Below are 70,827 nucleotides of genomic sequence, written 5' to 3'. Positions count from 1 at the left end.
TCAACAACCATTAGAAAAAGAAGTCCGAGAGAAACAAAGGCAAAAATCAACTATAGATATTTGTGAAGTATGGTAGAGCTCAACAAAACAAAGGAAAAAAATAAAATGAGAGAAATATTGATGTTAGAATGAAGATGATTACAACGAGTGTATGGTCACTTTATAAAGTGATCGTAAATTAAAAAATATAATCAAGAATCAACCGATCAAAATAACTTGTAACTACCATAAAAAATATTCCGCTACATCTCTTGTTCAAAAAAAATATTCCGCTACATCTAACAAATCTCAAACTATCTTCAACAATCTGATAACAAAATTTCTCGAGTTGAAAGGTGGGGAAAAATTCAGCTCAACTTATTTTTTGAAAAAAATAATATGTCGGTGTCGTGCACCACCACATGTCGGACTCCAGACTCGCCTTCAATGCAAAATGTCGGTACTGTATTTTTTTAGCCCGACTGAAGGGGGGAAAATAATCAAAAAATAAATGGAAAAAATGATGTGGGCTAGTTACTCTACTGAGGAGTTGGGATTGTTGATTTTAGGGCTTCCAATGGTATTGTTACTTGATGTAACATTGCCATTAGTGTTGTTAGCTATTGTACTGTTACCATTATTGCTAGTACCGTTATTATTGTTTGGCTGTGCAGCCCCAATAATTGAAGTAATAGCAGCTGCTAAAGCTGCAGTGAAGTTAGGATCAGCTGCAATAGCATTAACTGTGTCAGCAAGGTTCTGTGGTGTCTGCTGAGAACTGTTTGCTGCATCTTGAGACATTTGAAGTCCTGAAAATTTTGATTGGTTCAACAATGTCTGACCAAATACCTGAGGCAGAAAATTTTGAGGGAAGGGAAATTGGAACTGGTTAGGGGGGTTATTAGGGAACTGGTTTTGGTTTGGTGACTGAGTTAGGTCCAATGTAACAGTTGGAAATGGAGCTGATGCTGAGATAGTTGCTATGCTTGAAGAATAAGGAAGGATTGCTCTTGTGAGGTAATTTGGGTTCATTAGTCCATCAGCACTTGTCATTGGTCCTGACAGTAACATTCTTGCAGCTGATGATGTTGTTTGTACCATTTCCATGGCTGCTGGAGGCAAAGCATGAATGTGGTGTCCTTCATATGTTGTGATAAGTATTGTTTTGTCTTCAGCACACCTTTGTACCTGTGCAAATTATGTTACATGTCTTAGATTGATCTCTAGTTAGACATAAACAGCTTGATAACTTTAATTCGGGTTTTATAAAAATGGTTCACGACGGTGACCTAGGATGCGAGGGTGACATCATGGTTTTTTATGTCTCTATGCTAAGGTCGCATCAGCTACATTTGAGTGTGATTTTGCGTAGTATCAAGAATTGTGACCCGACTTTGGTCGTTACTTCAGTTTAAGTTTTTGACTTCAACCTACCTCATTAGGGGTCTGTTTTAGTTTGACTTATTTAAACTTATCTACTAGTATAAGCACTATTGAGACTATTTGGGAGAGCTTATGACATGCCATAAGCTCATTTCAGGTAATTTCAGTAAACTTTTTTAGGATAGCTAATGAAAACAACTTATAACGTATATGAAAACACTTTGACCAACCAAATCATTGGACTCAAATGGTTAATGAGATCCACCAAAATGTTTACAAAAAAAAGTTGAAATTCGCTTATTATGGGGATTACTACAATTGTATTTTGGTAAGTCTTACAAGCTCACAATTATAAACACGTTTAAAAAAGGTAGAAAAGGAAAAGAATCACATAATATGTATTTTTAAAATAGCTGAATAATGCTATGTATTTTTGTGCCCAAATAATGAGTATAAACCTAAGCTCTAAATAAAAAGTTAAATCTTTCAAAAAAAAAATGAAATTGGATCCCATCTTAAAAATAAAAATGACGGCAAACTGAAGATGTTCAATTTTGAATGTAAACATCTTCATCTAGACATCTCAAATAATGAGAGTTTTCAAACATATTTATACACCAAACAATCAAAAAAATTGAGCAATGTGGGACATAAAGACCTATCCGCTACAAGCACCCCCTAATGTCCAAATTATCTTTTGTCTTTATTTTATTTTGAAGAAACCGTTAAACAAGCATCGATATAATCAAACTCTTAAGGTGCTTTCGGAATTTGAATTTTAAAATGCAGAGAATATATGATACCTTAAAACTCCAACCTCCAGTTTAATGACAATATAAACATGCTTTTAGGCACAAAAACTTATCTTATATCTTCCATTTTATTCTGGTTTGAGTGTGATTCTGCTTAGTATCAAGAAGTACGACCCAACTTTGGTTGTTACTGTAGTTTAATATTTTGGCTTCAACCTACCTCATTAGGGGTCTGTTTTATATTGACTTATTTGGACTTATCTACTAGTACAAAGACTTATGAGACTATTTGGGATAGCTTATGACCCACCCATAAGCTCTTTTCAGGTAATTTCTATAAACTTTTTCAGGATAGCTAATGAAAACAACTTATAATTTATATGAACACAGTTTGACTTTATTTTATCTTCTGTTATAGAAATAGTCTATACATAAGCACTTGTATGATAAGTGCTCAATAAAACTGTTTATCCAAACATGGCCTAGCATCGAAATGTTGAAGACTGAAACATGTGCCATGATTGATTGGATATTATTGTATACTTATATATCCTAGCTAAATCAATCTCAAGCTCATCACATTTTTTAGTAGAAGTACATGAGCTATGGAACATAATTTGAAACTAATTTAATTGAGCATGCATATAAGATCAATTGGTAGAATAAAACTTGACAGAGTTGAGAACTCAAAACAGGAAATTATGTTTGTGAATGACCATGACATATTATAACAGTGCCTGTGTCACCAACTATTATAGCTAACATTTATATCGAATAACATACCTGTTTTCTCACAGGACAACCTAAGGCCATGGTGCATCGATAATAAGCTCGAGGACACGGGTTTCCTTTCGCCATCTTCTGTCCATACTTTCTCCATTGACATCCATCATTGATCTGATACAAAAGAATAAAAACTTTAGCATCATATAAAAGCCAAAACAAACATTTCATTCTTCTAACTAAAATGTGAAATTGAAGTGTACCATGTTAGCCTCGGATCGAGCTCTAACTGAAACCCTTGCTTTCCTCATAGTGGCCTCAGCTTGTTCAACATTTGTTTGAGGACTAAAGTTTGCAACATTATTATTAGTATTATTAGCAGCTAAAACTCGATCTGCAGGACTGCTGCTTCTTTCTTTTCCCCGATCGGATTCCTTCTTTTCATGATCAGACACAAGTTCTTCAACCTTGGAATCTTCCTCATTGTTATTTGCAAGTAATTTTGACTGATCTTGACTTCTTGGTTCATCAATAGCATCAGAATTATTTGCAGCCAATCCAAGCTCCATAAATTGTCTTGGAACCAAAACTCCACCATTCCCATTTTGTTTCTCCTCATCAAGTTTTCCACCAATCACTTGCTTTTGCTCTTCATTACAATCCTCTACCTTCTTGTCTTGCACCATACTCATCCAATGCATCTGCAATGTGTTGTACTTCCTATTACCCTCATCAAGCATGTTCCTCAGTTGATGATTCTCCACCTTCATTCTCTCAAGCTCGGCTTGAAGAACAACGAGCTGAAAAATAATTTAATTATAGAAACCACTCGATGATTATTCATTTAACTACAACTTCATCAAATTATTGAATTTGTTGTTACATATAATAAATTTTCTCTACCTCAAGCTTAGCTCTTTTGTCTTCTGAATTACTTGCTATGTCTTCCTCCATCATGGATTGATCATTGCTTGTGTTGGTCGTAAGAAGATTCAAACTAGTCTATATTGAAACATCACATATTCATAAGCATATCACCAATGTCATATATAATATGTGCACAAACATCACTATAAGAAGAAAAAAAAATTAAATAGCTACCAAAATTTATAAAGTAAAAATATATGGAATCTGTCCATTCACCAAACAAATTAAATAGCAACCAAAATTTAGTAATGAGAAAATTAGTGACAAATTTTATTTTTTTACTTCCCTTTTTTATGGGAAAATTTGTTTTTCTTCTTCTCCAATTTAATGTTTTCTAATAGTGATATTATATATATGGAATACCAAAGGGTGATTAACTCATTTGAATAGTCTATATGCAAATTCTAAATTGTGATCTGCAAATATTTTAATTAGAAGTCTAAGTATTGCAATATCAATAACATATGGCCACAATATCAAGGTCCACATGGTTTATACAATAGTGACATAATATATAATAATATATTATAATATTATAAAGAGTGAGTACTCACGTTTACTTTGAATTCCAAGAGAGAAGGATCGGTGTAATGATCATGTATATGATGATGATGATGAAGATTTAGTGAGGGAGGTGTAGAGGTAGAGGCAGATGCAAGGTTGTGATGGTTGTTGTTTTGAGAGAAAAAGTCTAGTTCATTGATGATAGGTCTCATTTCATGATCAAAGGGTTGATGAGATATTTCATGGTTGACTTGAAATGGAGATTTGTTTTTGTTGTTTGTGGTATCCATTTTGTGACTATATAAGTTTCCACTTGAAGTTTTTGAGGTTGTTGTGTTGAGGAAAAGAGTTGAGAATTCTATTTGCTTATGGTATAAGAAGCTTGAATTTGGATCTGAATCAATGGAGAGTCCAAGCCCTCCACTGGCCATAAATTTCAATGAAATGGAAGAGAGACAAAGGGATATAGACTAGAGAAAGAGAGAGGGAGAGAGAGAAGAGAGAGAGAGAAATATAGTCAATGATTCAATTGGACTCGGCTATCAAATAGGAGAAGTGGCGAACCGAGTCTTCAAAATAATACCATATGTTTTACATTGAATATTGTAACATTATATTTGTTTTATTTGATATATAAATTATGATAAAAAGTTTAAGCAAATTGGGTCTCGTTCAATGGTACTAAGGTAAACCTAGAGCTTTGATCAAGGATAAGGGAAAACTTAAAACTCTGGATGTATATATGTTATTCATCCAAAAGTCCTCCTACGATAAACTTGAATTCTTTACGAAGACTTCGTCTCGTAAAAGGTAACAAAATTTTATAAGTTAGTTGATAACAATAGATGAATTTATAGTAGATAACATATAAACTAGTAGATTGAATATGTGGAGTTTGATAAAATTAGTTGTTACTAACCAATAAATATGAAGTGACATAAAATAAATATTTTTAATTAATATTGACTTTTTAAAGGGTGAATTTGAAAGACAAAATAACAAGATATCAACTCAAACCCACTTAAAGTAGTTTGTCAAAAAAATGCTATAAAATGTATTACTTCATATAGTAGTCTTATGATGACTTTTATATTTCTTTAGTATAAATAAATCTAATCAATTAATTTTTGAAGTCGTCATAAGTTTGAAAATGAGAATGGTATTAATGACGGGATGTTTTGCTTGCTGTAACTAGCTAGGACTTAGGACTAATGCTTGGATCAGTTTGCACGTCTTAATTAAATTATTGTATATTTTTAAATAAAATCAACATATTGAGATGTAACGAAATCCCTTAAAATAATACAAATTCTTAGTCAACAGCTTCTTTGAAACTACCTACGAATGAGATGCCGTGATATATGAAAAATTATTATTTTTTGTTATAGTCTTGTTTTTTTATTTTATTTTTGACCAGTGCTATAATTTTGTTAGAAAAATACAAATTAGCAACATGATTCGATAAGGTTGGTAGATAACCTTATTCCTTAACACGTAATTAACACGTGGTTAATAATTCGATTATTTTCTTGAAGCGTTAGATCCTACTATCTTGGATGCACACGAAAAGAAAAAGTAACTGCACACGTAAATTTTTTATTGACTAATTTGTTAAAAGAAATGTTACCAGAATATAGCATAAGACAGTTCACACAGTGTAATATGACTGGAAGATAATCTAATAGTTTCTTTAAATATGTAGTTTGAGTCTGAGGTAGGGTGTTCGCGGTGCGGTTTGGTTCGCTTTTGAGTATAAAAGTCATTCAAACCGCGAGATAATAAAACATGCGGTTTGGTTTGGTTCGGTTGATTTTTAAAAATTCAACCAAACCAAACCAAACCAATGCGGTTTGGATTGGTTCAGTTTGTGCGGTTTATCGCGAGAAAAAAAATTACATTAACTCTAATATTGCCAACTTGTTACAAAGTAAACATAGGACATTTTATTTTGTTGTTTGTATGATAAAATATTAGGTAAAACTTTTATCAAAATAGGTAAAATTAAGAATAAACATAAGCATGAAACAAATTATTGGGAAGAAAGAGGAACAAATTCATCACCGGAAATGAATTGAAAGAGATGAAAAAGAATTAGAATCGAACCTCATGGTGCAACAATGGAAAAATCGAATCAAAAGAGATTATTCTTGGGCTATGTAATTGGGGCTAGTACATGTTTAAGTAATATTCATTATTCTTGCGGTTTGGTTTGGTTTGGTTCGGTTCCTAAGATGCAAACCGCAAACCGAACCGAACCGCGCGGTTCAATACAAAAGTCATCCGAATTCATCCGAATCAAATGCGGTTTTGGTTTGAATTGGTTTGGTTTGCGGTTTTTCTATTGGGTTGGTTCGGTTTTGAACACCCCTAGTCCGAGGTCTAGTATAAATACTTGACATATTTGTACCCAAAAAAAATAAAATAATATCTTGACACATATAATATATTGAAACTTGAAAGAGAGTAGAAATGTTAGTCTCTCTATATAGCTACCTGTGTATAGCAAGAGGTACTATATGTTTAATTATATATAAAAAAATTAATTTATGTTTTTTATTTTATAAATATAAATTTAGTTTATACGTGGAGTCACACTCCCATACAAAGTTAGGAGAATGTCTAACTATTTGTTCCTTCAAAAAAAAAAACTATTTGTGTCATATTGCGGTAAAATAACTCCTTTTACTTAAAAGTGTTTAGGTGAGTTCGATTTTAGTGACTTGCTAGAGCTATGGCAAACATTAAGATTTGAAGAGTGCTCGTAGAAATACTTGCAAATCGTCCTTCAACGATATCTCAACGCTCACTACGTTGATGATACATATGAAAAAATAATACATGAATCTTTCTAAATATTCCATTATTATGCAGCCAAATTTGTGATTTTTTAACCTTTCATTATTTTTGGCTTAAATATCTCTTCACTTATTTGAAAAATTGCTCATTCCCACCCCAAAATTCCACAATTAACCCCAGTGTAAATTAATTTCTGCTTGCTACCAACGACAGGTAACTCATGTTGGGTACCACCAGGAGTTAAAATGCGCCGAACCCCCAACGACAGTTAACTTGATATGGTTTCAGATCTGTTAATGGAACAGTAATTCTGTGAAGAATTGTTGTGCTTTTAGCCACCTAAACTTGCAATTCTTTCATTTCCAATCATTGACTATCACCACATTCATTCACCACATTCATTAATTCAATCAATCAATCATTCACTTGTAATAGGAAAATCAATTCCTTCATTCAATCATTTTCAAAATCAATTCTAACTAAAATCAATTCAATTTCAAAATACGCAAAACCAAAAATCAATTCCAAAATCATTCAAATGTCATAGAAAAATAAGCAAATACGCAAATATCATTATTTTACATCAATATCCAAAATGTAACATTCTGCGATAGGAGGGATGTGGTTCACCATCACGCAACGCCTCCTCCGTAATGCTTTAGATGTTCCACATAACCTAGAGTGTGTCGGGACGCTCTCTCGCATACTCCTCCTCAATAATGACCTCCTGATTAGGAGGCCTAGGAGGCGGCTCTTCAAAAACATCCGCCATATGGGTCATCACAAGATGAACGACACAGTAGAACCAATAAATGTACCTCATTCTCGTGTGACACGGATCTGTTGCCACCAGACCCCAATCAGCCAACAATATGACATGAATCATAAAATCCCAGAAGTCCTGGGCTATCTGGGGTGGGTCAGGAGGCTCCACTGACGTAGGAGGCCTTAGAATGTTCTGGACATGCTCGTACTGCCTCTTTGCCCACTTCGGCAAGTGACAACACCTCGTCCCAATGCTGCACATGATCCAATCGGAGTACCAAAATATCTCCGCAAAAGGCACAATGTCCCTGTGATTACTGTACGGGCTGAATATGACATTCTCCACCGCCAGCCGATTTAGGCAGCCTCGATATTAACTCAGTGCAATATGGCCTTTATCGAAAGAAAGTGGTTGGCATGTCGGTAATGTCGTTCATAAGTCGGATTAGGGTTCCAATGATATAATTTGGTGAAGTGATCCAGAACCATGCCTATAAATGCAAACAAACAAATATTTCATCATCACATCTATATATAGACATGATCATATCACCACATTTATAAAATGTTATACATCAGACTAAATTACTACCTCAAGTAGAGACATATATCCGACAATGGAGCCCTTTGTAGGGTTCGTAGCCTCAGAAAGCTGGGTCTAGTAATTAGCCAATGTCATCCCACCCCAAGACCACTCGTGCACCCTGCTCAAATTCCTCATCCCTTTCAGCCATATCAACTTGATGTGTTTGTTGCTCTTGTTAGCGAGAATGGCTCTACCATGTCTCAATACTCTCGTGTCCCAACACTGTTCTTTTTTTTTTAAACATATTCATTACTTTTAGAGCAAAAGTATTTCATAGAGATGTATATGTTGAATGGCAATTGTACAAATGATTGAGAATCTAGGTAGCCAACTTGCTTGATAATTCAGAATAATTGTCCAATCTCATAAACACCACTAATTGAGCAGATGCAACTTCATATTAGTCACGGTCTTTGGATGCAACTTGTGTGTGGAAAAAAATCACCACTTCATGTGAGACAACATGTCATCTTATCTTATTGTGGACGTTTGGAACATTATCCTATAGAGATACAAATCGAAAAATGAAAACCATGGTTGGTCCAATAAAGATTCAAATAATGATGGGTGATCACTCATGTATACATTTTGAGAGAGAGAAAGATATAGGAGACACTTATCATAGATGTGAAATGTTAATGATGTGGTAAACAAAAAAAAATATCGATAAAATAAAGTGTTGGATAAGTGTTTAAAAATTTGGTGTATCTAAATATTGTTATTGTAAAGGTGCTGTCGACTTAAAATTTTGTTTGAAAAATATTGCAAAGGGTAATAAATGTGTTTAAAGACTCTACTTTTTTTTTTTGAGAGGTAGAGACTCTACTTTTCATGATAAATTATATTTACTAAATGGAGAATAAATATTTAGAAATTTTAAACAATTCATTAACACACTGATTAGCAAATAGTACGGTAAAAACCCAAGATCGTTTAGATGAGATGGAACGGGTCTTTTCTAGTTTAACCAAGGTCTTGGGTTCGAATCCAGCCTTGGATATGCAGAAACGTTAAAACTCTTAGGGAGAGTTTACCGCCCATTTGGGTCCCACAATGCTCGAGGGATTAATCTCCGCAGTTGCACGTGGAGGATACCCGGTTTACATCCAAAAATAGTACGGTAAAAGATAAATGCTAAGATATGCTTTTGAAAAGAAAAAAAATCTTTACAAAATGTGCTTTTGAAAAATTTGCTACTAAACTAAATAGTGTATTGAAAATTGTATATTTAATTTCTTGAAATGTTTAAATCATTTTTTAAAAAAAATCTATTTTTTATTTTCAGACAAATGTTTAAGTGCACATGATTGATATTGTGTAAGTACAACTCAAATTTTAGTTACTAGAATGTTGACATGTAGAGGACGAAGGGAGATTCAAAATTCCCCATATTTCCTACTTAGGGTTTGTTTGATTTGTAAAATGTAAGTATTGGACATAACAACACAACACATGACAAACTTTGAAGGTATTAAACAACTTTTTGTTTTGTACGATGTTTTGAGGATAAAAGATTATTTTGATATTTTAGACATCTTGTAATTGAGATAAAAAGTTGGGTTGTAGTTTAGCGATGGACAAAAAACCTAGTTTTTGTTCAATCTCCTCCCCACCAATTTGTCCGGTTCCAAAAACAATTTTCAAATCAAATACAACATAATTGAAGTTGTCATATGTTCAATCATTTATTTTTTAACAAGTCCAACGAACCCTCTGAGTATCCACATTGGAGACATCTATTTTTCAGTACTTAAATAGATCTCACATGTACACGTCGCTCATTTATGATTTTTAATAGTAGTGACTAATAGACATTCAATCCTCTTATTCAGCACCTCACACAAATTTCTTAAACATTTATAAATAATTTTATATGACTATATTTCAATATTCCAATATTAAAAAAAACACGGGTACCACTTAAGATTAAGATGCTTTATTGAGACTTTTATCTCATTAGATACTCAAAATAACATTTCTCGAGTGATGATACCTCATAAGCATCAAGTTTTAAATGAAGAGATCCTTTGTTGGGATGGTCTTAAGATGTGTTAGTTTATTTGGTAAAGAAAAATGTGTTAGTTTATTTGACAAAAAAGGACAAATAATTGATGGTTAAAATATTATATTTTCCTAGGAACTTTAATAGTACATATCCCTTAGGAGTAGCACATTCTCTTGGAACAATCATATGCAGAATGGCCAACCAAGAAATTCTCCCTCTGTATGAAAATTTCAAATATAGTAAACGTGGAAAATGCTCTTATTCTGAAGAATTTCCATCATATGCAGAATGGCCAACCAAGAAAATCTCCCTCTGTATGAAAAAATATGGATCAAACGAACATATCAAAGAGCAATAGATATCTTGATCTTACTCCTCCTATTCTCTCTTCTTTGTTACCGTATCAACAACACCTTCACAATTCCATGGTTTCTTGCTTTCTCATGTGAATCTTGGTTCACATACACTTGGATTATTCTTCTCAATACCAAATGGAGTCCTGCTGTTAACAAAACATATCCAAACCGTCTCCTTCAACGGTATGTAATATAAACTGTCGCGTCGCAATATTTGTTATTATTATAAATTGCTAACAAATGTATGTAATTGATTGATGTGACTCAATCAATAGTTATGGCGACATCAAGATTGATATCAAGAATCTTGATGTCTCAGTTTATATGTCGCAGTTTAAGCATTTTTTTTTTATTGCATTGACATCGATTTTGTATTGCAATTCTATTATGATATTTAAACAATTAAATCTAGACAATTTTCTTGACAACGTTTTAATAAAGTTCCGTAGATGATAATAGATATACCATGATCACGATCGAAGCGTATTTATCACCAAAGTGACTTCGTCGATCATTGATGTGGATGTGATTAACTACGTACATTTAGTTGAAAACTTGAAAATTATGGTTAACCATGTCCAAATTGGTGGTTAATGAGTTTTATATCCTTATCTTTAATCTGCATTAACCCCTTAAAAAGTTGTCTAAATTTGGTTGTAAAAACCATTTATCTTGCTAATTAGTTTCTCAAGTCTTGTGCTAATTTTTTGTTATTTTTTATCCTCATAGAGTACAGGAGCTTCCATGTGTGGATTTGTTTGTGACAACAGCAGATCCTGTTCTAGAACCACCAATCATCACATTGAACACTGTTTTGTCTCTGTTGGCTCTTGATTATCCAGCTAATAAGCTAGCTTGTTATGTTTCTGATGATGGCTGTTCTGTTTTTACCTTTTATGGTCTTTTGGAAGCTTCCAAATTTGCTAAGTTTTGGGTTCCTTTCTGTAAGAAGTATAATATACAAGTTAGAGCACCTTTTAGATATTTCTCTCAAGTTACCAATAGTGATGATTCACCAGAATTCAAACAAGAATGGTTACAAATGAAGGTAAGTAAAATAATATTACGCTTCAACTATTGATACATGTTATGAGATAAGTATCTAAATCTATGGTGGCATTTAGCATGCACAAGTAACAAATTTGTAGGATGGTACGTGAACCATTGATGATTCGTCTTTGTGTTTCTTTGCAGGATATGTATGACAATCTTAGCCAAAAAATGGAAGATGTGACCCGAAATTCAGCTTCATTCCAATTTGAGGGAGAATTTGCAGTATTCTCAAATACAGAAAAAAGGAATCATCCAAGTATAATTAAGGTAATAAATATTGCAGTAAAAATATCAAATGCATCTATAGAGTACATGTTTTCCTTGTTCTATAATTGAACAAATTTTAGCAGGTAGAATTTAATTTAATATATACACACATCCTAAATTCTTCCAAGTATTTCTGGTTCTTGCATTCTAAAATGTTTTGAGTGTTTGTGTCACCTCAATTAGTTCATTCCTAGTCGATATGAACCTAATTGACTCACACATGAGTTCTAACAAAACAAAAAACACTTACATTATGCGTTGACAGGTTATATTGGATGGTCATTCTGATGGATTGCCTCACTTAATCTACATATCCAGAGAGAAGAGACCAAATTATGAACACAATTACAAAGCCGGAGCTATGAATGTGTTGGTAATTTCGCTGACCAATATTATTTAGCTCTGCGAAATACTAATTCTTATGTTTCCGAGACTCATTCTTATCTTTCTTAACGGGAATTTGCAGACAAGAGTCTCTGGATTGATGACCAATGCTCCTTTTATGTTGAACGTAGACTGTGACATGGTTGTGAACAATCCCAAGATTATGCAACATGCTATTTGCATATTGATGGATTCTAAGAACGGAAAAGATGTTGCTTTTGTTCAATGTTTCCAAAAATTTTACGATGGAATAAAAGACGACCCTTTTGGAAATCAATGGGTGGCTGCATTTGAGGTTTTATCTCAACTTCAAATGCATTTCTTACTTCACTACGTACCACTTATAAATTTGTGTTTGTAAACAAATTTTGTTTTGTTTTTTGCAGTACATGATAGGGGGTATGGCAGGACTTCAAGGACCATACTATGGAGGATCAAACACCTTCCACAGAAGATATGCTATTTACGGTTTTTATCCTAATCAAATACAATATGGAAATAAAGGTCTTGCTCTCTCATAAGAAATTCACTTATTCATTATATATCTTTATTTTATCAGAATGTGATATGGACACGATTGATAAAAATGTGGTGCGTAATCTGTGTAAGTTGTGAAAGATGAAAAATTAAGTGACAGATAGAGATAGAGCGGTGTCACATATGGTGTCAAACTCGTGTTCTTTCGAATGATTTGTCCTTAACTAGAACCAGTTAACAACTTAAGCTCAATCACTTGCTTAAATTACAATATGCTTGAGTAATTATATGAGGATAGTATTAGTATTAGTATTAGTATTAATAGTTGATTCCTGTATGATACTAAAAAACTCGCTATTTTGTATCTTTACTAGGAAAATTAGCCGAGAATGTACTAATACAACAATTTGGAAGTTCAAAGGAGTTTATCAAATCAGCAACACAAGTTATAGAAGGGAGTGATTATTCTACTAATGGTATTAGTCCTTCCAATTTTATAGAGGAAGCAATCCAAGTATCTGATTGTGAATATGAATATAGCACTTGTTGGGGTAAACAGGTATATTTTTCAGTACTTGCAAAATATAAATTTTGTGAATAAGCCTTAGACTATAAAATTACACAAATTTTTAAAAAATGCATATGAAACTTGATTATCTTTTGAAACTTCAGATGGGCTGGTTATATGGATCAATATCAGAAGATGTACCAACTGGATTGAATATGCAAAGGAAAGGTTGGAGATCAGAATGTTGTACACCCGAGCCAACCGCGTTTACAGGCTGTGCTCCCGGAGGATTACTTACTACAATGATCCAACAAAAGAGATGGTCTTCAGGCCTTACAGTTGTCTTCTTTAGCAAGCATTCTCCTGTTATGGGTACCCTCTTTGGTAAAATCCAATTTAGGGCTGGCTTGTCTTATTGTTGGCTTACCAATTGGGGTCTGCGTTCGGTCTTTGAAGTTTCTTATGCAGCCCTAGTTGCATATTGCATAATCACTAACACCAGTATTTTTCCTGAGGTTAGATATTGACATTCAATTTCTAGTGCCAAGGTTAAATTAAACATTGAGCATAACAGCTGTATGCATCGACAGTATAAAAAAATTACACTCGCATTTAATCATAAAATCAGTTGGAGTTTGTTAAATGTACCTAGTTAATTGCAAGCTGGTTACAGTGAATGTAGAATACAATTTTATTTAGTGATCCTAACTAAGCTTAACCAACTTGCAAGTTGCAACTAATTATAACCAATCTCCGACTAATTTTAACAGTTTTTGGAAATAATATAACAACGGTTAGGTTCGTATTGTGATATATAATTAAACGCACGTGTAAAACTTATTTGTCGTGCATAGTCGTTAAAATCTTACTAAAGATCTCACTAATTATGAGCTTGATATACTACTTTTTTCTCCTTTTCACACTGTCTTATTCCAGGGAGCTGGGCTATGGATTACTTTGACTCTTTTTGTGATCTATACTATGCATACTCTACAAGAGTATAAAGTAAAAGGGTTTTCATTAAGATATTGGTGGAACAATCAGAGAATGGTTACAATAAGATCAACAAGTGTATGGTTTATAGGATTTTTGAGTGCCATGCTTAAGCTCTTAGGGATATCTGATACAGTCTTTGAAGTAACACAAAAGGAAAGTCCAACTTCTGGTGTTATTGGAGATGATGCAAATGCTGGTAGGTTCACATTTGATGAGTCCCCAGCTTTTGTGGTTGGCACAACCATTTTGCTTGTGCAGTTGACAGCACTTGTTATTAAGATTTTGGGGGTGCAATTAGAAGCTCATAGTGGAAATGAGTGTGGAATAGGTGAATTGATGTGTAGTGTATATCTAGTAGTTTGTTACTGGCCATTTCTGAAAGGGTTGTTTGCTAGGGGTGAGTATGGGATTCCCTTATCTACCATTTTCAAGTCAGCACTTTTTGCTTTAATTTTTGTGCACTTTTGTAGAATTACTCCTATAAGTTGATATTACTCCTGAGATTTAATGGATTTCTATGTACAAAATGGGTAACACCTTAGGTAACTATAGAATTAAATTTGTAACACCTTAGTATTTCATCGCTAATCTATGCATATTAGAAGTGTTTGACAATATGTAATAGGCATTTGGCTTGTTTGCAATGACTAGTGATGAAGATGATTCTCTACAACCTTTAATGTCTAATTGAATTGACAAAATTATTCTTATTAGAGCTATGTAATTGAAAGGAAAAAAAAGATGTACAGCAGATAGAAAGGATGGGAAACATGAAAAGGGTTTCTGAACATGGGATATGCTAATAATTTGAAGATTCTTGTTTCTTAGTCTCCTATTAATATATATAGCTAAAGATTTAGTTTTATTAATTTTAGCTATTAATTTTAAGATCAGTGTATATAGTTAACGTTGGGGTGTACCATATAAATTGTCTATTTTATTTTTTTTGAAAGAATAGAAATTGTCTATTTATAGAGACAAACAACTTTTTTTTTTAAATTTAAAATAAAATATATGCTAAACAAGTTTTCACGTTTTCAAAATAATTTTTTTTCACTACCAAAAAAAAAATCGAAAAAAAATATACCAAACAATTTTTTTCATTTTCTCTTCTGAAAAACAGTTTTAAAACATGAGAACACCAAATAATTTTATTTTTTGTTTTCTTTTTTAAAACGGTTTTTGAAAATTGATTTCGAAAATAGAATTTAAAACTAAAAATCAAAACTCATTCAATCGGGCCCTTGATTTTTTTTATTAATCTATTCTTTTTGTTTTTTTAGGGGAGGGAATTTTTAACGTGTTATTAAATTTCCTTCAAAAATCCTCCTGAGCTTAGCTCAGTTGCTATGGACAATGTATAATATATACAAGGTTCGGGGTTCAAACCCCAGCTACCACAAAAAAAAATTCCTTCAAATTTTTTTTTTCCTAAAATGTTCCTTCCGGTATTAAGAAAGTGGATTGACTACACTTAAGTCATGATAAAATATTATACCTTTCCAATTTTGCCCTTGTCTTAGAATTATAGTACATTTAAGTCATGAATGTGACTTTTGAACTCAACATGGGAATGATAAAATTGGAATGGTCGCATTTAATAGGATGATTTAATTATACTCTTGCTTACATTTGAGACCACCAATTTTTTTATTTTGTTTCTTACATTCAAGACCGGAGGGAGGTCATTGTTTTAATTTGTTTTTAAGAAAAAAATGTGATGGTCCAGTCACACACAAAATTAATGTTTCTATTTCCAACTCAAATGAAGGTGTCTAACTTAACAATATCAACATTGTCCGTTGAGTTAGACTTTAAAAAACAATTTTTTTTTTCCATGTTGATTGTCGTTAGAACAAAGATGTTTTGAAGAGTATATGATGATTGATTGAGAACCAGCATAAGCCAACTTGCTTGACACCATTAATAATAAGGGAAATGTTAAAGAGTGTCCTTAAGACATTGGTTAAGAAGATACAAATAGAAATATATTGCATTGAAAAATGGTGAAAAGATATGAATTTGAATTTTTAATAATTAAAATATTGTTAAATATATGCAAATATACTACTTTTAGTTTCATTAACCAGGGTCGTTCCTACAAAAATGGAGGCTCGGCTCTCAAATAAAAATAGGCCCCTAGTCAAAATAAAAATACAATTTTTTTAAAAGAGCAAAAAAAAAATTATAATGTTTTTTATTTTATTTTTTGAGAGAATAATTATAATGTTTGTTTTTTTTTCAGAAATAATTATAATGTTTGTTGTTAGAGCTTATTGGAAGAAGAGGAGATAGTATTTAGGATATACTAGAACTTTTACCCGTACTACCGCCCGGGTCATAGAAAATGGAGAAGCTAATATATTGTGATATGATCCATTACATAGATAATAAAAGAATTAAGAACATACAATGGTTGTTCACACATTTTGAAAAATCTCCTTATACACTACATTTGAAGTGGTGTTAATACAGTCTTCATTGTCATCTGTTAATAATATTTTTAGGACATTATAAATGTAGTAGACAAAAGCAAAATTTTATAGTACAATCCCAACTTATAATTTTAATGTCATAATTTTAAATAGAACTATAAAAGCAGATTGTGCAATTGATTCAAAATATTTTTAGCGACATTGAGCAGCAATCCATAATTTTTTAACGAAAGAGATTTTGGCAAAAACACCACACAAATTATAAATTACTGAAACAAAGCAAATGTATTTTGATTCCTATCAGTTCTGTATGTAAGTTTAAAATATCTGTCATGATTCTATATTTATGTCATTTATATTGTGCACTTAGTTTTAATGATAATTTTCCTTGTAAATTATCATACGTCAACTATCCTACTGTAAATCATCCTACCACTGCTTGTTATAGTAATATGTTTAACTCCCAAAACAACTAACATAATTATGGCCGAATAAATTAGATTGATGGTAAGTTGAATAACTTATACATAAACTATATAAGAATAGAAGAACGAAAAAATCCAAAACAATTATATATGACAGAAACAAATTTGCATAAATTGTAAATCCCTTCCTACTAGTAAAATTTGTTGCTTGTTAAAATATTTGAGGGATGTAACAAAACGTAAAAATAACAAAACCTAAAAAAATTAGGGTTAGTAGTAGGAGGGAAAATATTAGGTTTAGTTGCTACAGACTTAACAAAATTAATAAATCCTTATTTATTAATTTTGTTAAGTCTGCAACAACTTAACCTAATTTTTCCCTCCACTAATCTCTTATTAGGTTTGCAACAACTCTATCCTAAAATTTTGGCTCTAAATTTGCATCATATATGTTTTTCATTTCTCTCTCTAATAACCGTGAATTTTTTCAAAGCAAAAATTTAATAGATATCTTAATCCTTATTATTTATTAATTTTATTAGGTCTGCAACAACTTAACCTATTATTTCTGTAGATTTTTTTTTGACAAGTTGTTGTACACTTATTTAATACGTTTACAAACAGAATACCCTAATTTCCATGCAAACTCGGCTACCCTAAATAATTTGTTAGGAACCATGAACTGCATTAATTTTTTATGTTTAACTATAAAAGTAATAAATAATTTTTTTTTTTTGATTAATAAAAGTAATAAATAAAATTGATCCGTGCAACAATATAATTTTGTATTCTTTTTATCTTTTTTCCTTTATAATTTTTTTTATTATCATTTGATTCTAACATTGTATCTCTAATAATCTAATTTACGTTTATTGATCGACCCATGATCTTACGGGTTAAAGATTATTTATTGGTCTCTATTATAGTCGAGAAGACCCGTGCGTCGCACGGGTCAAAAGTCTAGTAAGGATATAAGGATATATTCGAGGGATGTAACAAAACGTAAAAATAACAAAACTTGAAAAAATTAGGGTTAGTATTAGGAGGGAAATATTAGGTTTAGTTGTTGCAGACTTAACAAAATTAATAAATAAGGATAAGAATATATTTGAGGGATGTAAAAAAACGTAACAATAACAAAACCTAAAAAAATTAGGGTTAGTAGTAGGAGGGAAAATATTAGGTTTAATTGCTGCAGACTTAACAAAATTAATAAATAAGGATATAAGGATATATTTGAGGGATGTAACAAAACGTAAAAATAACAAAACCTAAAAAAATTAGGGTTAGTATTAGGAGGGAAAATATTAGGTTTAGTTACTGCAGACTTAACAAAATTAATAAATAAGGATGTAACAAAACGTAAAAATAACAAAACCTATAAAAAAAAATTAGGGTTAGTATTATGAGGGAAAATATTAGGTTTAGTTGCTGCAGACTTAACAAAATTAATAAATAAGGATAAACCTAAAGTCCATAAAAATTAGGCAAAAAAGATGCCCTACTATGCTGGAAAAAAAAATTAAATGATAAAAAAACAAAAATCAGCTCTCACGGGAGTTGAACAAAAAAATTAAATGATGAAAAAACAAAAATCAGCTCTCACAAGAGTTGAACGAGACCAGAGTACACAAGTTCAACATCTCCACATTTTACCACTAGGACCATGACTTCCAAGATGTAAACTTTTCAATGCTATTGGTATATATTAAAATCTTTAGTGCATTATATATGTTAAAAAATATTTTGGGCCTCAAAATTGGAGAGGCCCAGCTCAATAGAACTGTTTGCACCTCCCCATGAACGGCCCTATCATTAACGAGTGTCCTTAAGATACTTGTTCGCGTAACCCTCAGAATAATTGTCTAAACTCTTTAATAAAGAGTCTTTATCACCACTAATTGAATAACATATACAACCGCATACTAGTCAAAGTCTTGAGATAGGATGTTGAAAAGGAAGTGTTCTAGCACTTCTCTTTAGTGATTTAGACACTTTATTTCAACATACTCACACATTTGAGAAAAGATAAAGAGAAAAAATAAATTAATAAGTTTTTAAAATAATCAAAAAAAATTATTTATACGTTCAAATCGTGTGTCAAATACTTGTGATTATTTGAGTTCCACATAATTCGAAGGATTAATATTTGCAGTTGCGTGCGGTGGATACTAGTTTACACATAAAATACTTATGTAGTACTCTCTCACATGTCATCTCAATGGGACATTGGTCATTTGAAAATTTATTTTCTGAGGCCTATATAGTTCAAAACAAGAGACAAAAATTTAAGTCGGTACGGTGGATAAAGATTCAATTAATATGGTATGAGCATGATATTTGCTATAAAAAAAAAAGTATACAATACTCTACCCGAAAACTAAAATATACAATAAAGAGAACAACTGAATAATGGATAAAAATATACTGTTTGAGTGCTAAGGTTATCTCTAGATAACTTTTATTTCCATTTTTTTTAAATGTTATTTTTAATACCAACTAAGGAATGATTGATAGATTAAAATATGGGTCCAAGATAATTTACAAATTTAATGTATGAAAAAATGATTTTTTAAGTTTCAATGTGTTAAATAAACAAATTCTAAGATAAAAAAATTTCCTTGGACTTCTTAAAAAGTATCTTAAGGGCACTTACTAAGGAAATAATTTACAAATTTAATGTATGAAAAGTTGATTTTTTAAGTTCGTGTTGAATACATAAATCCTAAGATAATTTTTTTTGTCTTGACTTCTTAAAAAGTACTCACTCCGTCCCGTAATAAATTATCCATTTGAAAATGTGTAATTTTGACCTATCTTACTTTTGTCATATTTTTCTACTAATATACAAAGATAAATAATATCATATAAGATGTCGTTAGATTTGTCTCGATGAGTATTTTCAAAATATCTAATTTTCATAATTTTTTCTAATATATTATTCAAGATATTTAAGCTCAAAATTATGCATTGACATACGTAATAAGGTCAACTGTGTCAAGTATTATGGGACGGAGGAGGTATCTTAAGGGCACTTATTAAGGAAATAATTTACAAATTTAATATATGAAAAATTGTTTTTTTAAAGTTCCAATGTGTTGAATACACAAATCCCAAGATAAAATTTATTCTTTGAATCTGTTTCATAATGAATGTCATTTTAGTCAAGAAAATTTGTTTCAAAATGAATGTCACCTTACATTTTGAATACAACTTTAATTTTTTTCTTCCAACTTTACCCTCATTAAAATACTCCAACTTTTCTCTCTCACAATTTCCAATACAACTTTAATTTTGTTTTTTCTTATAAAGTAAGGGTAGTTTAGTAAGAGTGTTATGTCTAATTATTACTTTTTAATCAGTGTATCAAAACCTTAAACGACACTCATTTTGAAATGGATGGAGTATCTCAAGGGCACTTACTAAGGAAATTATTTACAAATTTAATGTATGAAAAGTTGTTTTTTTTAAGTTCTAATGTGTTGAATACACAAATCCCAAGATAAAATTTATTTTGTGGTCTTCTTAAAAAGTATCTTAAAGGCACTTAATAAGGAAATAATCTACAAATTTAATGTATTTTAAGTTCCAATGTGTTGAATACACAAATCTCAAAATAAAATTTCTTTTCTGAACTTCTTAAAAAGTATCTTAAGGGCACTCTAAGGAAATAATTTACAAATTTGTTGTATGAAAAATTGATTTTTTTTAAGTTCCAATATGTTGAATACACAAATTCCAAGATTGTTACAAAAAAAAAATACACAAATTCCAAGTTAAAATTTCTTCTTTTTTTTAAGTTCCAATGTGTTGAAAAGTTGAATTTTTAATTTCCACTGTATTTAAGAAGGCGCTCGTCATTTGCCTTTCATGCAAAACATCAAGTGTCACTTGCATGCACCACAACATGTGTTATTTATACACTACACCATGTGTGCATCATGCACCTTTACTACTTGTCATCACATGCAACCTTCCATTTTGTCAAATGTATCTTGGTCATGTGCCAATGGCTGGACCCCACAATTTGACCATTAATATCTTTAATTATAAGTAAAAAATTATAAAAATTTAATATTTTGAAAATATTTGTTGAGATAAATCAAACAACATCTTACAAGTTAATATTTGTATTTATATATTAGTTAAAGGGAAATGTTAACTTGTGCCCTCAAGGCACAAGTTAATGATTCAAATATAGAAAAAACTTATTGGAATGTGTGCATTGCATTTAATATTTAACTTTTTAATCATTTAAAAGCACAAAATTTTATAGGAAGTTTCTTCTTTTAGGTTTCTTAATATGTGCCCTAAGGGCACAAGTTAACACTGCCCTTAGTTAAAATGTATGGTCAAAGTAAGTCATGTCAATAATGCACATTGCAAAAATGCAAGATGTATTTTGAACGTTAGTATTTCCCCTTTAGAATATTATCTTCTATGATAGTAGCATATATAGCAGTAGCACACTCTCCAAAGAATCTCAAATATAATAATCTTGCTCTTATTCTACTTTGCTTTCTATCATCTGCAGAATGGTCAACCAAGAAAATCTTCCTCTCTATGAAAAAATTTGGATTAAACGCACACTTCAAAGAGCAATAGACCTCTTGATTTTAATCCTTTTATTTTCTCTTCTTTGTTACCGTATTTTCTTCTCCATCAGCAACAAAACCTTCACACTGCCATGGTTTCTTGCTTTCTCATGTGAATCTTGGTTCACTTATACTTGGATTGTGGTTCTCAACACCAAATGGAGTCCTGCTGTTACCAAAACATATCCAAACCGTCTTCTTCAACGGTATGTAATATAAACTGTCACGTCGCAATATTTGATATTCTTGGAAGTTACTGTCTTTACTCTGTGTATGTAATTGATGCAACTCAATCAAGAGTTGCAGCGACATCAAGATCGATATCAAAATTAATCTTGATGTTGCAGTTTATGCTGCAGTGGCGGTTAACAACATTTCCATGAAGTCTTGCACTGATTTCGTTACAACATGATAAGTGTTCAGTTCAAGTATGTAGTTAAGATGCTTAATGGATATATGAGGTGTCAAAATTGATTAACCACTAAATAACACTTGAAAATAATGGTTACCACTTTCGAGTTCGTAGTTAATGAAATTATCTTGAAGATGCTTAATGATTTTTGTCATCTGATATATCCATTAACTAACTATTGAATGTAATTACCTACTTATTTTAACTTATTCAAACTATACCAACCACTTAAAAAGTTTTCGCAAACTATTTCTCTTGCTAATTAGTCTCTCAAGGTTTGTGCTTATTTTTTTATTTTTTTTCCTACTAGAGTACCTGAGAATGAGCTTCCGCGTGTGGATTTGTTTGTGACAACAGCAGATCCTGTACTTGAACCACCAATCATCACATTGAACACTGTTTTGTCTCTATTGGCTCTTGATTATCCAGCTAATAAGCTAGCTTGTTATGTTTCTGATGATGGCTGTTCTGTTTTTACTTTCTATGGTCTTTTGGAAGCTTCCAAATTTGCTAAGTTTTGGGTACCTTTCTGTAAGAAGTATAATATACAAGTTAGAGCACCTTTTAGATATTTTTCTGAAGTTACCAATAGTGAAGATTCACCAGAATTTAAACAAGAATGGTTAAAAATGAAGGTAAGTAAAATAATATTACCCTGCAATGATTGATATACATGTTATGAGTTATGACATAAGAAGTATAATGGTTTGTCTTTTGTGTTTGTTGCAGGATATGTATGACAATCTTAGCCACAAAATTGAAGATGTGACGCTAAATTCAACTTCATTCCAATTTGAGGGAGAATATGCGGTGTTCTTAAATACAGAAAAAAGAAATCATCCAAGTATAGTTAAGGTACTAACTAATATAGTAAAAAATATTCATGCATCTATATACTACATGTAATCCTTGTTTTTCGGGGAGGTTGACTGTCGTGACCGACAAGAGAGACCAGGACACCGCAGTTTCACCAAAATTTCTAGACATATCTAAGTTCGTTCATTCCTAGTCGATGTAGGACCAAGTACTCATGCTTGAATTCGAACAAACCTAAAAGACTAACATTACACGTTGGCAGGTTATATTGGAGAACAATGATGGTCTTTCTGATGGATTGCCTCACTTAGTCTACATATCTAGAGAGAAGAGACCAAAGTATGAACACAATTACAAAGCAGGAGCTATGAATGTGTTGGTAATTTTTCTGACTAATATCTAGCATTGCGAAATTCTAATTTTATTTTTGTGGGATCCATGCTTATCTTTCTCAATTGAAATTCGTAGACAAGAGTCTCAGGATTGATGACCAATGCGCCTTTTATGTTGAACGTAGACTGTGACATGGTTGTGAACAATGCCAAGATTATTCAACATGCTATGTGCATTTTGATGGATTCTAAAAATGGAAAAGATGTTGCATTTGTTCAATGTTTTCAACAATTTTATGATGGAATTAAAGATGACCCTTTTGGAAATCAATGGGTGGCTTCGTTTGAGGTTTCTTCACATCTTCAAATGCATCTCTCACTTTACCTCTTACAATTTAGTGTTTATAAATGTTTTATGTTTTGTTTTGCTTTATGCAGTACATAATAAAGGGCATGGGAGGACTTCAAGGACCTTTCTATGGAGGAACAAACACCTTCCATAGAAGAAATGCTATATATGGTCTTTATCCTGATGAAATTCAATATGGAAGAAAAGGTCACTTATTCATTCCATATCTTAGTCAGTTACTATTAATAGTTGATTCCTATATGATACTAAAAAAACTCACTATTTTGTATCTTTATTAGGAAAAATAACAGAAAAGATATTAATACAGCAATTTGGAAGCTCAAGAGAGTTTGTCAAATCAGTAACACATGCTTTTGAAGGGAGTGATAATTCAATTGATGGTATCAGTCCTTCCATTCTTCTTGATAAAGCAATCCAAGTATCTGATTGTGGATATGAATATGGCACTTGTTGGGGTAAACAGGTAAGTTACATAAACAAATTTATTTTTCACACAAACTATTTGCAAAATTTATTTTTTGTTAATGAGAACAGGAGACATGCATTGTCAATGTAAACTATTTGTACGCTGACGTCCAATGAGTCCAATGAGAATCAAACATTTTGCAGTTAATTTTAAATTGAAGTCATAGAGTTGGCTTGTGTTGTCATATCATGAACTCCCGTTAAATGTCGGTGTAAAACTATTTTATATTGTCGATGCATCTCCATTAAACTTTGTTAATTAACTTTGAGGATTTTGGAAACTTCAGATGGGCTGGTTATATGGATCAATATCAGAGGATGTACCAACTGAATTGAACATGCAAAGAAAAGGTTGGAGATCAGAATGTTGTACACCGGAGCCAACCGCCTTCATGGGCTGCGCTCCCGGAGGATTACTTACTACAATGATCCAACAAAAGAGATGGTCTTCAGGCCTCACAGTTGTCTTCTTTAGCAAGCATTCTCCTGTTATGGGTACCCTCTTTGGTAAAATCCAATTTAGGGCTGGCTTGTCTTATTGTTGGCTTACCAATTGGGGTCTGCGTTCGGTCTTTGAAGTTTCTTATGCAGCCCTAGTTGCATATTGCATAATCACCAACACCAGTATCTTTCCTAAGGTTAGATTTTCGCATTAAATTTCTAGTAGCAAGTTGAATTAAATATTGAGGGTTTTTTGCATTAGTCTATTGGAGCCTATCTACTAGCATACGTACTTGTGAGACTATTTGTCAGATATAATTGGACGCACGTGTAAAACTTTGTGTTGTACAATCGTTAATTTTGTTCACCTTTCGCTGTCTTATTCCAGGGACTTGGGCTATGGATTCCTTTAACTCTTTTTGTGATCTATACTATACATACACTACAAGAATATCTATCAAAAGGATTATCATTAAGATTTTGGTGGAACAATCAGAGAATGATTACAATAAGATCAACAAGTGTATGGTTTATTGGATTTTTGAGTGGCATGATTAAGCTCTTAGGGATATCTGATACAATCTTTGAAGTAACACAAAAGGAAAGTCCAACTTCTGGTGCTGCTGAAGATGATGCAAATGCTGGTAGGTTCACATTTGATGAGTCCCCAGCTTTTGTGGTTGGCACAACCATTTTGCTTGTGCAATTTACAGCACTTGTTGTTAAGATTTTGGGGGTGCAATTAGCAGCTCATAGTGGGAATGGATGTGAACTAGGTGAGTTAATGTGTAGTGTGTATCTAGTAGTATGTTATTGGCCATTTTTGAAAGGGTTGTTTGCTAGGGGAAAATATGGGATTCCTTTATCTACCATTTTCAAGTCAGCACTTCTTACATTTATTTTTGTGCACTTCAGTAGAATTTCTGTTGTAAGTTGATAGTAGTATTAGTCTTGAGATTAATGGATTTCTGTGTACAGTTTGTTCAAATTTTTCTCAGAACCTTATGTACTTTTTATTTACTATTACTCCATTGGTCTTAAAATAAGTGTATCATTTAAACAAAGAAAAAACCTCTCAAAGAAAGTTTCTATATCTTAACAATGTTTTTCCTTGACTTATTAGCTATATTTTATATCCTACTTATGTATTTCGTTCATATCTTAAGTAGTAAGTACACAACCTAATTGGACTGAACTACTTGACACAATGTGTAACACCTTACCTAACTATAGAAACTTACATAAACCATTTAAAATTTAAATACTTTACAAGTTTATATATTTGTTCTTAAACACTTACATACCCCTCTTGGAGATGAATGAAAAGAGTATTAGGTGAAACCTCTCATGGGCATAGGCGGGTCACGGTCCACCCAAACCCTAAAAAAATTATTTTTACTAGGTATGTATACACATATTATAGAATGAAGTTGAATATTATATATTACTAGTCCATTGACCCGTGCGGGTAATCGAATCAATCAATATCATGAAGTTTATATAATATACCACACATTTATTTATACATTAAGTTTATATAATATACCTTATCATCAACCAATATCATGTTCATGAAGATGATACCGTCTGGATTTTCCTTATCACGGATCAGCCATATATGGGCCACACGTACAATCAACTTCAAATCCTTCTTTCCACCTGTCACAGCTGAAATGGGGGTGAAATGTTTGCCATCTTAGCAAGTGCAAGAAATAGTTATATTTGCTTAAAGAACTGAATAGTTGTATTCTCACAAATAAGTGGTATTTAAATAGGTAATTGGCAAGTTGAATTTGAAAGTTTTAAATGTGAATTACCATAGTCTTCTATTGGTAATAATTACTATTCATTGCAGCCATAAAAGCAATTACTGCATATTGCTTTGTAGTACTTTGAGCCCTTAAAAAACAAACAACAATAATGAGCAATAGTAATTGATTAGCATAATGCTTGCACAATGCTTGATAATGCCTTTTGACCCGTAATGCATAATTACTATTCATTATATACCGATTTCAATTTGGTTTATTAATTTAACATCTATTCATGACCTGAAATAACGATTAACAATAATGAGCAATAAGTTTCTTTTATTCACAATGAACTATCATTAATCAATTTCATAAATATATGAAATTTGACTTTGTTACATGGAGGACAGTCAAATTAAATTTCTAATTCGATTTTTGCGATAACTACGTCATAATTGCTTTAAATAGGTAGTAATTGGTAGAGCAATTAGTGCATACTGCATAAAAGCAATTAAAAGCAATTCCTATACGAAAATATGCACCTAAAACGGTTCTGCAATCAAGTCTTATACGAAAAGCAATTAAAAGTAATTAGTTATAGCAATTAAAAGCAATTCCTATACGAAAAACAATAAAAGCAATTAGTGCATACTACATAAAAGCAATTAACCTTGATATGTATTAATTTTTTTAAATAAGTACGTGATAATCTTTCTTTTCCTCTTCATGAAATGAAACGTCATTAAGTTCTATAAATATCATTACTTTTTTCTTTTATTCGATTAGCACTACTAACCTTTTCCATTTCGTATGAGCAATAAGTTTCTTTTATTCACAATGATGTTAACGATTAGCAATAATGAGCAATAAGTTTCTATTATTCACAATCAAATATCATTAATTAATCAATTTCATAAATTTTTGAAATTAATTTGAATTGTTACATGGATGACAGTCAAATTAGTAATTCGATTTCTGTAATAACTACGTGCTAATCTCTCTTTCACTCTTCCTGAAATGTCATTAAGTTCCATAAATATCATTACTGTTTACTTTTATTCGATTAGCAATACTAACCTCTTTTATTTCGTATGAGCAATAAGTTTTTTTAAGTCACAATGATGTTAACGATTAGCAATAATGAGCAATAAGTTTCTTTTATTCACAATGAAACATCATTAATCAATTTCATAAATATTTGAAATTTGACCTGTTACATGTATGACAGTCAAATTTAAATACGATTAGCAATAGCATAAATACCATAAATCCAGAAGTGACATCAAAATCAGTTAAATACTTCTCCCACCAAAATCAGAGACAAATGTTTTTGGCAACATAAGTGCACCCTGGAAAACATATACATCCGAAATTTGTAAGCGACAAAAATGATCAAATGAACTTTTAATTTGAATTGTTTACATTTATAAAAACACAGTATTAGTAGTCTTGCACTCACATCTGTTACATGGAACTCAAGTCGAAGAGTTCTATATTGAACTCGCAATCTGTTAACAAACTTGTCCAAATCCGTTATAGGATTTGGATCTAATGGAGCTGAAAAAGATCAAAGATTCAAAGAAATTAGTGCAAGCTGAAAAATATAAATGAACAACACATAAGAGATCAAGAAAGAAGATGAAACATTATACCCTTTAAGCAGTGCACTGCTAAGAGAGTTAATGCATCACTTTCCATTGTTAAGTCTAAACTGTTTTGATGTAAAAATGATGGTAGGAGTGGATAATTGGTATGCAATCGTTAATGTTGAAAGTTCTCAAGTTAACATGAGAAGAGGATATGGTTTAAAAGTTTGTAGGGGGTTGTTAATCGAATTGGCATTAACTACGTTTTCAATTGCCATTAAAAGTGTGTTATTCGTTTTCAATTGCATTAAAAGTGTGTTATTCGTTTTCAATTAGCATTAACTAAGTTATATGAGAGAAAATGAGGAGTTTGAGAATATAGATTGAATCAACGGGTGAGATTAGATTAGCATGTTTAAGAGGGAAAAATACTAGGGATTAGGGCAAATTAGGGCAACATGTTTGCTAACCAAGTCTAACTTTTATAATAAAGGATATGTTACCTTTACAAATGAAGATTGTATAGTGTGTGTCCTAACGGTTAATTTGAAAGATGTCATGTCCCGTGTCCCAAATTTGAATCTTGCATAGCACTGTTTTTAATTTCTAATGCATTTAAAAAAATTATTCAATAAAATCATCCAGGGAGTCAAACCAACGCAAACCGAGATTCACAAAGATTTCCTAGCCGCCAAAGCAAAAGGTGGAATTTAGTATGGAAAAGTGGAGTTTTTTCCCACCATGGGAAAGTTGATTATGTCCATTAGATTAAATGAGGAACATATTTTTATCTTACTCTCTCAACGAAAATATATATGATTGGCAATTGAATTTTTATCTTACTCTCTCAACGAAAATATATATGATTGGCAATCACTAATTTTATCTTCCAAAATTAGTGATTGGCAATTGAATGTTTAATATATATGATCATTAAAATACTATAAGCAACAGGCTATGCCCTCTTTTTTGTACAAAAAAAAATTATAAGCAATACTACATCGTTGGGAGAGTTGATAACACAATTCTTAAGGAGGAAAATTCGAGTTCGATTTCGGTAGTTGCTCGGATCAGAAGGCATAAGTAAAAAAAAATTGAATGTTATATTGTGGACTAAAGGATTAATTCCATTAAAAACCTAACATGAAATACCTTAGACCCCTACTAATGGTTCAAGATCCTAATGAAAGTGCGGTTAACAAAAATATCACTTAAAATGAGTGATCCTAATTAAAGTCGGGTTAACAAAAATATCATAAACTAAAGTAGTGTTCGACTGTCTTTTCTTCTTTGACTCAACTCCCATGCAAGTTGGGATTTCTATTTGTGGATGTTCTACGAAATTTTCCACTAAAGAATCTTTGAAGGATATACATAGTACTCCTATATATACAACAAACAATTGCACCATAATGTCAATAACGTCATTTGTCACACATATTAATGGACCTAATTAATTAGATATGGTCCAGGGTGAGAGCAGCATTTACTCAATTGTCACCTCAATTATATTACCAAAGGCCAAAACATGCACGTTTGCTTTTGGCGGAAGCATGCACATTAATTACGTCAGATTAGTTTTGTACGGATGTGCTAGTGTAGTCAGTAGTGTCGTGATGAACTAATGTTGAAACTCACATGATCTTCAACCATAAAAAGTTTTAGTTATCCTTAAAAAAAAAAAAAAATTAGTTATGTTAGTGCAAGCTTGTTTCAAAATTATGCATAAAATGAAATAGTCATTAGCTTTTAAATAAAATTATTCATAATGGCTTTGTTTTCAAACGTTGAGTACTTAAAAGATCTTTCTTTTTTTCGAAATGAAAGAAAAAAAACTAAAAGCCTCTAGGAATGCTACAACTCTAAGATAAGCTAAAAGAGAAACAAGTTTTTACCTAACATGCAAGAGTAAAATAATCTTGCATCATGCATAAGTGTTCTTTTTACTATTTAATCGATAAGTCACATCATATTTTATTTAACCTAATGGCGGTATCCAATAGTAAAAACTAACTTGTACATGTTACAAGACTTATCGCATCTGTGCATCATAGAATTGGCCTACAAACAACACTACGAGCACACAAAAAAAAAACCTAAACTCAGAGGGAATATGAAGGTCAAAATTACCTTTGATAAGACCAAACATTACACATGGATGATGAACTCTACACTCATTCGAGATGATATAACTGCAGTCAAAGAATCAGATTCAATGAAAATTGATGTATACACATGTGGTTTGGCTGAGAAACACGAGTAAAAGACGAAAATACCCCTCGGTAGTTAACTACCGAGGAAAATTAAAACCGGCTGCAGTTAACTCCCGAGGAAAACCTCGGCAGTTAATTGCCGAAGCGTGCTGAACATAGGCAGAAACAGAAACATCAGTTTTCCAGTTTCTAAATTCCTCAAAAAATATCAAACTTCTCTCAAATTCGTCCAATTTCCATTTTCACGATTTGCAAGCAATCATCTCCACATTATCACAAGTAAGTAGCATTAATCAATGTAATCTTAATGTTAGTTTGTTTAGGTTAAGTTTTTTTAAAAAAATTGAGTAGTTTGCATGTGGTTAGGGTTGATGTATGAATTGAAATTTTGATGATTGCATGTAGTTTATAATTGAATGTAGTTGTTGTGAATGTTGTTTGAATGAGTTTTAAGTACAATGTGGTTTTAAATGGTGTCAAATGAACACAATTTGAATATGTTTGAAACTTTGCACACAAAGTGTTTGACAAAATGCCCAAATGAGAATTGTATTGATTTTTTAGTTAGTTTATGTACTTAGAGATAAATGTAGTTGATGGAAATGATGTTTAGATTATGTTTAAGTTGAATGCGGTTTTGAATGGTATTTATTATATGTTATGAATATTGTTTAGAATGTGATGTGAATGGTGTTTACATTTTATGGTAATTTTCTTTGTTCAATGATGTTTATTTGTTAAAATTTTGTGTAGATATGTCTAATCAAGGGCCACCGATTGATTCATCTAAGATGATTGGTGGTAGGCGTGCGATGACTCAAAGTCACCGGAAGGAGAGGCAAAGCGGGCACAACCCAAAGAGGGGAAGAGGTCAGAGGGGGGATGGTTCAGGGACTTCTCAGGCTTCTGAGGCTACTCAGGCTACACAGCCTGAAGATTCGCAAGTGGTTGACCCGACCCAGGAGGTGGAGTACCTGAATTATTAGGATCAGGTACACCACGATGTGACTGATGGTGGGTATGACCAGGATCATATACCAGATGATGATGACATTGCAGCAACGGCTGCCCCAACAGTGTTACCTTTGGAGCCCCCCTTTCCTGGAGGACCGGAAAATATATCTCTGCTGCACTCTTATGCCAAGCATGTGGCATTGCCGCTTTGGTATAATTCAGATAACGTAAGTTTTATTTTTAATTATCTTAAATTATCATATGCAACACAAATTAATGTTTTAATTTTTTTATGTGTTTTTGTTTAATTCTTTTCTTTATGTTTAATTATTTTCTTTATATTTTTTTTTTTATTTCAACTTTTATTCTTTTCTTTATGATTAATTTAAAATATGTGCGGCAAATTAAATTTGTGATTTTTATTTTTGCATTTGTTAAGTTTTATTTTGTTTAGTTAAATGTTTACATTGTTTAAACTATGTTTATTTTTCTATTATTTCAGGTTCGTAAGGCGCGTGTTGTAAAACCGATTAATCATGGGGCTAAGATTTTGAGTCTCGGACGTCCAAACGACAATCAGAGATGGTTTTGGGATCCGCTTAGGGAGAGCGGGTTGCATGATTTGGTTTACATGGGCTACGCCATTGTGCCTCATGCTTTGCGAGAGGGGTTGACGTATCGGTCATTGCTTGATCGTATTCAGTTTGATGACGTTACCTGGATGTCGTACGAAGAGCACATGGAGATCTAGGCATTTAAGGAGGTTTTCTGGTATTCAGGCTGGATTATGTGCGGTGTTCGTAGGGTGTATTGTCACTTGCCCGAGAGGGTTTTGAGGCAGTACGGATACGTCCAAAGCGTCCCTAGACATCCGACGGATGTTGTAGAGCTGCCACCGCCTCAGATTGTGAAGGCATTTGTTGACTTCCGCACTCAAACGCTTAAGGAGCCTGATTGGGGTGAGCCGACAGGAGAGCAGACATGGCGTATGAGGGACGGCTATGTGTTATAGTACACTAAGGTGTCTCACCCTCAGATTTTGCCACCTCTTCCAAGAGATCTTCCGATGCCAGCAAATGAGGAGCAAATCATTGCAGAGCAGTGGGATCGGTACGAGGCGAGAAGCTCGCTTGATACCTATGACATGGTTAGCGGCGTTGTTGCCTACGCTGATGCGCAGATGGGCCAGGTGGAGGTCATGACCCCTCAGCAATGGTTTCAGGCCATGAGCCATGTTAGGGAGCAGATCGCGCCGATATTGGCCAGGAGGCGAAGCCAGAGGCCGAGGAGGCGACAACAGCAACAGGACCAGGACCAACAATAGGATTACTTGTAGTTCGTTTTTTAGGACTTGTTTTTTAGTTTTGGTATTTTGATGACTTTGGTTTGTATGTTCGTATTTTGACAACATTAGTTATCATTGGGATATTTTACTTTCTTTAATGGTAAAAATGTTGGTTTAATTAAGTTGTGCATTTACGCCAATTTTGTTTTGTGATTTGAACCATTGTGTGTAAAAAAAACAGGTCAATATGTTGTGTTTTGTGTTTGAAACACATTACAAGATTAGAAAATGAAGCTATTGCCTCTGCATTGGCTTCAGGACGCATCAGCTGTTTACTGCCGAGGAAAACATCGGTAGTTAACTGTCGAGGAAATCCTCGGTAGTTAACTGCAGCTGGTTTAATTATCCCTCGGCAATTAACTACCGAGGGGTATTTTCGTCTTTTACATGTGTTTCTCAGCCTTTGCATATGTGTCAACAGCAATTTTCAGATTCAACTTCAATAATAATCATGAGGCCTTTGTCCTTCAACCCAAGGGTGGATCCACCATAGGACAATGTGTGGCTATAGTCACATGATTTTTACCCAATTTTTTTTCTTCTTGTATACTAGGTCTCAAACAATTGATCATATACTATATATATGTGTATAATATGCTAAAAGATTCTTTATCTTTATATGGTCCAGCAGTAGGGGTTCCTTCTATCAACACACTCGGCTTGGGTTCAACTCCCATCGCGATTTTGCTGCATTCTTTTTAATGTATTAATTTAAAAGAGCTAATCATAAATTTTAGGTTCAAGGAATCAAACATATAACCATAACTTTTGTCAGTATATTTACCCGGCGTTGCTTGGGTTAGAAATATAATTAAGGATGACCAAAAATTTGTCTGTGACATCCGCAAACAAAATTTACATGACAAATATTTTAATGAGTAAACATGAACAGAATAAAATAAACCATATTTTAAGTAACCGTAAATTAGTAGAAGCACTGGCGGATGAAATTAACTGGATTAGTAACATTATTAACTCACATAGAATAAAATTCCTTCATAAAAAATTCACATTGAATAAAATAAACATTTTTTTAAGTATTGAGACTCTCTATAGCAATTAGGGTAGCCGAGTTTATATGGAAATTAGGATAGCCGAGTTTGCATAGAAATTAGGGTATTCTCTTTGTAAACATATTAAATAAGTGTACAACAACTTGTAAAAAAAAAAAGTATACAGAAACAATAGATATATTCAAACGATGACACAACAAGAATGAAAAACTCAGTGAAAAGAAATATTAGGGATTGCTGCAGACCTAATAAAATTAATAAATAAGGATGTAGAAAGACCTATGCCACTTCGCTGTACTAATTATATTATGGAATTGCATCATAAGTACATATATTATGTATATCTCAAACAAATTTTTCTCACCTTGCAATAAAAATATTAATTATTAAGCAAAATCAGAGCTTTTCTATGACATTATCTCTTAATTTTGCTGTGCTTTTCTAGAGACAAACATTATTATTTCTTATTTTTAGTATGATTTACTTCATAGTTTCATTCATAATTCAGCCACACCTGAACATTATGTCTAGATCCGTCCCTAATTCAACTTCTCTAACTCTAAGAATTGTTGAAAGCTCAGTAAGAACAATTGTGTGCGCCATCCCAAACTAGACTAGAAACCACAAACGAAGCATCCATCCAAATTACTCAAAACACCACCACAGAATGCCTTAGCTCCATGATCACTCACAGACCCATCAACCTTTAACATCATAGCTTTCCTAAAATAAAATAAAAACGCTAAAATATGGTTTTAGTCCCTGCAAATATGTCTCGTTTTGATTTTAGTCCCTGTAAAAAAAAAATTGTTTTCGGTCTCTGCAAAAATTTTTGTTTTTTAAAATAGTCTCTGACCCTACTTTTGTGATGATTTGCATACGTGGCACATGATGGCTGAACCTATTTTATAGTTTTTGGTCCCTGCAAAATATTTTGTTTTTTAAAAAGGTCCCTGCAAAATATTTTGATTTTGAAAATAGTCTCTCCAGGGACTATTTTAAAAAACAAAAAAATTTGCAGGGACGAAAAACAATTTTTTTTTTACAGGGACTAAAACCAAAACGAGACATATTTGCAGGGACTAAAACCATATTTTAGCCAAATAAAAAACATACATTATAGCTTTTTCATTTATTTTATATACTCCCTGCCAAACTGATTCTTTTGTCTCCATGAATATATATTTTTTTAATCAAATCTTATCAATTTATTTAAACTACAAAAGATGTTTGTCTTTTAGTAATGTTTAACCCTTTGTATGCCAATCTTCGATTTTCTTTTAGTAGTGTATTAAAATTTATTAATTCTTGACCAAAAATAAATTATATATATATATATATATATAAATAAGAGCGTTGCTATTCATCCCAAATAACTTTGTCCCGATATTATCCCGAAAAAATTTGTAGCCAATTAAATTTCTCCTAGCCTGAAAAAACAAGGGAAAGCATGAGGTGTAATCAAAGAAGGATATATTAGCAAATACAGGGTCGTGAATTTTCCGTGATCGGCTTTTTCGCTACAAGTAGCATTTTCCATATATTAATTATAAGTTTTAATTTCAATTATCATTCTTTGCAAATCCACTCTTTTAAAAAAGATGAAAGATTTCTCTCTCTTTTATCCCCTCCCTAAGTAGCATTTTCCATATATTAATTATAAGTTTTAATTTCAATTATCATTCTTTGCAAATCCACTCTTTTAAAAAAGATGAAAGATTTCTCTCTCTTTTATCCCCTCCCTAACTTTTTGCTAAAAAAAATTTGTCACCCCCTCCAATCTACGAAAGATACCATAACTTTTTGCTACAAAATTTTGTGAATAATATTTAATTATTAAAATATCTAGATGGTATTTGATAACTCTTTCCAAAGACTAACTCTTTCGATTACGTTACTTTTGGACATGTACCATAGAAATTCTCATCTAGTAAGAGGTTGGTCTTATTATAAATGTATGGCTACTAGTATTTACACCCGTGCAACGCACGGGAAGAAAATTAATTAAAGAAAATTAATTATGAGAAGATTAATTATAAATATACATATTTTTATATACTTGTAGTTTGTTATACCTAATATGAAATACATTTAATTTTTTTTTTGACAGAATGAAATACATTTAATATTGATTAACATATATGTATATCTCAAAATTCACTATTATTTGTTAATCCAACAAACAAAATTTTTAACTCATTTTATTTTCAAACCATAAGTATATCTTACAGGCCCCGTGTTTTTGGAGTGCGGATTGAGTTGTGTATGAATTGTTTCTAAATCCTCTTAATTTTTGATGAGATAATTGTTCACTTAAAGATATATCCTCCTGACCTCCGCTTAACCACATGTATTTTCTTTATAAAGTCCCCATAAATTTAATAGCCACGTGTAAAGATTTGACTTGATTGATATGTATTATATCTATTTTTTTAAATAATGTATTATATCTGCTCATTTAGTAAATATTTGACTTGTATTATATCTACTTATCTAGTCGCTAACCAAAAAAAAATACTACACTACCAATTCTACGATCAAAGCATTACCCTTGAAGTAGCTAAACTACCTCCAATGCAATTCAAAAGTTGAATATGATTACATGTCAAATCATGTAGTGTTGTGAATCAACCAAATGGTTGAAGTTTAAAAAATGAGACGCTTAATATTTAAAATTCATCAATATAAATAATAAAGAAATAATGAAGTTGAAAACAATTGCAAAATGAATCAGCGTCATGCTTACACCAAGTATTGCAACAAAAGTGTTATCGAATGATGCGACATAACCAAATAACATAAGGCAAGAGTTAGAGATGCACTTGTAGATTTAAGTACAATACATGCCCACATAAGAACATAACTCCAGATAACAAAAGAAAAAAAATCAGGTACATTGCTTTCCTTGTGTATAAAAAGTTAAAAAAACCACCACCAGATCTTGCATAATTCCAACTGATCAACCACATATTCAAATTATAAAAAATTGCTTTCATTTTTGCCAAAATGGCCTTGTGTGTTAGGAGGAAGAAACAATATAATTTTGGTCTGGTTGGTGTATGGTTTGTGTTTTGTTGTATGATTGTGAAAGTTAAATTTGACTACAATTGTACTTTAACGATTTTATGATTAATAAGTGGATAGTTTGAGGAAGTTTCATGCATTTGTTACTAAAAGTATGAGCTAAATTAGTCTGTTATTAAGATATAAACATGTATACATTCACAAATATGTTACAGTCTCATCATGAGTAATACTAAATACACGTTAAAATCATTCAAATGTCATATTTAAGCTAGTAATGTATCTTCAAAAACGCTTGTGATTGCTTCTGAAAGCGAAAACCATTGGCATAGAATCATCAGCAGACCAAACAAAGATACGATAAAGTTGCTGCTAACTCTTAAGCCTTGAAGTGCCTTGAAAAATCCATCAATTGGTGACAATCCACCCATCCCAACACTAATGAAGCTCACTAAAACCTTCTTACCATTGTAGTTTGAACCTTGCCTGTGGAAGTTATCAATAAATCATAACGCTATTGTACGTTTATCATATGCATAAAATTGAAAATTAACATAATCTATGAGATGCACATAACTCTTCCTTAAGCCCAAATAGTGACTCAGAACTTGATCGCCATCAAAAGAAGTAAAAGTTATTTAAGAATTTTGATTAGCCCTCCAATGCATTAAGAGGTCTGTGGGCCTGATTTGAAGTGCTCATAGTTTCAATTATATTTAGTTTGGCTCATATGAAAGCTAGAATATATGGGAAGCTCATTTGAAATGCATATAGTTGAAGACTGCATGGGGAAAAAATCCTTATAAAATTGGAGAAAACAACATATGGCAATAGATCAAAATGTACTTCAATTATAGTGAATATTGAATAAAAGGAGTAGTTAACTGTCAATAGAAGAGTGTGGCAAGAAAAAATAGTAGAAAGAGGGGGGAACTTGATCCGATTTGAATTTGAATTGTGGGGGTGAGGAATCTTTCACGGAAAAGTATATGAGGTTCAGGAACCATACAACCTGTTTTTGTCATACAGCTTTGAAGGAGTATAGAGAAAGATTCCTGAATAAAAGTAGCAGTAGCTAAAAATGTCTACTTTATTATTTCACACTAATGTCGCATGGACCAACAAAGCATCTTGGGTTTGACTTTGAAGATAAGAACCGAATATTGCAGATGGGTTTAAAAACCCCTTTTTTTTTTGTAGAAAGAGGGTTCTTTTTAAAAAGTGTTAACCTATAAATGGCATCAAAAAAAATCTCTCAGGAAGTCTATTTCTGACATCTAAATTATGGAAAGAAAATAACAAAATCCTTCCAATATGCAAACGCTCCTACCCCAACTAATGCAGTAGATGCAGAACAACACAAAACAATCATGTTAAGTTTTAGTCTTAACTTCACATTTGGATACACTAAAATGTAAGTTCCAAACAAAACTATAAAATCATATTTAAGCAAAAGTGACAGCAAAATGATTTTTTAAAAAGAATCTAAATTAAGTTAGAATAGAGCCAAAAATAAAATAGGAGTATCACTATTGATTAGAGGAAAAATACCTTTGGTTGGATTGGTATCAACTACCTGAAAAGTACAAAGCAACATAGCATTATTGGTAGCAGAAGTAAATCAAACAAATAAAGAACCAAGAAAGTTGAATCATCACTATAATCATCTTAGTTCATCTACTTGTAAAATAAGAAGTTTACAAACAGTGAATCTTAAGAAACACCTACTTGTAAAATAAGAAACACCGTAAAAAATATATGAGAACAATAAGAAGAAAGCCTTTAAAACTACAACAAAGTACAGTTTTCGCTGGGCCTCACCATGAATGGCAAAATTCTAAAGGACAGCCGAGATACCATTTTCGGCCACAAGAGAATTCTTTTACTACTGTGCTCTTATTTCTTCTTCCATGATGTGCTGAAAATAAAATAAAATAAAATAAGGTGAGATGGTGGAAATGGTGGAAACACAAAGAGCATAGAGAGATCAGTGCATAATGTGAAAATATACAATGGAGATTCTGCACACAACAATAAAAAAAAGATTATTTTTAGGGAACAAAAAAATGAATCTTGTGCTTGACTCTAAATAAATGAACCAGCATATTGTATACATAATGAGCTAGTAAAATGAAGTTATATAGTATTGTAAAAAACACCATTAAAATCATTAAAGAGTCACACCTAAGATCATCTACAAAGAAACAAAATGCAACAAAATAAACCAAAAAACAATAGAAGCTCACCTGGATGTGTAAGTAGCCCTCATAACACATCCCACTCATATAATCTTGAAACCTTTATTCAGACACTTTTACAAACACCTTGTGGGTTGAAGAAATCAGCAGCAGTGCATTTAAAAAATTGAAATAACTAATTAAAATCTTGATTCATCGCATAAATACTACCAAAATTCGATAACCAAATAACATGAAGAACTTTACTTGAAAGTATAATCCAAATTAATGGAAACTGAAATTGGGGTTTCTTTTGAGGAAATTCTACCACCAACTAATACAACAACTCAGTTCTCGTATTGGTTCAAAATCAAAAGAAAAAATTGAGGTTTCAGCAAAAGCATCAAAACAACCGTGAATGTGAACAAACAATTGAACATTCAACAAAAGAATAATAATAATATGGAATCAATTCATGAAATAAGAGATGGAAAGCAAGATGAAAACTCTTAGCACATTTTTAACTTATAGGGAGATGAACGAATTTACCTTATCATAGCCACTGATTGTTCATTGCTGTCAAAAACATTCAAAATATGAAAAATGAGAAAAACCCAAGCAATAATTTGAACAATAAAAAAATAACGAAATTAAAAAATGAGAGAGAGTCACTTACCCTTAAAGATCAAATCTGGTGTTGTAGATCCGTGTTGTACAATGGTTGAACCAAAAAATCTGAGGAAAAATAAAGAATGAAGAACTCAATAGTGAAAGAAGAACTCCATGTTTATGTTTATGTTGATGAGGAAAAGGGTTTGAAAAAGAAGGAGAAGAAGAAACAATGAAAGGGAAGAATAAAGAAAACGAAGAGAGAAGAAGCGGGTTTGAGATTATGAGAGAGAAAAAGAAATTTGCAGTTAGTGTGAGAAAGTTGGTATATGAGGTATGACAGTATGAGTCTTTGAGGAAGTGAATAGATATTTTTCCTAAAATTGTGGATTTGAGTGCATCTTCTTTGTATTTTAGTGGGGATTTGAATTTCAAAAGAATGAGTTTGGCGCCTAAGCCATGAGAGCTAAATTTGGCAAAAAGAGTGTACCTTGTAGTTTTTGTGATGTATAGGTGGATGACTTAAAAAATTGACACTTGTCAAAACATACCTAAAACTGGTCTTCTAATAGTCTAATATTAAGATGAGTTGCAACATGTACCATAGAAATTCTCATCTAATATAAGAGTTGGGTCTTATTATAAATGTATGGCAGGCTATGAGTTGCAACCAATAAAGAAGGTGTATTGGTAATAAACTGTCACTCCCTTGTTTTCTCTGTTTGAGTTCAGCATGGCCAATCAAAACCCTCTCCCTCTCTATGATAAAATTTTGTTGAAATACACATTTTCAAGAGTGATGGATTCCTTCACTTTGCTCTTCCTTCTCTTGCTTCTTGGTTACCGTATTTTATATATCAACAATTATCCCTTCCCTTGGTTTGTTGCATTTCTTTGTGAGTCATGGTTCACCTTCATTTGGGTTGTCACCATGAGCACCAAATGGAGTCCTGCATATACCATAACCCACCTAGACCGTCTCTTGCTCAGGTATATTGTTAGAAAATTACTTGTCTCCCTTTCAAAATTGCTCATTCTCTTAACTCAGTGGGAGTTAACTCACGTTCGGTATTTTTCAGCGGTAGTTAACTCACGTTGACATTTTTAAGATCGGTTAACCCGACTTAAAAAGCGATTGAACCGGTCTAAAAAATATCAGCGTGAGTTAAATACTGCTGAAAAATGTCCAGCATGAGTTAACTCCCGCTGGATCAAGGGAATGAGCAATTTTCATATTGTTATGCTTTCAGTCATTTCTTTCTTATCTTTGTTTCTAATGTCTAATTAATTATTAAATCAAAAGTCCTAGTATTATTTATTATGTACTATATGTAGCTTGGTGAAATATTGTGGTGCTTACAATTTTTTTCATTATAGGGAACATGAGCTTCCAGCATTGGACTTGTTTGTGACAACGGCAGATCCAGTGCTAGAACCACCAATCATCACAGTGAATACAGTGTTGTCATTGTTGGCACTTGACTATCCAGCTAACAAGCTAGCATGCTATGTTTCTGATGATGGATGTTCACCTCTTACCTTTTATGCTCTTGTGGAAGCCTCTAAATTTGCTAAGCTTTGGGTACCTTTTTGTAAGAAATACAATGTGCAAGTTAGAGCACCTTTTAGGTACTTTTGTGATGGGAATGCTGTAGGCAACATAGAAGAGTCACCAGAATTTTATCAAGATTGGTTAAGAATGAAGGTAATTTGCTAGCATATGATTTTTTAAATTTGATTTTGTTGAGAGTGAATTCATTAGGATAATATTCATATTTGAAATTTTTGTTTTAAAACTTATTTTATTGAAAATGGTGCAGTTTTATTGCGTTGACCAAGTTTTTTTCTTCTAACTAATCGTATTATGTGACACATAAAGCGTTTCAATGTATCTCACGACTAAAATTATTTGAACCTTCTATGGAACTAATCATCTCGTCAACAAAGAAACCTCTGTTTTTTTATATGAGGTTGTGCCATCTCTCTAGTAGACAGACTTTAGAAATCAAACTCATTCTTTTTTTTTAAAGGACACCTGTTTTACGAACTCTTCTAACACCATTATGATGAACAAATTTTACAAGAGTCGAATAGATGAAATTTTTGTTGTCTTTATTTGCAGGAGGAATACGGGTACCTCAAGAGTAAAATTGAGAATGCAGCACAAAATCCACTTCCTCTTGTAGGAGAGTTCGCTATTTTCTCAAGCACACATCATAAAAATCATTCAACCATAATCAAGGTACATATCAAGTAAAGTTTTTTATTTAATAAGAAAAAAAAATATTAATAAAAATTATTCTAGACAGATGTGTCAGATAAACACTAGTAAACTACAAACCAAAGAACAAACCAACTCCACATCAATACAAAACCTACTACCAATTTTTTCAGATCAAGCACATAATATGATTTATCTACTATTGATGTAAATCAACCTTGAATTATTTGACATTTATCTTAAGTCACCATCATGACAATAATTTTCCATATTTAATACCAGAATTAGTCCATAATAACAAGCTTCTTTTGACTTGTCAAAAAAAACAAGCTTCTTTTGTTGAAAAATATTTCATTTCGAGCTTTCCAAATAGCTCAAACACAATATTTCCAATCTGAATATAACATTTCAGAATAGACTACAAACAAAATGATTAAGGATGTTCCATCAAACTATTGAGCATGATCCCTTTACACCACACCTCCTACTCAAGCATAATGCCAAAAGGATGAAACCATCCCACTCAAGGATCAATAACCTTTTTCCAAAAAAATTGAAAAACAATTAGCATGATCACTTCAAAACTCATAATTTTCCACCTATTGAATATATTTCCACCACACTAAATTTTTCATGAGCGCCAAACCACTATACCATTTGATAACTCATTTTTGTTACATAACTTTAAACCACAAATTTTTCTAATCTATCCTCAACCCCCCAACACCATTTTTCTAACAATGCAAAATTATAATCATGTACACTTAACCTACCTTTTGCTTTTGTAAGACACACCTGATATCATCTAACCCAATGGATCACCCCACCCACACCCAAAAAAATTATTTAAATAAAGATTCAATTTTAGAAATGATGTTTTAAAAAATTAAACAAAAAAGTATTTCATAAACCAATCATGACATCTTTGAAAAGAACAAGATAACTTTTCATGGATAAATTTTGTGATTTTCTCTAATCTTAAAAATACAGCTTCCTTACGGCCAAAATATGTAAATGATGCATGCTTCTTTGTGTTGGCAGGTGATATGGGAGAACAAGGAAAATCTTCTAGATGGTTTGCCTCACATAATCTACATATCTAGAGAGAAAAAGTTAGATCATCCGCATCAATACAAGGCTGGTGCTATGAATGTGCTAGTAAGTTTTTGTTTTGTTTTCAATTCCTTGAATACAATTGTGTCAATGTAAGTGTGTTTTGCAATATTTAAGCTGATATCAGAGCCTATCAACAACGAAAAAAATGTGATATTGGACAATAGTTTTCTTATATTGTCACTACAATAAGTATATTGCCAATAAATCGTAATCAACTATATATATATATATATATATTGAACGTTTTTTATAATCTGACGGTTGCCATTGATTAAAAACATTTTATTTACACACAATATATAATTATTTAAATTCATATTGAAATATCGCATATCAACATCTAACTTCTAAGTATGTCTCTTGTGATTAAAAGAGAATAAAGCAAATACTTTTAATCTTTCAATCTGAAATTCCATCATTTGTATAATGAACAGACAAGAGTCTCTGGATTGATGACAAATGCCCCTTTCATCTTGAACTTAGATTGTGACATGCATGTGAACAATCCTAAGATTGCTCTACACGCCTTGTGCATTTTGTTAGATTCAAAAGGGGAAAAGGAAGTTGCATTTGTTCAATGTCCCCAACAATTCTATGATGGGCTAAAAGACGATCCTTTTGGAAATCAGCTCGTGGCATTGTTTGTGGTGAGTGAAGTTTTCTTGTTTTGAAACAACATACGCCAATATTACTACTAGTTTTTACATTGGAGTGAGTATTGAATCATCAATCTCCTTATCAATTCACTTTTTAACTCACTCATCTAACCACCAAGTCAATGTAATATACATTTGCATGAAGTTGAAAACATTAATAAAGTGTACATGTTAGTCTATAAAGAAACTTTTTTTGGGAATAACTTTTTTAATTATTTTGTCCAATATAGTACTTGGGGGGAGGGTTTGGAGGACTTCAAGGGATGCTATATGCAGGAACAAATTGCTTCCATAGAAGAAAAGTAATTTATGGCCTTTGTCCTGATCATGACATTCAAAACAGAAAGAAGGGTGATGATGTTGCCAACGGTAATTTATATTAACTACATGTATATTTATTATTTATTATTCTACAAGCATTCTTTGTTATCTTTATTGTTCTTTTTTCCATAAGTGTGTACATGCGCATTTGAAAAGAAAAAATTACTATAATAAAGATGATTTTGAAACTTGTTATTTTTAAGTACTCCATATGATTTTATATAAAAAAAAAGTACTACATATGGTTAAAAATTAGTTTGAAAATATTAGGAATTCTTAATTTCAGGAAAATAAACGACATTTTTCTTTGTTTATTTATCTATTTTAATAATTTTATTAGAATCCTGTAAATGATAGGTGGCAGTTTTGTGATGTCAGCATAGTTGGGATGTTATTTTTATCATATGATATCTTTATAATTTTATATAAAAACAATCTAAGAAATTATAACTGCATGCATCTAAATTACAATTTTATCAACCAAGTGGTTGACTACAGATGGTTAATGTGCTTCAGATAGCGTCAAATTATTTGAGAAATCCTAAATTTGATTCTTAGTCGAAATAGAATATGAATACACTTTATTTACGTCATGACAAGATTGTATAGTAAAAACATTTGTCCTTTAAAAATTGAAGGTTTAGACAAAATAATCAACTTAATTACTTGATACATTTTCTTTTGTTGAAATTTTTTAGAGATGGAAGTGGTATTTGGAACTTCAAAGAGATTTATTGAATCAGCTACTCATGCTTTGGAAGGCAAAACATCTACACCTATTGATAACCTCTGTAACACTCTTGAGGCTGCAAAAAAAGTTGCTAGTTGCACATATGAATATGGCACTACCTGGGGCAAACAGGTGAGCAACATAGACAATATATTCAAAGGCACATTTTATTTAAGGGTTAAATATGTTTTTGGTCCCTATAAATATACTAACTTTTCGTTTTAGTCCCTCTAAATTTTTCCTTCAACTTTTAGTCCTTATAAAATTTTCAATCATTACTTTTGGTCCCTATTTTAAAGTTAATTTTTGTATTTTTTAATGAAATTGTGCAGAAATGTGTAGAATATTAAAAAAAATCTTTCCCCAAAAATATTAGAATTTTTTAACAAAACATAAATTTAATATGAATTTTTAACCATAAAAAATATTAAAATTCATATTAAATTCATGTTTTGTTAAAAAATTCTAAATTTTTTTGGGAGAGATTCTTATAATATTATGAATTTTTGCTGCAAACTTTTATTCAAAATTATGAATTCTACATATGATTTTACTTTAAAATAGGGACCAAAAGTAGTGATTGAAAATTTTATAGGGACTAAAAATTGAAGGAAAATTTTAGAGGGACTAAAATGAAAAGTTGATATATTTATAGGGACCAAAAACATATTTAACCCTTTATTTAATTTCTTCAATATAATCTCTCAAATTCATGGAATTTTGTAAGTTTTTCATAAGATATTTTAACATGATCTAATATGTTCATATTATGGATTAACTTTTTGATGTAATAATATGTGTTAACTTGGGTAAAAACAAATAATCTTATAGTCTTTTTTTAAAATATTAGGTGGGTTGGATGTATGGATCAACGTCGGAGGATGTACTTACTGGGTTGGACATTCATACAAGAGGATGGAGATCTGAAATGTGTTCACCAGATCCATTGGCCTTTATGGGTTGCTCACCTCAAGATAACATAGTAAGTATGATCCAACAGAAAAGATGGGCCTCGGGGTTGTTTGATACTCTACTGAGCAAGCACAATCCATTTTTGGGCTTTCTCTATGGTAAGCTTCAATTTAGAGAGGCTCTTGGGTATTTTTGGATCTTAAGTTGGGCCTTAAGATCAATCCCTGAAATTTGTTATGCTGCTCTACCGGCATATTGCATCCTGACTAACTCCAACTTTTTGCCAGAGGTGAGTACAAAACATAAATAGAACTAGTACCTGATATTTGATAACATCACATATACATGTTACCAACTCTATTTTGAACTCATAAAAAATTCAAATTGAACATAACTATTTATCATTAAGATATTACATGCATTTGAACCCAAGATTATAATTACATACTACATATTTTACTATTGTCTACACTACTCGTGTTTGCTAACTAAAATATCAAGAAGAAAGTAATGAAAAAAAAATGAATACAAGAAGTGTTTGTAAAATACAAAGTTGAACCAAAATGTGCTTGTATGGTAAAAGATTTAGCAGCATAATATTTACTTGATTAATTCTTCTCTGCATTTTTTTATTATTATTATTTCATATAGTGTATCCCTTACTTGATCTTTTTTGTTATATCACCAAAAACTATGTATATTTTCTTATATTAAATACACCCTCCGGTCACTATTATAACAAAACTTTACATTTTAGATTCATTCATTAAATGATGTATGTAGTCAATAATAAAGACCATATACATCATTAATTGAATGAATCTAAAATACAAAGTTTTGCTTATAATAGTGACCGGAGGGTGTAACTAATTTACTGCTCGTTTCACTAATCGTTGTATAAATGGTGACTTATACAGAAACTTTGGATACATGCTGCTTTGTTTGTGACTTACAATATATCTACTATATCAGAGAGCTTAAAAACAGGGTTGTCAATTAGAACATGGTGGAACAATCAAAAGATGATGAGAATTACAACCATGAGTGCTTGGTTTTTTGGATTTTTAGCCATCTTACTTAAGTTATTACGAATATCTGAACCTGTCTTTGAAATAACACAGAAAATAGACCAATCAGCTAATACTGGTAGGTTTAGTTTCAATGAGTCTCCAATATTTTTACCTAGTACAACAATATTGTTTGTTCAACTCACGGCATTGGCTACTAGCTTATTTGGATGGGCCACACGTGTTAGAAGTGGGCTTGGATATGGGCCTGGAGAAGTGTTTTGTAGTGCTTACTTGGTTGCATGTTATTGGCCATTTTTTAAAGGTTTATTTGGGACTGGAAAACATGGGATTCCTTTATCTACAATATTCAAGTCAGTGATGTTGGCTTTTCTTTTTGTGTATTCATGCAAACTTACCATTACATATTGATCATATTCAATTATTTGTCTTGAATGTATTGTACTATTACTATATCATTGTTTCTCGACATGATGTTTTCATATTGAAAATGAAGTTATTTAAAAAAAAAAAAAAAAACGGTTATATGTAAAAGTTAACTATATTGATTGCTTACATTGATTAATTGTTTTTCTCATTAGTTATATAAATGTTGCATTATGTATCCATTGATTTTTTTCTAAGTAAGTATTCATTGATATAATTCATTATTTCATTATCAATATAATTTTCATTTTATTTTTCTTGAGTGCTCTCATATATCAAAAATATCATAATAAGAATATTGAAAGATAATCTTGATAAGAACATTGAAAGATATTATTTTTCTTAACTGCTCTCGTATATCTCATGATGTTATTATAATAGCATCATTCATTTAGTTTTCCTAGGGCATTAAAATCTTAGGAGCGACCATAGTGAAATTAGGCATGGCGGTAGCAAGTAAAACATCAAAACTACAAGAAAAACACTAATTGGACCAATAAAAAATTGTAAATGTAGGAGACGGAGAAGAAAGAGTATATCAGTATCAAAAGGAACCAGACAAGTGTAATTCAGGAATGGAAAAATGTGAGGGGATAGCATTGCTAGCACAGAAAAAGCTGATCGCGTTATGGGAACAGAGAGCTCGTAACAATCTAAATTAACAGGAAAAAGTTGGTCGCGTTATGGGTTGCTAAATCGAATAACCAGTCTCAAGAAAAAATACAGATTGCATAAAAATTTGGTATAGTCTTTGTTGGGTTGTTGCATTGCATGATAGTTTCAGTGAAGTTATTTAAAATGTTAGTTCTTATTAGTAGAAAATAATCATAGGTCCTCTATTGTTCATAAAAGTAAGGTATTCATGCAAGTCAGGAGAATTGTAGAAGTAAAGTATTCCTGCAAACCTCTGATCTTAATGGAGGAAATAGTCATTTTAAAATCTTAAATACACTTCTAATCTTCTTTTGCATAGTAAAATGAGGACTGTTACATTTTGAGATTATTTTCATAGTCTACATAATGTTTGTGTGAAATCACATAATTCCACATGTGGTTAGGTTGAAAATAAAATAGATTACATCAAGTAACTTTTATAAATTTGTCTAAAATAATGTTGGTTCTACGATGGAGCACTTCGATAATAGTTTACAATGGACTATTACGTTTTTTGTTTGAAACGCGGTGGACTACTACTTACAAATTATTACTTTAAACTCTAATGATGTTTGACAACGCCTTGCGGAAGTAGAAGCTGACAATCATCTTTATGCTTTTAGTTGAGATAGAAACTCGATATTGGTTCGACCAAAAATAAATTGGCACAAGAGAAGAGTAAATTTCTACTTTCAAAAATACAAGGTCTATTATGGTTGAAGTTTTGAACAATTTTCAATTGAGGGTCCACAGTGGACAACCCACTCAAGTGCTCCACATTAAACATTTCCCTAAAGTAATCATATTCTGATAATGAAACATTTTCCAACAGTAGGGCTGGTAGGCCTCAGTGCCACTTGATGTTCCTCAGCAATCAGTGTCTAATTTATTTATTTATTTATTTTGGCACACAAATGATAAGATCCATTTCTGAGATTGGCTTATAAATGGATCAGTTTTGTCCTACATGTCCCTGAAATCTGCTTGCATTAGAATATTACCAACTCTCACTTATCACCCAATCATGCACATAAATTTTTTGTGCTTAATTAGAAGTTTAGATTGGCAAATATGAGAATAAATAACAACCAGTAACACACAGTAACTTTATAACACAAAGGTCTAAACTCTAGTTAGCCAAAAGCCTGAAAATGGGTAGCAATGCACAAGTGAATTGTTACTGTGAGTGTTGAGATAAGAGCAATTGTCCAAAGTTACTTACCTACCCATCCAACAATGGAAATTCATTGGAAGCATCCTTTTGATGCAAGGATTTTGCAATTTGCATTTTTTTTATAATTTATTTTATTTTTCTGGTCTGTCCATGTATGGAAAATGTTACTCATATTCATATTATATAGACAACTATCTTGCCCGTGTATGTTTTGTCCAAGTATATATGTCAGCGCCACGTTCGTGGGATAAGATTTACTTTGCAACCATTTTTATCATTGCAAAAAAACTATATATTTTACAAATATATATTCATATAACATTGATCCTTTCAAAATATTCTATATAGATATAGATCACGAGTTATGTTGGTCCGGTGGTATTGTCATGAGATCCGGGAGTGTGATTCTTCTTAAGGTTTCAGGTTCAATTCCTCCCGATCACGGGTGTCATGATACTTGTCAAGATACTTAGAAGGATAATTTTCAGTTTAGATGTTAACATATAATTAACCCTTCAAAATTTTCAAGTGACTTCAAACTTCTCTCTCAAATCTTAACAAATGAAAATCAATCTTATATCAACCTTAACAAATTAAATTCTCAATTGTCAAAAAATTTCACACATTCAAGTGATTTTAAACTCAATAAATTAATTTTCTTTAAAACTAAAAATTTCAAGTCGTCTAGTCTAGTCTTAATTAAACAATTAACACTACCAAGTACCAAGTGAATACATGGAATATGCATAGAATCCCAATTGTCCATAAGACCACGCCAACCATGATTTTGTTTTTGCCTTTAAAAGGTAGATGTACTTGTCCCCCAAAGCATGAATCACAAGTGGGCTAAAATAAAAGAACACCCATTTGTGGCTTGAGTAATTTCCCAAGTGATTTGGTCCATGGAGAACAAAACTTCCCTCCCTCTCTATGAAAAAATATGGGTCAAACACACATTTTCAAGAGTTATGGATTCTTTGACATTGCTCCTCCTCCTCTTGCTTCTTGGTTACCGAGTTTCCTCCCATAATAATCACACCTTCCCTTGCTTTATTGCATTTTTATGTGAGTCATGGTTTACCACCACTTGGATTACCACCATGAGCACCAAATGGACTCCTGCACATACCAAAACCTTCCTAGATCGCCTCTTGCTTAGGTAAATTTATACATCTCCCTATACTTAATTGCATTCTATCTAGTTACTTATCTTTTTAATTAAGCCTTATAGTATACATTATTTTTCAATTGATAAATGTTAGTATATTAGTCGTTGAATTTGGATTTCACTGCACTCACTAATTGCATGCATTCACGTAGTCAGTACATCATTGGTCATTGGATCGGGATCACCGTCCAGATTTTAATGCAAGTTTTAATTTTTTAAAATATGAAATATTGTCCTTGAAATATGAATCGTGTCATCTCAATTTAACTTCCACCATTGTGTTGACCTTGGATGCATGTAAATAATTACAACAAAGAGGGGCTGAGGGAGTAATTATTATACTAATATTTTCTTCTTTATCCGGATTTTAACATTTGTTCTTTACCGCTTTTAACCCTTATCTTGGATCAGTTTAGCCAATCGACCCGGTATGGTATATACTATATAGAATATGATGCACTATTTCCCACATTGAAATCTTTTACTATACTAATATTAATTCTATTAAGAAGGGTATAGTATCAATGAAATTTTGCATATATTTAATGTTTGATTTTGCTAACTTTCTATTTGTTGTTTTTTTCCAAAAGGGTATCTGATTCTGAGCTTCCAGCATTGGACATGTTTGTAACAACGGCAGATCCAGTGCTAGAACCACCCATAATCACGGTGAATACAGTGTTATCATTGTTGGCACTTGATTATCCAGCTAATAAGCTAGCTTGTTATGTTTCTGATGATGGTTGTTCACCTCTTACCTTCTATGCTCTTGTGGAAGCCTCTAAATTTGCTGAAATTTGGGTACCATTTTGTAAGAAGTACAATGTACAATGTAGAGCACCATTTAGATATTTCTGTGATGAAGCCATGGCCAACAATAATGAATTGCCACAATTCAAACATGATTGGTTGAAAATGAAGGTAATTGTTTTGTTATTTAGCTGCATTTCAATAAATAAAAAGATAATATTCATTTACTTACTTAAGAAAATGGAGACAAAATCTCCTTTTGTCTTTGAGAAATGATATATTGACAACCATTTTAGGTCAAATTAACGGACAACTCTATATGCAAAGCCATTTTAGCTTTTTTAATATATATTTTTTGGCATGGTTTCTATGCCAATATCCACGTCACATTTTATATTTTTGATTTGTCCCATAAGTTATTTAAAAAATGGTTATCAAATAGCATATCTCAAAAAATATTATTAATCTGTTGATTTTTATTCAGTGTACAGCTGTAAACCAAAAGCAAAATAATTGTCCTGCAGAATATGTAAATGTAGTTGTACTTGTACATCTTACTTTCTATTTATGTTTTTTTTAAGGAAATGTTTTATTGTTAGTATTTGATCCATTAATATTGTCAAAACAAATATATTTGATCCATTATTTAGACATAAATAAATAGATGATATATATTGCCATATCAATTTTCAAATATAAACATGTGACTTTTATTTTGTGTTTTTACGTGGAATTAGTGATCCTTTTTTCTTTGACCATGCTAGATGTCATTTTCAAACCTTTAATGACAGCTGATAGGTGTAAAAAATAGAGTAAGTGGAAATTGTTTACTATAAAATTAAAATGTTCTTAAACAGAAAAAAGAAAAAAGAAAGTGGACTACATCAAAATTATTATTGAAAATAGGAAAAATATTTGGTCAGCAACAGTCACACACTGCAACAATGATTAGTCTTTTAATATTGATAGCTTTAGAATACAATATTGGATCTTGGATTAATAATAACAACTAAAAAAAAAACTCCTTCATTTGTGAAGCTAAAAATGGGTTCTTGTGTGTTTTTACAATTTGCAGGAAGAGTATGAACAACTTAGTAGCAAAATTCAAAATGCAGCCCAAAAGTCAATTCCATGTCAACTAATGGGAGAATTTGCTGTCTTCTCACAAACACAAGCAAGAAATCATCCAACTATAATCAAGGTAACATTAACATTTATAGAAAGGAATAGAAATCTTTTTGGCAGTGAAATACGTATTAGTAATATTAATGATTTTGTGCATATATTTTCCATTGAAAAAAATGACATACCATTATTACCACTGGCATTATTGAAGTCATTAAAGTTTTCAGGTTGTACAATGTACACTGATGTGATGACAGGTTTGGCTTGGGTAAGGCCGGTTTTTTTATTGGTTCAGATCGTGTTTCTATTTTTGATCAATCTCAAACTAATAAATCAACATGACTAAAGACTAAATTGTTTTTCCATTGTTTTAGGGTTTTATATTAGAATTGATTTTGTATTGTAGCTTCAAGTTAAAATTTCTATTTGTATTATCACCAAATGTAATTTTTTACTTAAACATAAATCTTGACTTTGCATTTGCGTTTAACTAAAATCAATTTTACAAATTCAATTCAATAGAAATCCCTTTTGTGACCAATTATTTAGTGCTCGTTTGGTTCCACGTTTTGTGGCTTCAAAACGCGGTTTATGAATTCAAACGCGGTTTCACAGTTTTTTATGGTGTTTGGAAAACTACAGAAGCGATTCACTTAAACGTGGTGTAGGCCCCAAACTCACTTTTCATTCAAAGCTGGAATTTGTAGCTTCTGCGGCAATTGAAACTCGGTTTGGAGATTTACTTTTTATGACATATCTATATTCCAAAATTACCCATGACATCTTTATCATTCTCCAACAAAGTTGTAAACAAGTTTCTAATTAACTGCCACAGCGATGATTTTTCATTCCTCAATATTTTTTTTGACAAATTCATTCCTCAATATTTGTTTACTCACCTTGCTTAGCCTTCAGTTGCAGAGCTGCAACCTGCATGCTTCGGTAATCTCTCTCTTTCTCCAGGTTAGGGAAGAAGCTGGAATTGGGCTTAAAAGCCCATTAAGTTTTCCATAACACGTTGAATTTTGACTGTTCTTTTAAAAAAAAAAATAATGTTTGGAATAATAATTTTCAATAAAAAATTAACATAATATATTTAAATCAAATTAAACTATCTATGTAACCAAAAAAAAATTAAACTATCTATGCAAAAAATTAACATAATATATTTTAATACTTTTTGTTTTAAAAGTTTTACTAATCTACAAATAATAAACTTAATAAGGCAAAATAAATTTGAAACATTATATAAAATAAAAATAAAGTTTTATTAAAGAAAAATGAAGTCTGATTTTAAATATATATTAATACCCATTTTGGTAATTACACGTTTAAAATCAATTTTGATTCAAACTATCCAAACAACATCAACTCATGAGAATCACTTCTATTAAAGTGTATCCAAACATAATCAATTCTCATTCAACTCACTTTTAACCAAAATCAATTCGCTCAAACTCAATTCTATCAAAATCAATTCTCTCCACCGCCATACCAAACACACACTTAGTCTATAAGAGTATCGCTCAAACTCAATTCTATCAAAATCAATTCTCTCCACCGCCATACCAAACACACACTTAGTCTATAAGAGTATGTCGCTAAAAAGCAAAAGCAATGTAAAATAATTTTACACATACGTCTAATTATATCTCATTATTTAGATGTGTTACCAAAAAAAACTACCTACATGGGATCCGGTAGTTGGTTTTTTTAAGGAAGTCCTTAGTTTTATTATCATCAAATGTTTTTCTTCATATACTGCTAGGTAATTCGAGAAAACAAAGATATTTCTGATGTGATGCCTCACATTATCTACATATCTAGAGAGAAGAGGCCAAAACAACCACATCATCACAAAGCTGGTGCAATGAATGTCTTGGTAACGTTTATATTTTTTTGGAGTATAAGGCAATTTCTTTCTTTAGTTTTGATTCAAAAGTTCTCATAATGTGTATTGTGTTACAGACAAGAGTCTCTGGATTGATGACAAATGCTCCCTTTATCCTAAACTTAGATTGTGACATGTATGTGAACAATTCTAAGATCGTATTGCATGCCCTTTGCATTTTGTTGGATTCAAAGGGAGAAAAAGAAGTTGCATTTGCTCAATGTCCACAACGATTCTATGATGCGGTCAAAGATGATGCTTATGGAAATCAGCTTGTGGCTTTGCCAATGGTGAGTCAATTTACCATGTTATTAGTGTGAAGCATCGATCAATTTTTTCGATGACTAATTTCCATTAACATGACTAATTATAATATATGTCACGGAAAATATAGTTGGTCATCTTTAGTGGGGTCTCTCCTCTCAATCACATTTTTTCTATCTACAAGACTCGAACTCGAGATTTTGTTTAAAGGATCTCAATACAGTTCTTCTCGGACCAATATAATGTTGGTAAAGAAAAGAAAATAAATAAATAAACAAAATAATTATTTCTTCTTTTGTGTATTGTAGTACATAGGAAGTGGATTTGCAGGACTTCAAGGGATTATATATGCTGGAACAAATTGCTTTCATAGAAGAAAAGTTATGTATGGTCTTTCTCCTCATAATGAAATTCAAAATGCAAAGAAGGGTCAAGGCTTCACCAATGGTATATTAAGATATACTTGTTATATTTTTTTCATTATTTCAAAATGAAAATTTTGTTGAGGAAAAATGAATGCTATTATAAAATAGAAGGACTAACTCCTATTAGTCAATTAGCATAAACTTTTGGTATCTTGTGTAGGAACGTTTTTATCAGAAAAAGAAACAATGCAAAAATTTGGAACCTCAAAGGGATTTGTTGAATCAGCTACTCATATTTTGGAAGGGACTACATCTGACCTTTACAAATCTCTTGATCTTGAAGCAGCAAGCAAAGTTGCTAGTTGTGACTATGAATACAACACTGCTTGGGGTAAACAGGTGGGAAATAGGATTAATATTTGAATCAAAAATATTCCAAAATAATTTTCTTAGCTAGGTCCAAACCTAAACTTTTATATCCAAGAGGGCTTTAGTGAGATGACTCGTATCAAATCTTTTTCAGCTTAACTAGAAGTCTTGAGTTCGAATGTGCTTCTTACGTTAACTTTTTGGTAATATTAGGTGGGATGGTTATATGGATCAACATCGGAGGATGTACTAACTGGGCTCAAATTCCACATGAAAGGATGGCGATCTGAGCTTTGTTCACCAGACCCAATAGCCTTTATGGGCTGTTCACCACAAGATAACTTGGGCCAAATGGCCCAACATAAGAGATGGTCTTCAGGGTTGTTTGATATCTTCCTTAGCAAGCATTGTCCAATTTTTGGTACCCTATTTGGTAAGCTAGAATTTAGAGAGTGCTTGTCATATATTTGGATCACTAACTGGGCATTAAGGTCTGTTCCTGAAATATGTTATGCTCTTCTACCTGCCTATTGCATCATTACCAACTCCAGTTTCTTGCCTAACAAGGTTAGCATAATTCATATTACATATTATAAAAATTGTTGTTTATCATATAAACATCTCATATGTGACAATGATGCTCTAACAGGAACTCAGCATGTGGATCCCCACAACTCTATTTGTGATCTACAACATATCTAATATAATAGAGCACATAAAATCAGGATTATCAATCAGAACATGGTGGAACAACCAAAGAATGGGAAGAATAACAACCATGAATTCTTGTTTCTTGGCATTCTTAACCATCATACTTAAGCAATTGAGAATATCAGACACCAATTTTGAAATAACAAAGAAAGAACAAGTACCTTCTCATGAAGTTACCAATGAAAATGTTGGTAGGTTCATTTTTAACGAGTCGCTTATTTTTCTACCGGGCACGACAATTTTGTTTGTTCAACTCATAGCAATTTTTATGAGTTGGTTGGGATGGAAACCACTGGTAAAGAGTGGTACTAATGGATATGGAGCAGGAGAGGTTTTTTGTAGTGCATATGTTGTTTTATGCTACTTGCCATTTTTGAAAGGATTGTTTGGGAAAGGAAAATATGGCATACCCTTGTCTACAATATGCAAATCATTGGTGCTAGCTTTACTATTTGTTCATTTATGTAGTACCACCATTGCTAATTGAATGGTTCTATATTATGTTTTTTCATTGTAAAAGTTCTTCAATCTTGAAAGAACAATGAAAGGAATCAAGTTCAAGTATAAGGAAGGTCTTTATTCAACAATTGACTTCATTCACATTTCATTTCTTCCCTTTTTCTTACTTAACTTACTTGAGTAAACTACTGTAAAATCATAATTGAACTCTGCTCACTTTAATCATAATTTTTGTAAGCAAGTACTCTTTGAATTAATACAATACAAGCTCTCTTTTATAAAGAAAATATACATATATTAATATGTCTTTGATAATCACAAACATTGAAAACCAACCCTAACTCTTCATTTGGCCTTCTGTAAGGCAGTAATGGAACTACCATCCCCTTTAATTAAATCATACCGACGTAACAAGTGTGCCACAATCAACGCAGCGGTGAAGGTCACGATGTCCTTACCTGCACACTGTTTATTGGACACAGTTGGCGAACCAGTTTGTGGCCCATTAGACCAATACAAATAGTTCAATAACTCGGCTCCTTTCTCTTTAGTGAACCGTTCCGGTTTAAATTGTTCTGGTTCATCAAACACGACCGGGTCCCTCATTACAAGCTTCTGAAACCCACATAATAACTCACCCTTCTTCACATTGAACGCGGAGTCATATGAACTGAGTTGAAAATCTTTTCTGGCTCGACCAAATTGAAGTGGAACCGGTGGGTTCATTCGCAGGGTTTCATAAACCACCGAATTTATTAGTTCCAACTCTTTTAACGAGTCAAACCCAAGAGTTGAACCGCCTTTCTCTCTTGCTTCCTTTCTCAACTTCTCTTGCAAACCGGTTGGACCGTTCGTTATGCTCTCAATCAATTTTGGAAGGAAAATTGAAAACCCACCATATGAGTTGAAACCCAACACAAAAAGCAAGTTGTGGATTGCTTCATCTTCACTCAACCCGAACTCCGTTCCATTTTTTATCACTTCCTTACCTGTTATCAATATTGTTTATTACACATCAAATAAATTAAGCAAATGTTTTCTTTTTCACATCATTATTTGCTGGGGCATGATGCATTGAAATTATATAATCTTGAGTATTTTTTTATGAAAAAGAGAGAATTTATATACTAAGTATGATGTTCTAAGAATTTTAACAAAAACTATACTTTAAATAAACAGAGTGTTACCATGTTGTTTAATGAAGTTGTAGAGGTTTTTGTAGTCTCCACTGACAAGAGCATAAGGGTAAGAGAAGGAATGGAGGAAAATTTCTTCGAGTGGTTGGATGGTGCCGACACTCACAGTCGGTAGAAGCTGAACTGCGAGCCATTTGTTGAGCATGGAGGAGCCTGATTCGGCGATTTTGGGATCAAGGGAAGGATCGGCTCTGGCAAGTACTTTGCTTAGGAACGTGAACAGAAATTTCTGCAGTGGGGAGAAGTAACTTGCTGATGAAGAATTAGACAGTGTTGCTTCAATTTGGTCCAAAAATATGTCCAGGTTTGATATCAGTTCTGGTACCCATATGCTTGAACTTTGCTTCAAAATGTTCATGGAGAAATTCTTTGCCTGCATGAAGTATACTACGTGATCAAAATGAATGCTAATTGTTGTTTGATGAACCTATTTATATGACTGTATTTCTATTGTGGATTAGGCCTCTGAATATTATGCAATATTTTATGAACTGGTAATTAAAATTGGTCAAACCAAGCACGTTATCGATATTTTCATTTCTTGAAAATGAGAAATTAAAACAAACGTTTTCTAACTCTTGAAATTTGAAAAGAGAATATGAAATGAAAACAAAAAAAATGTTTCCGAAAACCAAACAGACCCTAGAGTTTTTATGTCAACTCATACTCAAGTTAGGGGACTATCGTTTCTTCCATTTTCCTTTACTCCTTCCTTTTACTAAAAGTCCTCTCCTCCCCTTTAAACTCGCAAATAAAGTTTTTGAAAAGAAAATTGTTGTGTAAAAAGACCAAAAATAATATTTTTAAAGAAAAAAAAATTGAAAAGTTGTGAGGATGGAAAGACAAATGTGTGGTAGCCAAAAAAATCTTTCTATCAATTGTCATGGTCCCAAAAATATACCAAAGTCGAGAGATTTCAAATAATACGGGACAAAACACACCACCATAATCTAGGCTGGCTAAATACAAGCCTTGAAACAATGGGATATTTTGCTTGTTTGTGGCCATCACTAGGAAATTATACCATATACCCATACACTTATACTTTCACCCCTACAAGTAAGAAGAAAATCTCAATTTTACCCTTTATATCATTGGATTTCACCCCCACAAAACTGATTCCATCTCTCTTCCTTCTCCTTCACCATTTCAATTTTTCTGATTCTTCTTGTTTTTCTTCTATGATTTCAACACATAACCTTTAGTTTACTTATTAATCATTCCTTCAATTTTGCATCTACGAATGTTTTTACATTACAATACGGGAAAGTATAATGGTTTACAAAATAAATATCCCCAAAATGAAATTGATCTATGATTCCTCTTTATTCTACAAAGCTGTTTTCAATTTTTTATTTCAATAAAATTTTTGTTTGGTTTCATCAAATTACTATTATCATGTGCAAGCAATACCATTTAATTTAATTTATGAAAGAACCAAGGCGTTGTAATTAATGGATTATCAAAGCTGTGAATTTGTACCAACATAGTTATAGGCATGGGAGATAATTGGGGAGTTGAACAGAGGATGTGTGTTGCACAATACAATCTGCAAGTTATCAAGAGATTTATTCACAAATACCAGGAAACTTTTGGCACAGAAAATGTATTCTGTAGGGGTGTGAAGTCAATTGACAAAAATGGTAAAATTGGATTTTAAAATAATTTGTAGGGGTGAAAGTATAAGTGTAGGGGTATATGGTAAAACTTCCCCATCACTAAAATTTGAAAATAAACAACGCAAATTAAACATTAAAACCAATTTTTGTCAAAATATAATATTAAACTCAATAATTATTAACGTAACACAAAATAAAACTCAACATGATAAAAATATATAGATAATGCTAAACCGAAAAAAGTACAATAAATAATGATATGTCCTTGAGCGTCTAGTGTAAGTTGTCACTATATCTGGTCCTACCGTTAAATTTTTTAACTAGAAAACCTTAAATTTTGTCGGAAAAAAAAAAAAGTTGAAAACCTTAAATAATAAATCAAGTAAAGTAAAAAGTTGAAAACGACTTCCCACCATCCTAGTCCATACGATAACAAAAATATCTTTACGTATATTTTGTCTTCTTTTACAATTATTATTTTTTTGGTAAATAATCATTTTTGGTCCTTGAATTTATAATAAATAGTCACAATAGTTCTTTAATATATCGAAATTTTACAATAATCATTGATTATGCACTAAGATAGTTAAAATAATTCTAACATTAAAATGATATGTTAATAGTGGCATATCAGTCTCTCATTATATTTACTCAGTGTCATATCTATTCATATAAGTATTTATATATTGTCATATCTGTTCATATAAATACTTATATATTGTCATATCAATCCTTATAAAAAAAATAGTTATTGTTAGCACTGAGATATTATTTCAACTGCATGGACTAAAAAAACGCGTAATCAAATACTATTTTGAAATTTCGATACATTACAGAATTATTGTGATTAGTTTCACATTCGAAGACAAAAATGATTATTTACCTTTTTTTACAATTTGTCTCAGTCCCGTACATAATGTTTTTTTGATACCCATGCAGATTAATATTTCATAATCCTTCGACATAATTTTCCTAATAAAAATCATAGACTTATTAATTAATTTTATTAGTTTAATTTGTATAGTAAAGATATTTTACACTTCCAATTAATCATAACTATCCTATCATTGAAAACATTCATATGATTAGTTGTGAATTTGAAAATGTAACATTAAAACAGAGCAAACAACAATTTTGATCCTTAAATATGTAAGATGTCATTATAATCTTTAAAATTTATCAAAATTGCAAACACATGAACAATATTTCTTTTGTTAGTAATTGTATGGTCTAAATTGACAAACAAAAAACACATTTAATGATTAAACCGACAAACTAAAGATACATTTGAACAACAAAATGACAAGGAAAATTTATGGAAATTTTTGCAGTTTCATACATTCATGGATTTGTTTATTGTTATCAAATTATCACACCACTGAGTCAGAAAGTTCATAACTAAGAAACAAAATTGACAAAATGAATTTCATGATCAAAAGAAATAAGAAAGTAGGTGGTGTCATAGTGGTACCTTAGCATGTTGAGGTTCAGAAACATCTTGATAAACACCAACCCTAATATTTCCCGTAAATTCAACACTAGGAACAAAATCTCCAACTAGAACATCTCTTTTGTCAACAAGGTCCATATCAAAGAGGTGAGAGAAAGACTTACAATCAAGAACTGCAATAATATTAGGATTCACGTTGGTGAAGAAAGGGAACGTGGGTGGAACATTGGTACGGAATACAGTACTCTTGTACTTTTCCATTCGTGTTCTGAAAAAGTTTTCTGGCTTCTGGAACCAGAAATAATCTAACCTGTCTGATAAGGGACCTAGCAATGGCCATCCGTGGCTTCCCGGAATCTGCCGGATCGGTAGCTCCGTTGGCCTTGCTTTCGGTGGAGTTGCTAGGGACGGTGGTGGTATCGGTGGTGGGAGTGACATGGTAGAGAAGAAGAGAAGAGAGTTCGGTGGAGGTCACACGTTATGGTTATGTTTTGATTTGGTTTGGTTTTGCCTTTTTTTTAATAGAGGAGAAACAAAAATCAACGTCATCTTTCATATTTTTTTTGTTGTGAAATTTCTAAATAATTGTGTAGACTGATAAGACCGTGATAGATAGTAAAGTTACTCCTCAAAAAATTTAACATTACGACATTCTTATAGTAAGATTATATTCAAATACAAAAACTTTTTTTTAGTTAACCGTCTCATTTCTCATTGATTTGGGAGTTTGGTCGTGAGTTAAGGAGAGTTTGGCCAAAAATTGTTTCATCTTCCGAACATTTTGTTTTTTGTGAAGTTGATTAACCATTTGGACTCGGTTCAAATACAAAACCTTTTTTTTTTACGTTAACCCTTTAGGTCCTAAAGGAAAGGGACCATAATAATTCGGAGTTTGGTCGTGAGGTAAGAATAGTCTGGCCAAAAACTGTTCCATCAAAAATTAAGTTCGGATTCTCTCGAATAATTTGTATTGTTGAAGCTCATTTACCACTTGAACTCAATTCTTTGGTTAAATACAAAACCTTAGTTAAACTATAATAGATTCATTCTCATTTAATTCAAGTGTCATTGGATTCTTTCATTCATTTTAAATATTCCTATTTAATTATTTGTGATTGTGGTTACCTTATTTAATTTCATTATCTGAATCAAGTACAGTATCAATTATTGTAGGTTTCTGTAAAAAAAAAAAAAAAAATCAGTTATTGGGTTTCCTTTTTTCGTGGTACAACAGTTTTTTAATTTTCTATTTGCTTGTTTTTCTTTTGTACATTTTTTTCACGTGTGATAGAGAGAGAGGACTGTTACTTAAATGCCTTCTCCAATATTAATGGGTTTATTTATTTCTCTTTTTTTTTTTTCAGAGGTTATTTATTTATCTTTTTGCGCTGGATAGATTTATTTTCTCTTTTGAAAGGGAACACTTCATTAATGAAACTCAAGGTACAAGTGTCCATTGACATGGACCATGTGATGAGGGGGGTCATACTCATTAGTCATTAGGAAAATAGACGTTTTTGGCCTTGTAATACGCCTTCACCATCTCCGCACGTCAAGTCTATGTGTGGATATTAGTTCTTACAAATTTAAGCCTCTCTTTTTTTATAAGCCACAGAAAAAGATTGATTAGATATATAGTTACTCATTGATTAGATATATAAATACTCACGTGAATTAAGAAAGTTATTGTAATATTTAATTTTGGCTTAATTGCACTTTTGCCCCCTATATTTTGCCAATTGTGCGATTTTGCACCCCATTGTTTCAAACGAGCGATTTTGCACCCTATATTTTGCCAATTGTGCGATTTTGCATCCCATTGTTCAAACGAGCAATTTTGCACCCCGTAGTTTTCCCCCTTTCTGATTTTGCACCCCAAAAAATCATAAAAATATTCAGTTTTTTCAAAAAAAATTTAAAAATCGAAAAAAATTTAAAAAATCAGAAAATATAATCAATTTTTTTTTTAAAATTCTGGAATTTAATTTTCAAAATACAAAAAAAGTAAATTTTCAAAATTTTTAAAAAAGGTCAGATTTTTTTAAAAAAATTCTGGAAAAAAATTTAATTTTTAAAAATCTGGATACAAATTTTAAAAAAATGTCAGATTTTTTTAAAATTTACTTTTTTGTATCCAGATTTTTTTCCAAATTTACAAATATACAAAATTTCCTTTTTGAAAATTTACAAATTTTAAATTTAATTTTTAAAAATCCAGATTTTTTTGTATTTTGAAAATTAAATTTTAAAAAAATCTGACCTTTTTTTAAAATTTGTATCCAGATTTCTAAAAATTAAATTTTTTTCCAGAATTTTTTTAAAAAAATCTGTCCTTTTTTTAAAATTTGTATCCAGATTTTTGAAGATTAAATTTTTTCCAGAATTTTTTAAAAAAAATCTGACCTTTTTTAAATATCTGGATATATGATTTTTTTTATTTTAAAAACAATTACTATATTTTCTGATTTTTTTCTAATTTTTTAAATTTTTTGGAAAAAAAACTGAATATTTTTATGATTTTTTGGGGTGCAAAATCAGAAAGGGGGAAAACTATGGGGTGCAAAATCGCTCGTTTGAAACAATGGGATGCAAAATCGCACAATTGGCAAAATATAGGGTGCAAAATCGCTCGTTTGAAACAATGGGGTGCAAAATCGCACAATTGACAAAATATAGGGTGCAAAAGTGCAATTAAGCCTTTAATTTTTTGACAATTGGTAGTATTGTTTTACAAGTTTACATCATACATTAGAGATGATTAGTTGATCGCTTTGCATACTATTTATTTAAGCTCGCAGAAAAATTATCTCACATAATTAGGGATATGATGGTGAAGAAATAATTACTGAAGTTGAAAATTTGAAAGAATTATTATAAAAAGGGACAAGAAAAATTTCAAAAGGGTATTTTACTTAAAGACGAATGTAGTACAACCTTAATCTTTGAATGTAATACACCCTTGATATTTGTAAATCTCTACATATTTAACAATCATTCGACACCTTATTTTATCTTGATTTCTTTTATTATCAAATTACTAACTTATCATATTTATCACATCACTTCTCTCAAAGTATATAATTCAGGTGTCCATCAAACATTTTTCTGTAAACTATGATGCAAAATTACAAACTGAGGCTTAACTTTCGAAGATTTTAGGCTCCGTAACCAAAAATAGTCCAATCTACTCAACAAGGGACCCAACAACAGCCACCCTTAACGTCCCAGTATGGTGGTGGTTTCGGTGGCAGTGACATGATAGGGAAGAGAAATGGGTTCGATGGAGGTCACCTCAATGATTTAATTTTCAGTTTTATTTTACTCAAACAAAATTAACTTATACTATTACCAAGAGACTTCAAAGCATGAGCACTATTGTGTCTAGATTAACTTATACTATTAACAAGAGACTTCACTACAAACAGCATTAGAGATAGTTGCCGGTGTCAAAGCATGAGCACTATTGTGTCTAGATAAAATAGTTCTACAATCATCAAGAATAGAACCAAATTTTGATCGATTAGATTTTACATGGGGAATGTCATTAGCTACTTGTTTACAATCTTTTTTGGTAGTGTACTTGTTTACAATCTAACTCAAAAATAACTAAGCTAAAAATCTACTGTATTTTCTGCTTGTTTCTTTTTTCTTTTAGAACATTTTTCTCACGCCTTAGAGAATGACACTCATGTATCTTCTTCTCCAATATTAATGGGTTTATTTATTTTAAGTTTTTAATTAAAGGGGAAAACTGCATTATTGAAACACAACAAGGGACAAACAAGTACATGGACCATGTTGAGGGGTCATACTCATGAGACAGAGGAAATAAACGTTTTGGCCTTACACACTATATAGTACTTTTTTTCCTTTCTCTCCACATGTTATGCCTACATATATGTGGATTTATTGTTACACGTTTAAATTAAGCCTTAGTTTATTACAGTATACATTTAAGTTAAGCTTCAGTGTTTATCAACATGGGAAATCAAATACAGTGGTGGCTTTTTGACAGAAATTTTAAAATCAGACACCGTATAAGCATACAAATTTGATTTTTTATACAAATTTGATTTTTTTTCATTAATATTTTCTCTCTTCCGGTGATGATGATCATCATCATGAGAAAAACCTAGTTCATGATGTATTTTATACGTGTCCGACATAACTTTTTGCTCCAAACAACAGCTATGATCAAATATAGACTTGCTCATGGACCATGGACTCTAATGGTACAAAATATCATAGAATCTCTTTACCAAATACTCTATCTCTCAACACATACCATATCAGTTCAAAAACTAGTTATACAGTAAAACTGAAACCCGTGGATTAATTTTCATTTCAATGTATTTCATCAATGCTTTACAGTCAAAACCTGTTATCCACGATCTTCTGTTATCCTAAAAGTGCTTTAGAAGTTCACTAATGAGATCTTGCCTATAAACAAAAGTTAGGTGGAATTTGTGCAACGAAATAAAGCCAGAGAACTGCACATAAAAACTTACCAAAATATTTCCTATTTACTGAAATGAAGCTATGAGTGTCTAAACTGCTCCACTTTTAGAGGCAACAACATCAGGTAGGCATATGTATGTGAAGATCATCCAAATCAGGACAGCTTTGGATGCTCAACTCTTTCTCATTAGCCAAATGCAATAGGCATATGAAACACAAATGTGGAGATATGTCGGTAACAGTTGCTGCAGCATTGCATTCACTTGGAAAGTTGGCCAATATATCTCTGAAAGATACCATTTCTTTCTCACCCTTTAGAATGATGAGATGTTAAGAAAAGAAAAAAAACAGTTAGAAAATGATGCTCAACTACAAAGACCAAAAGATAAAATTGGTCGCCAAGGCACGTATAACAGGAAGCGAAAATACAGCATTACAATTGAATTGTTGTTGCCATAGAAAATAAAGTTGAAATAACATAGCATGTTATAAACAAAATACTGCAGCAAGAATATAATTTTAGTGAGGGAAGGCTACAATGGTAATGATGCTTTGTAATTCGTATAAACTAGGAGAGGATTGTATGGTACAAGGCAGAGCCTTTCAAGAAATTATGAAACCTTAGTATACCTGAAAACGAAGGTGAACGGATTCTTCAATATGGTTCCAAAGAGTAAGTTTCAGTGCCTGAACATCAACTTGTTTCGACGTTTTGTCATATTGAACTTCAATTTTATTGATCTGTGGTATTTTGAAATAACCAAACTTAAGCTATAACTCCAATGGCAATAACTTTTTGGAAAACTGTCTGATGAAAATAAAATTAATGATGAGGAATCTATGTCTTCATGAATGATATCCTATCACCAGCATGTATATGAATGATACCCAAAATAATGATATATCAGCATAATGAGAAATATATCTTCATGAAGATATATCCTTTCATCAACATGTATATACCCAAAAAAAAGTTTATATATATCAACAACAATTGCGTAATTATTCAATAGTGTAGTAGACCCACCTGACGAGGCTGAGAAATAAGTGTGCTTGAGTCATCCATGTCACTATGTGCATCATCATACTCACCATCACAAACACTTCCATTATCCCATGAATTGAATGGTTCATTGTTGTTGCATTGCTCTGTCGATCCATCAGTATATACACCTACGTTTTAGATGCAATTAAGTAATACATGAAAACACACTAAAATATTCTCTGGATCGAAAGACAGTGAATTGGAGGATATAAAGAAAAAAATGTTGGGATCCCAAAAGCACATATTACCTGAGAGCTTTCTCATCCTCCTCCCAAGACACTAAAGAAAGAAAAGAAAACATAAAGAAACAAATAAATATTAACCTGGAGAGAGATGGTTGAAACTAAATTCTAAATCTAAAGAACATACCTTTACATCAGGCAAAAGAAATAGCTTGACAAGATTCTCTGGCTCATAGTGGCAGTCCTCTGGGAGTTTTGTAACACAATGAGGTCTATTTTCAGAAAGTAATAACGATTTGGGACTCTTTGGAGGAGCAAAGATATCTGGAGGTGTTTTCCCAAGAAAATTTGTGAAATTTAAATCAACTTCGATCTGTTTCATAGTCCTTGGCGGCCTAGTTTTGAGGGTTGATCCATCTTCAGTTGAACAGTGAACTTCTGACTCTGAACCTGAAAGATTTTCAAAATCAATTAACAAGCTGAACTCCCGAATGCATAAAACCACTAGTCCATTACAAACTCCTAAAACCCACCTTTAGCTTTTTGGTACTGCCAATGATCAGGGCCAGCCCACGCATTTTTCTTTGACCTAAAACCCAGACTAAAAGATAGATATTCATCGACATTTCCAAATAGTTCGTCCATTTCAAGGTCTTGGGAAGGAAAAGGTTCTTCCTCCTACAATGTTATAAAAGGTACACCAAACACTTAATAAAAATATTTATCTTTTAAAGCATCTTCCAAGACAGGCATAGAGGTTTTAGGGCTAAAACAGTGCAAAACCTGAGGATAACTTGGAACATTTGGGTCTGCATCATTAGAGCCCATTTCGTCAACAAATGTTTGGTTGTCATGTTCATAGGGCCCAGTTGGGAAGTTCTCGTAATCTTCCATTTCAGCCCCAACTTCACAATCAATAGCTGCATCAAACTCTTCTGATGATTTCTGCCCATTAGATTGAAAGTCAAAAGACCTTCTATCAGTTTCGTCTAATATATTTACTATCACCCTGAGAGTTGGAGAAATTTCCTCCTTAATTTGCATGTCCGATAACATCTGTTCAACACAATCTATAAAGAAGACAATGTAAGTCTCTGATCCATATTGACGTTTGTACTTATAATGTGGCAAAGGTTTTGCCAGAGATATTCAACAGGCAACATACCTCTTGCAAAAGAAAGATCCACTGTATCTGAAACATCATGTTCGTTTTGACTAGCTACATACTTCCCTGGCACGTCTAGTGAATCAAAAAGCACCCTACATCTACCATATACCCCGAGGTTATTCATCAAAAGACCCTTGGCTCCCCCTTCATCAAATTTTGCTGATGTTTGACGATAGAGGGGATCCACAGCAAACGCAACTGAAAAAAGTAAATACATGGTCAGCACTCAATAAATCTCATTTCCACGCCATAAACAAGTAACAGACAGAATGAGATTTGAGATCACCATCAAACTTCTTCACATTAAGAGCTTCAAAAGATGATTCCAGTGTTGACAAAGGTGACAACTGCATGAACAAACACCACTTAGGCACTTAGAACTTTATCAATAAGTTTGAAGTTTGATTATTCAAGCAAGTCCAGTTCAGAGATCAAAAGAACCGACCTTTTTGTCTATCCCCTTCTTGCTTTCTTCTCGTCCACCTTCACCATTAACTAGAGTAGCGTCTGAATATCATGACAACATTAGAACTAGTACAACAACAACAACAACCAAGCCTTAACCAACTAAGTGGGGTCGGCATCTTTAGAACTAGTGAATAATAAAATATAAGTAGTTATAAAATCGACATTAATGTACTGCTGGGAAACTAATAAAATAAATATACCTAGTTTAACAAAAATATTCATAACACAATCATTTTAGTTTCTCCCATTTTCTCTCTCAACTATGCAATGCTCATAGTTTCTATTAGAAAGAACTTCAAAACTATAGGAGTGGGTACTTCTATTATAATGCAAACATCTTCATTTATGGTTGGTCCTCTTTGTTATAAAATTTATTTGAGAGCAAAAGAGAGAAGACAAACTGTCAAAATAAGGCAGTTTTTTGTGAAGGAGAACTGCAGAAAGACTAAAAAATTGAGATGTAGAAAGCATACTGCAGCCATTCAGATTTCAGACATTCACAATACACTAATGACTAAACATTAAGTAAAATTAGATAACTTGTCATACAATTGAGGAATAAAGTCGTTATGTACAGTCCCAATCCACCAACCAAAGGACAAGGCACATTGCTATGAAGGGGAAAACAAGTTCAAAAAATACTAGACTTGAAAAAACTATAAAAAGGTGTGATCAATATAACCTTGCTCAGTTTCTTGGCCCACCCTACTCATTCTAGCAAGGACTTTATATGCCTCAGAATACGCTGAATCCACCCTTAATGAATAAATTTTGACTCCAGCTTCAAGAGTGCAGCTTGCCTAACCAGATAAGAAATCAATCAATATTACATCACATGCATATATATGTCGATAAATTTATTGTTAATAACACGGCTGTCTGATTGATTCCATAATTTATCCCGTCCGAGCAATTAAAAGTTAAAACAACAACCAAGCCTTATCCCACTAAGTGGGTCGGCTACATCGATCAAATTACGCCATAATGTTATATCATAATCCATAATGTCCCATCCGCGCAATTATAAACAAAACATTGTTTCTCAAAATCTAGCTATGAAGTAAGTACCGACACAGACACGTGTCGGACTCTGGACACACCTTCGACCAACAATTTTACTGCTACTAATACATAGAAATCTAGTTGTGGAGATTGTAGTATTCCAGTTTTTAAGTGGATATAAAATCATTGGAGATTCATAAATGCAAGTAACTCTACATAAAGAAACACCATGAACAAAAATAAACAAACCTAAAAAAGGCAAAAATTTAAGGAAATTGTAACGACTTAACCCCTATGTAGCACCGATGCCTCTGATTGAAGGCATGTATGGTGTCCAACACATGTCAGTGTTCGACACTGACACATTACTGACACATATAATTACATTCAATGAGGTCATTTTATAAATTATTACTGATTACTAATGTCGACGTGCCACAGTCGTGTGTGGCGTATGTGTCAATGCTTCATAGCTTAAACTCATAAATAAAAGCAACTTACCATTTGAAAATTAGTCTCCGTATTATTGTCATCTTCAGCCCTAATAATATCAGTAAGATGATCAATCAAATCCAAATCCCATGTATTTTTCTGATTAATTTTCTGCACACAAATAAGGGGAAAAAATCAAAAATAAGAATAAAAAATAGAAGAAGAATTAGAACATTTTGTTGATTATTAATACTAATTTATTACATTTTCTGAAGCAAGCTTAATGCAATTATGAAACAACTCAAGAATCTGTTGCTTATTGAGACAGGGATCAGAATCGGAGGGTTGAGATTGGAAGTTAACGGTACGGCGGATGGCAGCAGCGCGTGCAGCACGAGCAGCGGCACGTTCGAGTTGGTCGTCGTTGGAGCCGACGAAGAAAGTGGTTGCAGGCGTCGGAAGTCGCTTTTTGTGAATCGTTGTTGGATTAGGGCTTGCGAAATCCGCCATTGATGCGGTAGTGAGAGTTTCGCTTTTTTTTTTTTTTTTGTTGATGAAATTAGTGTTGTCAGGAATGAAATAGTTGAAGAAGAAATTTCACTATTTTCCCTCCATTTGTTCTGGGGTTTTGAAAATGGAGTAGAGATGAATGAGAGCGAAAGTGGTAAGTGATGATGTATAAATGGAAAATTACTGTTGACACATTGCATAAGGCTGCGTCATACATGTAAAATACGATTTTGCCCCCTCGGCAGTTAACTGCCGAGGAATTCAAAATCCGGCTGCAGTTAACTACCGAGGAAAACCTCGGCAGTCTGCCGAGGAAAACAATTCTGCATATGAAGGAACAAGCAAAGCAGACAAAGCATGTGTTTTTGTATGATTACTCAAAAACTAAAGCTGCTATTCAAGAAAAAATCCATCAGCAAACCTCACAAAATTTTGAAACCGTTGTTCTTGATTTGTTCAAACCCATAAAAATTCCCAATTTCTTCATCTTCTTTCTTACTTTTGTTTAATTTCTTTTATATTGCAATTCAAACCCATAAAAATTCCCAATTTCTTTATCTTCTTGTTTACTTTTGTTTAATTTCTTTTATATTGCAATTCAAACCCATAAAAATTCCCAATTTCTTCATCTTCTTTCTTACTTTTGTTTAATTTCTTTTATACTACAATTGAAGTAAAAAGGGCACCTATTCATGAAGTTATCCATTGGGTGTCATGGATCTGTTAGGAAGAAGGTGTGGATGTCTCTATGTGAATTTGAAACAAAACCCAAAAAACGAAATGGAAGAAGGATTGAGATAAGGACAACAGTGATTGAAAAAAAATGCAAATTCACGATGGCTTTGTTTGCTTTGCTTGTTCCTTCATATGCAGAATTGGTTTCCTCGGTAGTTAACTGCAGCCGGTTTTATTAACTGCCGAGGGGTATTTTCGTCTTTTACATGTGTATCTCAGCCTTTGCATATGTGTCAACAGCAATTTTCGTATAAATGATATTTATTGCGGTAACTGTGTAGTTTGTGCATTTGGCTAAGTTTCGATCATTTCAATCCAACGGCTTTATTGTCATTTCAATTTAATTTGAATTGATGTGCGTTAATATCAAGCTAACATGTGAGAATCACAATGAACCAATGTGGTTTTGCAGAAAATTATGGTTTTTGGAAAGATTAGGTGGTGGTAACCTTGATTCTGAATATTCATGGTAATATCAAACATATTTGACATCAGTAACAATCTTACACTAACGTGTGTAAAGGAAGAATTGTGCCCCTTATTAGTAAGAAATCTTGTACACTAGTTAACTTCACGGTAAATATGATATATAGAAGTTCTTCGTGAAGAAAGTTGAAGAAAATGAATTATCTCATGTAGGAAAGGTTGAAGAAAAAAGACATAAGTGAGCTTTTAGTTAATCATATCGACAACTACTTTGGAGTCCATCTCAAATTCCACCCAAATAAGATTTTGATTTTGAACAAGCATATACTTTATCGGAGAGCCAATAACTCAACCTAAACGAAGTTGGGTTAG

General features: G+C 32.1%; 8 protein-coding genes, 2 long non-coding RNA genes and 1 pseudogene across 10 annotated transcripts; 5 read left to right on the top strand and 6 right to left on the bottom strand.

Annotated features, from left to right (window-relative positions):
• Positions 1–106: 106 nt before the first annotated feature.
• Positions 107–4,787, bottom strand: LOC146950335 (putative WRKY transcription factor 31). Its single transcript, XM_085746255.1, has 5 exons — positions 4,319–4,787; positions 3,741–3,839; positions 3,101–3,637; positions 2,898–3,011; positions 107–1,167 (listed from the first exon to the last, which is right to left on the bottom strand). The coding sequence occupies exons 1-5, from the start codon at positions 4,697–4,699 to the stop codon at positions 514–516; spliced, it is 1,785 nt and encodes a 594-aa protein (XP_085602381.1). The 5' UTR covers positions 4,700–4,787; the 3' UTR covers positions 107–513.
• A 2,953-nt stretch (positions 4,788–7,740) lies between these two features.
• LOC146950334 (uncharacterized) lies at positions 7,741–8,091 on the bottom strand. Its single transcript, XM_085748628.1, has one exon. The coding sequence runs from the start codon at positions 8,089–8,091 to the stop codon at positions 7,741–7,743; it is 351 nt and encodes a 116-aa protein (XP_085604754.1).
• Positions 8,092–10,420: 2,329 nt separating this feature from the next.
• Positions 10,421–15,174, top strand: LOC146950333 (cellulose synthase-like protein H1). The gene is made up of 9 exons (XM_085746261.1): positions 10,421–10,959; positions 11,506–11,824; positions 11,971–12,096; positions 12,362–12,469; positions 12,563–12,775; positions 12,867–12,984; positions 13,332–13,516; positions 13,630–13,980; positions 14,402–15,174. Exons 1-9 carry the CDS (start codon positions 10,709–10,711, stop codon positions 14,948–14,950), a joined length of 2,220 nt encoding a protein of 739 aa, XP_085602387.1. The 5' UTR covers positions 10,421–10,708; the 3' UTR covers positions 14,951–15,174.
• Positions 15,175–21,806: 6,632 nt separating this feature from the next.
• On the top strand, positions 21,807–25,795 carry LOC146950332 (cellulose synthase-like protein B4). The gene is made up of 9 exons (XM_085746260.1): positions 21,807–22,122; positions 22,639–22,963; positions 23,058–23,183; positions 23,407–23,523; positions 23,613–23,825; positions 23,915–24,032; positions 24,125–24,309; positions 24,599–24,949; positions 25,141–25,795. Exons 1-9 carry the CDS (start codon positions 21,857–21,859, stop codon positions 25,687–25,689), a joined length of 2,250 nt encoding a protein of 749 aa, XP_085602386.1. The 5' UTR covers positions 21,807–21,856; the 3' UTR covers positions 25,690–25,795.
• Positions 25,796–31,899: 6,104 nt separating this feature from the next.
• On the top strand, positions 31,900–32,898 carry LOC146950331 (uncharacterized; annotated as a pseudogene).
• A 3,895-nt stretch (positions 32,899–36,793) lies between these two features.
• LOC146950330 (uncharacterized) lies at positions 36,794–39,809 on the bottom strand. Its single transcript, XR_015027499.1, has 6 exons — positions 39,492–39,809; positions 39,365–39,391; positions 38,885–38,962; positions 38,460–38,556; positions 38,190–38,214; positions 36,794–37,124 (listed from the first exon to the last, which is right to left on the bottom strand). It is a non-coding gene; the product is annotated as an uncharacterized LOC146950330 (long non-coding RNA).
• A 287-nt stretch (positions 39,810–40,096) lies between these two features.
• On the top strand, positions 40,097–46,998 carry LOC146950328 (cellulose synthase-like protein H1). Its single transcript, XM_085746262.1, has 9 exons — positions 40,097–40,414; positions 40,802–41,129; positions 41,547–41,666; positions 42,687–42,803; positions 43,196–43,408; positions 43,648–43,786; positions 44,437–44,600; positions 45,319–45,669; positions 46,298–46,998. Exons 1-9 carry the CDS (start codon positions 40,158–40,160, stop codon positions 46,817–46,819), a joined length of 2,211 nt encoding a protein of 736 aa, XP_085602388.1. The 5' UTR covers positions 40,097–40,157; the 3' UTR covers positions 46,820–46,998.
• On the bottom strand, positions 45,317–46,826 carry LOC146950329 (uncharacterized). The gene is made up of 2 exons (XR_015027500.1): positions 46,248–46,826; positions 45,317–46,101 (listed from the first exon to the last, which is right to left on the bottom strand). It is a non-coding gene; the product is annotated as an uncharacterized LOC146950329 (long non-coding RNA).
• A 2,494-nt stretch (positions 46,999–49,492) lies between the features above and the next one.
• On the top strand, positions 49,493–55,905 carry LOC146950327 (cellulose synthase-like protein H1). The gene is made up of 9 exons (XM_085746259.1): positions 49,493–49,821; positions 50,421–50,751; positions 51,656–51,781; positions 53,474–53,587; positions 53,674–53,886; positions 54,169–54,307; positions 54,446–54,624; positions 54,808–55,161; positions 55,244–55,905. Exons 1-9 carry the CDS (start codon positions 49,565–49,567, stop codon positions 55,790–55,792), a joined length of 2,262 nt encoding a protein of 753 aa, XP_085602385.1. The 5' UTR covers positions 49,493–49,564; the 3' UTR covers positions 55,793–55,905.
• Positions 55,906–55,992: 87 nt separating this feature from the next.
• HPL1 (hydroperoxide lyase 1) lies at positions 55,993–60,517 on the bottom strand. Its single transcript, XM_085746263.1, has 3 exons — positions 60,051–60,517; positions 56,952–57,333; positions 55,993–56,753 (listed from the first exon to the last, which is right to left on the bottom strand). Exons 1-3 carry the CDS (start codon positions 60,465–60,467, stop codon positions 56,110–56,112), a joined length of 1,443 nt encoding a protein of 480 aa, XP_085602389.1. The 5' UTR covers positions 60,468–60,517; the 3' UTR covers positions 55,993–56,109.
• A 3,732-nt stretch (positions 60,518–64,249) lies between these two features.
• LOC146950325 (condensin complex subunit 2-like) lies at positions 64,250–69,435 on the bottom strand. Its single transcript, XM_085746257.1, has 13 exons — positions 69,049–69,435; positions 68,854–68,955; positions 68,033–68,150; positions 67,328–67,389; positions 67,169–67,229; positions 66,880–67,080; positions 66,498–66,784; positions 66,248–66,392; positions 65,902–66,164; positions 65,781–65,811; positions 65,515–65,660; positions 65,118–65,228; positions 64,250–64,799 (listed from the first exon to the last, which is right to left on the bottom strand). Exons 1-13 carry the CDS (start codon positions 69,292–69,294, stop codon positions 64,608–64,610), a joined length of 1,965 nt encoding a protein of 654 aa, XP_085602383.1. The 5' UTR covers positions 69,295–69,435; the 3' UTR covers positions 64,250–64,607.
• Positions 69,436–70,827: the final 1,392 nt, after the last annotated feature.

This window comes from Medicago sativa, chromosome 2 (genome assembly GCF_051527215.1).
Source record: "Medicago sativa cultivar Bolivia chromosome 2, Bolivia_mono, whole genome shotgun sequence".
Classification (NCBI taxonomy): domain Eukaryota; kingdom Viridiplantae; phylum Streptophyta; class Magnoliopsida; order Fabales; family Fabaceae; genus Medicago; species Medicago sativa.
The sequence above is the reverse complement of the archived record's forward strand: the minus strand, read 5'-3'. Positions and strand labels throughout refer to the sequence as shown.

Excerpts from the sequence above, each read along its gene's own strand:
- LOC146950335 (XM_085746255.1), bottom strand. The coding sequence starts at position 4,699 with ATGGCCAGTGGAGGGCTTGGACTCTCCATTGATTCAGATCCAAATTCA. Across the intron at positions 3,012-3,100 it reads CTCGATCCGAGGCTAACATG|ATCAATGATGGATGTCAATG; the intron begins GTACACTTCAAT and ends CTTTTGTATCAG. Across the intron at positions 1,168-2,897 it reads GTTGTCCTGTGAGAAAACAG|GTACAAAGGTGTGCTGAAGA; the intron begins GTATGTTATTCG and ends TAATTTGCACAG.
- LOC146950334 (XM_085748628.1), bottom strand. The coding sequence starts at position 8,091 with ATGTGCAGCATTGGGACGAGGTGTTGTCACTTGCCGAAGTGGGCAAAG.
- LOC146950328 (XM_085746262.1), top strand. The coding sequence starts at position 40,158 with ATGGCCAATCAAAACCCTCTCCCTCTCTATGATAAAATTTTGTTGAAA. Across the intron at positions 40,415-40,801 it reads CTAGACCGTCTCTTGCTCAG|GGAACATGAGCTTCCAGCAT; the intron begins GTATATTGTTAG and ends TTTTCATTATAG. Across the intron at positions 44,601-45,318 it reads GCACTACCTGGGGCAAACAG|GTGGGTTGGATGTATGGATC; the intron begins GTGAGCAACATA and ends TTAAAATATTAG.
- LOC146950332 (XM_085746260.1), top strand. The coding sequence starts at position 21,857 with ATGGTCAACCAAGAAAATCTTCCTCTCTATGAAAAAATTTGGATTAAA. Across the intron at positions 22,964-23,057 it reads AAGAATGGTTAAAAATGAAG|GATATGTATGACAATCTTAG; the intron begins GTAAGTAAAATA and ends TGTTTGTTGCAG. Across the intron at positions 23,184-23,406 it reads ATCATCCAAGTATAGTTAAG|GTTATATTGGAGAACAATGA; the intron begins GTACTAACTAAT and ends ACACGTTGGCAG.
- LOC146950333 (XM_085746261.1), top strand. The coding sequence starts at position 10,709 with ATGGCCAACCAAGAAAATCTCCCTCTGTATGAAAAAATATGGATCAAA. Across the intron at positions 12,097-12,361 it reads ATCATCCAAGTATAATTAAG|GTTATATTGGATGGTCATTC; the intron begins GTAATAAATATT and ends ATGCGTTGACAG. Across the intron at positions 13,981-14,401 it reads ACACCAGTATTTTTCCTGAG|GGAGCTGGGCTATGGATTAC; the intron begins GTTAGATATTGA and ends GTCTTATTCCAG.
- LOC146950325 (XM_085746257.1), bottom strand. The coding sequence starts at position 69,294 with ATGGCGGATTTCGCAAGCCCTAATCCAACAACGATTCACAAAAAGCGA. Across the intron at positions 66,393-66,497 it reads ATGTTCCAAGTTATCCTCAG|GAGGAAGAACCTTTTCCTTC; the intron begins GTTTTGCACTGT and ends ATAACATTGTAG. Across the intron at positions 64,800-65,117 it reads CCGTTCACCTTCGTTTTCAG|GGTGAGAAAGAAATGGTATC; the intron begins GTATACTAAGGT and ends ATCATTCTAAAG.
- HPL1 (XM_085746263.1), bottom strand. The coding sequence starts at position 60,467 with ATGTCACTCCCACCACCGATACCACCACCGTCCCTAGCAACTCCACCG. Across the intron at positions 57,334-60,050 it reads CTGAACCTCAACATGCTAAG|GCAAAGAATTTCTCCATGAA; the intron begins GTACCACTATGA and ends TACTTCATGCAG. Across the intron at positions 56,754-56,951 it reads CAACTTCATTAAACAACATG|GTAAGGAAGTGATAAAAAAT; the intron begins GTAACACTCTGT and ends TATTGATAACAG.
- LOC146950327 (XM_085746259.1), top strand. The coding sequence starts at position 49,565 with ATGGAGAACAAAACTTCCCTCCCTCTCTATGAAAAAATATGGGTCAAA. Across the intron at positions 49,822-50,420 it reads CTAGATCGCCTCTTGCTTAG|GGTATCTGATTCTGAGCTTC; the intron begins GTAAATTTATAC and ends TTTTTCCAAAAG. Across the intron at positions 55,162-55,243 it reads CCAGTTTCTTGCCTAACAAG|GAACTCAGCATGTGGATCCC; the intron begins GTTAGCATAATT and ends ATGCTCTAACAG.